The sequence below is a fragment of the Bubalus bubalis genome, chromosome 1 (assembly GCF_019923935.1).
Source record: "Bubalus bubalis isolate 160015118507 breed Murrah chromosome 1, NDDB_SH_1, whole genome shotgun sequence".
Classification (NCBI taxonomy): Eukaryota; Metazoa; Chordata; class Mammalia; order Artiodactyla; family Bovidae; genus Bubalus; species Bubalus bubalis.
In genome coordinates, this window is record NC_059157.1 from 125,879,139 (window position 1) to 125,951,227 (window position 72,089).

At 41.6% G+C, this 72,089-nt stretch overlaps 2 protein-coding genes across 4 annotated transcripts; both read right to left on the reverse strand.

Annotated features, from left to right (window-relative positions):
• Positions 1–10,470: 10,470 nt before the first annotated feature.
• Positions 10,471–43,225, reverse strand: KNG1 (kininogen 1). Of its 3 annotated transcripts, XM_006058615.3 has the most exons (11): positions 42,884–43,223; positions 40,655–40,765; positions 39,572–39,656; positions 26,955–27,127; positions 25,683–25,790; positions 22,444–22,528; positions 20,201–20,367; positions 14,262–14,369; positions 14,059–14,145; positions 12,607–12,684; positions 10,471–10,717 (listed from the first exon to the last, which is right to left on the reverse strand). In XM_006058615.3, the coding sequence occupies exons 1-11, from the start codon at positions 43,073–43,075 to the stop codon at positions 10,607–10,609; spliced, it is 1,305 nt and encodes a 434-aa protein (XP_006058677.1). In that variant the 5' UTR covers positions 43,076–43,223; the 3' UTR covers positions 10,471–10,606. The 3 variants fall into 3 exon arrangements, with proteins under 3 accessions (XP_006058677.1, XP_006058678.1, XP_006058676.1); XM_006058616.3 differs by lacking the exon at positions 12,607–12,684 and having other exon boundaries at positions 42,884–43,224; XM_006058614.4 differs by lacking the exon at positions 10,471–10,717 and having other exon boundaries at positions 10,801–12,684; positions 42,884–43,225.
• A 6,127-nt stretch (positions 43,226–49,352) lies between these two features.
• Positions 49,353–57,906, reverse strand: HRG (histidine rich glycoprotein). Its single transcript, XM_006058618.4, has 7 exons — positions 57,631–57,906; positions 55,803–55,919; positions 54,935–55,025; positions 53,345–53,511; positions 52,304–52,384; positions 51,494–51,595; positions 49,353–50,274 (listed from the first exon to the last, which is right to left on the reverse strand). Exons 1-7 carry the CDS (start codon positions 57,862–57,864, stop codon positions 49,429–49,431), a joined length of 1,638 nt encoding a protein of 545 aa, XP_006058680.1. The 5' UTR covers positions 57,865–57,906; the 3' UTR covers positions 49,353–49,428.
• Between the last annotated feature and the right edge of the window lie 14,183 nt (positions 57,907–72,089).

Below are 72,089 nucleotides of genomic sequence, written 5' to 3' on the forward strand. Positions count from 1 at the left end.
ATGAAATAAAATGCTATGTTTGCATTTTTATTTCTCACATAGCAAAACCAGGAGAAATACAGCTATCTTCCACATTCAGAATATATGAAATAAATTATTAAAGTATTTGAATAGTATTATATAAATCTGGCTTATAGTTTACTGTTTATTTAATTTTATTCATGTATTTTAAAAGTAACATGAAAACCGTGAATCTTGGTTAAAAGGATTTTTCAAAGTCTTTTCAATTGGAAGCTGTATCTTTATAATTCATCATCTTACAAATGAAAGGGGTCTCCTGTATTTGTTTAATCTTTTCCTTCCCTTTTTATAACTACTCACTGTTGGCCTGTGGTCAGTCTGCCATGTTTTACATTATAAATTCTATCTCTATTTTTTACAATATAAATAAGAGAGACAACAGGTCATTCAATGAAGTTAAATTTTCCTTTTCCTCATCTAAAAATGTTTTGAGAGTATTTATAGTAGAAAATGGTAATGTTTAAATTTGTATTATTAATAAATTATATTAAATTATTATTCAAAATATATAAATTATTAAATTTGTATAATATAGTTAATTTTATACATTTATATATTTTAAATTTTATTTTGGTTAGAGTTTTAACTCTCATCTAAATTTAAAATTTTCCACTTAGAAGTTACCTTTTCCTAGAAAAAAGACCTTTTAAGTTTCAATTTTCTGAAGACTGATATTAACCTACTTGATTCCTTTCTATAAACTCTAGAGTGTAATTTTATTTGCAGACAGAGTGACAACCCAGCATTTATCTTTCTTCACAGCTTAGAGAATTTCCCATCAGGCTTAATGTTTCACTTTTTTTGGAGAATCTTTATGATCCTTTCCCTTAGACTCATAAGTCTTAGTGGTCTTTTGTCACCAATTATAGGAGGCCCACTGAATTTGAGAAATTTAACTCGACTTCCTTTTCTAATTTCTTCCATGCTTGAGTCATCCTATATAATGCAAAGACTTCTACCGAGGGAGGCTCTTGCCCTCTGTCTTTTGTGGCATATCTACACCGGTCCTCCAGGACAGAAATCTTTTGCTGCTTCAGAAAGGCTACCTTGCCCTTCAGAATCCTACATCTTCCTGGGTACATAAGAACTTTCATATAGGAAAAAAATCCACAGCATATAACAAAAGGAATTGGTGAACTCTTAGGCAAACTGAAATGATGCAGCAGCCCTCTAAGAACAATGAAAAGAAAGGATGGCAATACATTCTTTAAAAAGAAAAAGCACTTTCTTCAAGTGGCCTTGAGTAGCCCGTGAGGCTCCTCTGTCCGTAGGATTTTCCCTGACAAGAATACTGGAGTGAGTTACTATTCCTCCAGGGGATCTTCCCCATCCAGGATCGAACCTGCATTGCAGGCAGATTCTTTACCGGTGAGCCACTACGAACTTCCCACAAAGACCGTCACTTCTGCATTTATCCTCTGGGGGGCAGCAGTTCCCCGTATAGGAGGAAAGAAACCGGGGGAAGGTGAGGGCCACTTGTGCTCTTCAATTTGTTTCTCATTTTTCCTGGCCACGAGGGAAAACTTGCTTCTTGCTGGGGCTAAACTTTCACAAAGAATCCTCACTCACTTGAATAAGATTTAAGCTGAATCACCTTTCAAATTTAGAACACTTATTCAGAAAGTAAAGACTACTGTGAGTCAGCTACTCAGATGAGTCTCCGCCTATTTTATGGATCTACCTTTTCTAGTATCCCCAGAGTAACAGCAACAACAAATACCATACTTACTGAATTTTCTTACCCGCTACAGTTTCTCAGCAGTGTATCATTGTTAAAAAGTTGTTCATATGTTTATCACAGTTGGGAATGAATTTATGAAAATCAAATCTATGGGCATAAAAAGTGGTCACGATATATTCTGAGTAAAAATTAGAGATTATATGTTATATTTACAAGATAATTTCCTTTTTGGAATACCCATACCTTCAGGTAGTTGGAGAAAATATTTCTGAAAAGTCATAACCAAAATTTCAACAGTAGTTTCCTTTGGCTGATGAGATTGAAAGCAGTCAAAATGTTAGTCACTTAGTCGTGTCTGACTCTTTGGCACCCCATGAACTGTAGCCTGCCAGGCTCCCCTGTCCATGGAATTCTCAAGGCAAGAATACTGGAGTGGGTTGCCATTGCCTTCTCCAGAGAATCTCCCCGACCCAGGGATGAAAACCGGGTCTCCTGCATTGCAGGCAGATTCTTTATCATCGGGGCCACTAGAGCAAGTCTGATGAGATGACAGGAGTTTTTATTTCTTGCTTTACCTTATTCTGTATTTTCTACATTTCCCACACTAAACATTAAAGTATGTACTATAAAATAGTATATAAAAAGAAAGAATACAGATGTCAGGAACCTTAGAGAAAAATTAATAGTGAATTTCAACATTTAAATGAATATTTGCATGTGAATAGCCTCCATCTTAGTCCTACATTTTCCTGTCTTATGTTCTGGTTTATATTGATTAATATTTACCTAGAACTAGCACATAGAACTAGCGTAAAGTTGTTTAGGGCTTTCCTGAGGACTCAACCGGTAGAAAATCTGCCTACAATTCAGGAGACACAGGAGACAATCCCTGGGTCAGGAAGATTCCCTGGAGAAGAAAATGGCAACTCACTCCAGTATTGTTGCCTGAAAAATCCCATGAACAGAGGAGCCTGGTGGGCTATAGTTTATGGGGTTTCAAAGAATCGATACGACACAGCACACAACAAAAGTTGTTTTGAGGTGATTAAGATTTTGGAATGAGGGTAGTAGATGTTCAAAACAGAAATGAAATGCGGGAGAGAGGTTTCTGCTCATTATTAGTCTTTCAGGGCAACTGAGCAAACGTCACTGCCTATCTCTTTCTCCTCTTGGTCCATAGGTTTAGATTGCCTCATTATAGAATTCTAGGATCTTGGAGGACAATAGCCATCTATGTCATTCTGTCCTGCCCGCCTACCCAGCTCAGAGACCCTCCCCAGAATACCTCTAACTTCTGACCTCTTCAGCACCTCTGGAAATGTGGAGCTCAGTTCTTTACCCTGAAATACTCTTTCCCTTGGCCTGCCTGGGACACTTCTATGCATCATTCAATATTCAAATCAGGCGCGCAGTTTCTGTGAGGCCCAGTCATTGGTCTTCTAAGTGTGGATTTTGAGGTCAGAAAGACGATTCAATCCTGCCTCTCCTCCCAACACTTGCTGTGTGATTTTAGCCAGCTTATCTCACCTCTATGAGGTTTTCTTACTTGTAAAATGGGGTTCACAGAGTGATAATGCGTATGCACTCCTCAGATGTGTCCAGAACATAGCAAGCAAGTAATAAATGGTAACTGCTACCATTAACATCAGTGGTTTCAACCCTGACCTGCAGATTAAAATCACCTGCAAAGCCTTTAAAACATGATTTAATAGGTCTGGGACGATGCTCTAACAGAGTTTGTATTTTCCAAAAGTTGCCAGGTGGGGAACTGTTACACCAGCAGTTCTGAAAGTCTGTTACCTGAATCGGAAGCACTAGCATCTCCTGGGAACCTGTTAGACACTCAAATTCCAGGGCTCCACCACACACCCACCTTGTAAGAAACTCTGGAAATGGGCCTCAGCAATTCAGGTTTTAACAAGCCTTCCAGGAGATTCTGATACATGCTAACATTTATGAACCACTACACTAGTTGGAAGCAGAACCACTGTGAGAACCACACTATGAGGAATTTATCTTAGAAATTAGACTTTGTAACAAGTGGTGCTGGGAAATCTGGTCAACCACTTGTAAAAGAATGAAACTAGAACACTTTCTAACACCATACACAAAAATAAACTCAAAATGGATTAAAGATCTAAACGTAAGACCAGAAACTATAAAACTCCTAGAGGAGAACATAGGCAAAACACTCTCCGACATACATCACAGCAGGATCCTCTATGACCCACCTCCCAGAATATTGGAAATAAAAGCAAAAATAAACAAATGGGACCTAATTAACCTTAAAAGCTTCTGCACATCAAAGGAAACTATTAGCAAGGTGAAAAGACAGCCTTCAGAATGGGAGAAGATAATAGCAAATGAAGCAACTGACAAACAACTAATCTCGAGAATATACAAGCAACTCCTACAGCTCAACTCCAGAAAAATAAATGACCCAATCAAAAAATGGGCCAAAGAACTAAATAGACATTTCTCCAAAGAAGACATACAGATGGCTCACAAACACATGAAAAGATGTTCAACATCACTCATTATCAGAGAAATGCAAATCAAAACCACTATGAGGTACCATTTCACACCAGTCAGAATGGCTGCGATCCAAAAGTCTACAAGTAAAAAATGCTGGAGAGGGTGTGGAGAAAAGGGAACCCTCTTACACTGTTGGTGGGAATGCAAACTAGTACAGCCACTATGGAGAACAGTGTGGAGATTCCTTCAAAAACTGGAAATAGAACTGCCTTATGATCCAGCAATCCCACTGCTGGGCATACACACTGAGGAAACCAGAAGGGAAAGAGACACGTGTACCCCAATGTTCATCGCAGCACTGTTTATAATAGCCAGGACATGGAAGCAACCTAGATGTCCATCAGCAGATGAATGGATAAGAAAGCAGTGGTACATATACACAATGGAGTATTATTCAGCCATTAAAAAGAATACATTTGAATCAGTTCTAATGAGGTGGATGAAACTGGAGCCTATTATAGAGAGTGAAGTAAGCCGGAAAGAAAAACACCAATACAGTATACTAAAGCATATATATGGAATTTAGAAAGATGGTAACAATAACCCTGTGTACGAGACAGCAAAAGAGACACTGATGTATAGAACAGTCTTATGGACTCTGTGGGAGAGGGAGAGGGTGGGAAGATTTGGGAGAATGGCATTGAAACATGTAAAATATCATGTATGAAACGAGTTGCCAGTCCAGGTTCGATGCACGATACTGGATGCTTGGGGCTGGTGCACTGGGTCGACCCGGAGGGATGGAATGGGGAGGGAGGAGGGAGGAGGGTTCAGGATGGGGAACACATGTATACCTGTGGCGGATTCATTTTGATATTTGGCAAAACTAATACAATTATGTTAAGTTTAAAAATAAAATTAAATTAAAAAAAAAAAAAGAAATTAGACTTTACACCATTGTGGGAGGGGCTAGGGAAGTAAGATCCAGGGAAAAGGCAAGAACTGTTTGTCTTGTTCAATGTGTATGTATTTTTAGGGCTTAATGCTGTGCCATACACAAGTTCCGTTTACTTCAATTCAGGAAATGTTGACTGAACATTAAATTTCTTTACGGCAGTGTGCCTGGGCCCTGGCAATACAATGCTGTATGAGGCATCTCAGGTTGCTTACAGCCTCTCAGATTCAACTTTTCCTTCCTGCTCTCATTGCCCCTTAAGCACACCTCTACCTACTGCTGTAATCTTTATGCTGATCTATATACACTTTTTTAAAGTTATAATTTACATTTATTTGATAATTATGGGTGTGATAAAAATTGTATACTTTTCAAACGTTTATTGGCCTTTAAAATTTTTATTTATTTTAATTGGAGGCTAATTACAATATTGTGGTGGTTTTTTTCCCTACATCGACATGAATCACCCACGCATGTACATGTGTCCCCCCATCCTGAATCTGCCTCCCACCTCCCTCTCCATCCCATCCCTCTGGGTTGTCCCAGAGAACTGGCTTTGAGTGCCCTGCTTCATGCATCGAACTTACACTGGTCATGTATTTTACATATGGTAACTATATATACACTTTTATATGTCTATGTCCACCACTAAACTGATCTTCTTAGGGCAGGAACAAACTTTACTTATTTCCTAGGAGATGCTTAAAGGCAGTTGTATTCTTGGGCCTGGCTCTGTGTTCCAAAGCGATGGGTTGTGTTCCCCTAGTGAAAAAAGATAGGAGGGAAAAGCCTGGTGTATGAGTCAAGGTTTGATCAGGAAAGCAGAACCACTGTGAAGATTACAGTACAAAGAATTTACCTTAGAAATCAGACTTTACACCATAGTGGGAGGGGCTAGGGAAGTAAGATCCAGGAAAAGGAGTTGAAAGGTTACAAATCAGCCCTCCTCAGGCACTGGTACTTTAAAAAATTATATTGGAGCATAGTTGATTAACAACGTTGTGTTAATTTCAGGTGTATAGCAAAGTGATTCAGTTATACATATATATGTATCTATTCTTTTAAAAGCAGAGACATTACTTTACCAACAAAGGTCCGTCTAGTCAAGGCTATGGTTTTCCCTGTGGTCATGTATGGATGTGAGAGTTAGTCTGTGAAGAAGGCTGAGTGCCGAAGAATTGATGCTTTTGAACTGTGGTGTTGGAGAAGACTTGAGAGTCCCTTGGACTGCAAGGAGATCCAACCAGTCCATTCTGAAGGAGATCAGCCCTGGGATTTCTTTGGAGGGAATGATGCTAAAGCTGAAACTCCAGTACTTTAGCCACCTCATGCGAAGAGTTGACTCATTGGAAAAGACTCTGATGCTGGGAGGGATTGGGGGCAGGAGGAGAAGGGGACAACAGAGGATGAGATGGCTGGATGGCATCACTGACTCGATGGACATGAGTCTGAGTGAACTCTGGGAGTTGGTGATGGACAGGGAGGACTGGCGTGCTGCGATTCATGGGGTCGCAGAGAGTCGGACACGACTGAGCGACTGAACTGAACTGATTCTTTTAAAAATTCTTTTCCCACTTTGATTATTACAGAATATTGAGCAGAGTTCCTTGTTCTATACAGAGGCATTGGTGCTTTTAGAAACCAGAAATTTTAGGGAAATCTGGACAAACACATCCGGCTGCCAGAGGGACAGTGAAGGAGAGTTGGTGAAGACATCTGTGGAAGGTTGTGGTCCTGGTGGGACTCGTGTGGCTGGAGGTCCACGTGGCTGGTATTGGGGTGGCGGGGGGTTGTCACATTCAGAGCAGGGAGGATGAAACCAGCAGGAGTGAGCAGCATCTCTGCGTCTTACCCCACGACTTTCGGGAGTAGCAGCACTGCTCCATTTCATTTTCTCAATCACAAATAAATTTCTCCTCTGAACAACTCTAGCCTACAGTCACATAGCAAAGCAGTTTTTTTTTTTTTTAATAATTCCTATTTAGCCCAGTTGACACAGTACTAAGTCACTCAGCTGGTAAATATTACTCACCTAAAAAGCTTGTATTTATATTCTCTCCAGGAGCTACTGTTTCATCCATTTTTAAATTGCCGTGATAGACTAGTGTTATTTCCAGACGCAATAGAGTACCATCTCCAAACGTCATGTAGAGAAGATAAAAGGCAGGAGAGCTGTTATAACAAAAGTCTGCTGCTAGTTTTGGGTTTCTAGCTCAGTAGTAGAAATGAAGGTTATTTTCAGGGAACCATCTCTTCATGTTCTTTTTGATATAAGGAGTCATGTTATTGCAGGTTCTCACATGTTTTCTACAGGCTTAGTCCATAAAACTAAGCTATCTAATGCTACTTCCCCATTTATATGACAGGTCCCACACTGATTATTTCAATCTGTTAGGTAGGTAGAATAGGAAACAGAAGTCCAAAATGGCGGTGGCTAAAAGACAAGGAAGGGAAAAGCCCGTGAAAATAGAACAAAGGAAGGTCAAAGAAAGGTCCGAGGACCTGAGTGAGGACCTCAGGTAGAACAAACAGCACTCCTGGCTAGCCCAATTTACATAGGGCAGGCCCAGGGGGAGGGAAAAAAACATAAAAAGAGAAGCCAAAGCACACACTGTCTTTCTCTCTCTCTCTTCCCACCGCACGCTGGCACGCTCCCCCACTCTCTTCTTATCGCATCCTTGAGTTGGCATGCCCTCAGCCTCGAGGATGGATTCTCTTGCTATTTTCTAAATAAAATAGAGCTGTAACACTGATTTGTCTAAGAGCTATAACAGAGTCTGTCCAAGACCCGAGAGCTGTGACACGCCGAGGGCTTTAATGTCCATCGCTCCAAATCTTTGTTGTGATGAGACAGAAGCGAGACAAATCTAAACTGACAAATCTAAACTCCCACTTGGTAGCACAGGGAACTATACTCAATATCTCTTAATAACCTATAATGGAAAAGAACCTTAAAAAGAATATATCTACCTATCTATCTATATATATACACATAGGTATACACACATATGGGCTTCCCAGCTGGTGCTAGTGGTGAAGAACCTGCCTGCCAATGCAGATGTAAGAAATGCAGGTTCAATCCCTAGGTCGGAAAGATCCCCTGGAGGAGGGCATGGTAATCCACTCCAGTATTCTTGCCTAGAGAATTCCATGGACAGAGGAGACTGGCAGGCTACAATCCTAGGGTCGCAAAGAGTCAGACATGACTGAAGTGACTTGGGAGAAGGCAATGGCACACCACTCCAGTACTCTTGCCTGGAAAATCCCATGGACGGAGGAGCCTGGTAGGCTGCAGTCCATGGGGTCGCTAAGAGTCGGACACGACTGAGCGACTTCACTTTCACTTTTCACTTTCATGCATTGGAGAAGGAAATGGCAACCCACTCCAGTGTTCTTGCCTGGAGAATCCCAGGGACGGCGGGGCCTGGTGGGCTGCCGTCTATGGGGTCGCACAGAGTCAGACACGACTGAAGTGACTTAGCAGTAGCAGCAGCATGCATATACACATATGTCAATCATTTGCTGTACAGTTGAAAGTAATGCAACATGTTAGGTCAACTATATTTTGATAAAACTTTTTTTTAAGAACCATCTCACTTGGGCTTTACTTTCTCTCTCCACTTTGGTCCTTCCACCTATTCAACATCTTCCCATCACATTAGTCAAGTTCACTGCTCCACAAAGATGCTGTTCGGATTAAATATCTGTTCCCTATGCTTTGTCTTGGTTTCCCAAAGGGATTGTAAGCTCTTCAAGGTAAAGCATTCATGTCTTTTGAAATTTATTTCTCTTCTTTTTGCTTTGAGGCTCCCATAGGCTGAACGTGAAGTGAAGTGAAGTGAAGTGAAATGAAAGTCACTCAGTTGCGTCCAACTCTTTGCGACCCCATGGACTTCTCCATGGAATTTTCCAGGCCAGAATACTAGAATGGGTAGCCTTTCCCTACTCCAGGGGATCTTCCCAACTCAGGGATTGAACCCAGGTCTCCCACATTGCAGAGGGATGCTTTACTGGCTGAGCCACAAGGGAAGCCAAAGAATATTGGAGTGGGTAGCCTATCCCTTCTCCAGCAGCTCTTCCTGACCCAGGAATCAAACTGGGGTCTCCTGCATTACAGGCGGATTCTTTACCAACTGAGCTATCAGAGAAGCATATAGGCTGAATATGTGAACCCAATTCGACTAAAAATGACTAGAAGCACCAATCACCACACACATGCTCTGAGCACTCAGGATGCCTCAAACGTGTGATAAGCTGCCAAGTATTTAAACTAAGACTGACAAAAAAGAAGACACATCCACTTCTGTCATCTTGTTGATGGCATCTTCATCTTAGTCTGTAATTCTTTAAAATGATTGCACAAGTTTCTTTTTGTTGACTGCCTCTTCAGTCTGGACAGTACAATGGAGGGGAATGTTTTAAATAAAAACTCAACATTTAAAATGTAATAAAAATATTTCTTTTTCTCAGTTGACTATGGTAAATAGCTAATGCCTGTGCTTGACTCTGTTCTAGTTTACCATGAGCAGGACTCAGAATAGCACCAGATACTATGAAATATTTCATAAGGGCTTTGGAGTGAAATCATAATCATCCCAGAGTCAGAAATTATCTTGATGTGTTTTTCGTAATGACAGTATTGATAATACTGTAAAGCCCTGTGATAACACAGTGTGCTAAAGTTCAAAGGTCTGAGTTTGAATACCAGCTCTGTCGCATATTAACTTTGTGACTCTGGGCAGGGCTCTGTGAGCTACAGCTTCCTCGTAAAGGAAAGGTGATCACAGAGACCTCAGAGTGGTGGTGAGGATTAAGTTATGCCACAAAAGGAGGCTTCAATAAGTGTTTGTTACAGAAAATCCTAAATCTCTTATCTTGTATTCTAATGGTTTTCTATTTCTTTTCTTTTACCCAGATCAGAAAGATAATTTTATATTTTCTTTCAACTTTTTTGAGACTCAGTATTTTCTGATAATGAGAAGTTGGTAGATATATTAACAAAAGATTTTTTTTCTTTTTTGGTAATAATTTAGATCATAAAAAAATAATATAATAAGACAAATTCTCTCAGCATTGGGTTGGCAATCAGGAGGAGGAGGAAGAAGGAAAGGGAGAGAGTCCTTAGATCCTTGGTGGAAACATGACCCACTACCCCTTGACTGAGCACCCATGACAAGGTCTCTGTGATAGGGAAGCCCCAGCTACGGGATCCTGCCTCAGTGAACAAGAATGCTCCAGGGCTGCACTGCGAGCCCCTAGGGCAGAGCCCTAATGCTGGCTCTCTGATCATCTCAACTTGGCTGCAGGTTGGTCGTGACTGAAAGGAGACCAGCGTGAATTAACCAGGAGGGGAACATAAAGACAGAACTTTATTTCAGTCAGTCACAGAGGGATAAAACAGCATTCTTCTCTATTTAAATTCTACCCCACCTTCTCGTCCTTCCACGCAGGGCTGCTGACAGAGGTTGTCGGGTCTATTGTGCCAACTGTGGAGATTCTGCCGGTAAATTGAGCTCACCCTGAGGTGCTGGCTCTGCCCCTGCCTCTTGAGGTCGGCCCTCGTACTCACAGGACCTTACGTGCGTCTGTAAGTATAGTAAAACTCTGTTAATCTGAGGTTATCGTTCAAAGAGAGGAAGGTGAAGCCACTAATTGACAAGATGAGACCTTTTCCTGAGATCATTGGTTCTTTATTTGCAAGTACAGATAATATTTTGAATGAAATAAAAACTCAGTGGCTCAAATGCATCCAATAAGTTGAAGAAACAGTGATGGGCATCCACAGGTGAGTGTGGGTGTATAAAGCCCTATTTCCCTAGGCAAAAGCACAGCAGGGGCTGTGAAAGACATGCCTCCATCACATTACCAGTAAATTAAAGATAATCATATTATTCTTTCCTGCAAAAGTCCATATACTTCAATGTTATAGAAAAAGAAAATGCAACTATAAAGGCTAGAAAGAATTTCTCATAAAATTTCTGAACAAAATTTGCATCACATATCATGATATTCCCTTATCAATTATTAAAAAAAAGATTTCCTCAAGCAGGCCAGCCTTTGTATTACTTCTGCTTTCCATCCTTATCATTAAACTCAGAGCTGTAAGGATTGAACTGTAAGGATTACTCAGTCTAATGCTGGCAACATACAAACAAACAGAAAACTCCTATTTGAAAGCCCTATTGCAAAGCGTAGTTAATGAGTAAACAGAAGTTACTGACTTACAAGAAACACTCTCACCCAGAAAGAGAATTATCAGAATAGCTTTGTCACATGGGAGTAACTGTTTGAGATTACTAACCCATTTTGGAAACAGGAAGTCAATTAATTTATTTTCTCTGTCCTCCCTTTGGCCAATCTGTCTTTCTCTCTTGTTCCTCTTTGACCTCTGGAGGTTTTTATTATTTTTTTCCTCCATTAAGAAGTTCGGCATTCAGTCTCTAACTTCCCTTATTGCCACATATGGACCAGATGTTACAGTTTATTCAAAATGTCAGGAATCTTTGTATGAAAATTGATGATGTACATTTGAAGGTACACATTCATTATCAGAAAAGCAACTGCAGTAGGCCACAAGTATATTAGTTTGTCCATTTTCTGTACTAGTTAAGAAAACTTGGGAGGAAACCTCAGAAAGGAGTTAGAATTCTGCACACAGTTTATGTCATCCATAGAGATTGATGGGGAGTCTCACCATTTATTTCTCTCTAGGCTGTTCTGAATGTTCATGGTTTTTGTTGTATTATATGAGGATCTTTGGACAATGGGGACAGGGGTTGATGAGATGTTAAAGAAATACCCCTGGCTGCCTAAATTAAGGAATAGCATCAAAGAGATCAAAATCATGAGACTCTTTCATTTCCACAGTTGGATTCTCTCCATTAACTGGCTTCCAGGGGCGACCAGGACATTTGGGGGAGGTTGTTTCTGGAAAATCTGAAATCAATTTAAATGCAAGGCTATTTGGCTGTATCTGGATGTCAGGGATCCAGTTATCATCTCTCTCTGTGGGAGGTGGTAGTGTATTAGGCATCACAGTTGCAATGAGATCTGAGTCCTGAAAGTCAGGAAAGGTAATGGCTACACCTGGCTGGGCTAGGGAAGAGAGTGTTGTCTCTTCTGTCTTCTCTTGCATCTGTGCAGAGGATGTAGTGCTGTCTTCATAAGAACTTGCCAAATAGTGTGTCCTCCAATCATAATGCTTTCCATTGTTTTTTCTTTTGTTTTTATATTTTCCGTGGCCATGACCATGCTTATGTCCATGGCCAAGACCATGTTGCTTTTGATGTCCATGGCCAAGACCATGACTCCTATGGTGCCCATGACCTTGGTCATGCTCATGTTTATGGCCAAGGCCATGTAATTTTATTTGATTTCCATGGTCCCAGCCATGCCCATGAGTGGGTCCTTGTTCTTTTCCTGAATCCCGCTCTTCATCTTGTACAGGTGACATGGCAGAGTGGGGTAGACTTACAGCTGTGTTTCCTTCAGTTTTCATCACTTGAACTGATCGGAAAGGTGAAAAACCTGGAGGCCTTTTCATGAGTGAGGTCTAAACAGGAAATATTAAGATGAATGCATTACTGTGAAAACCACACTATCAAAAAAGAAAGAAGGGATGGGGGCCTGACAATGCTATCTTAGTTTACGATAGGGAACGTCTTTGCCAGATTTTAAGTGCTATATACATTAATATTCCATAAAGGATGAAAATGAAAAATTTTTCCTCTTTTGATTGATTTAATAACTTAGAGATATTGATTCTTGTTCCTAATAATACTCTAAAATAGAGAGTTTTTAATCAGGAAAAACTGGATGGTTAACTACATGATCTCTAGGGTACTCTCTAAGCCTATGATTCCATAAGCCATGGCACATTATTTATTAATTGATACTATTTCTATTAGCATATTACTGCTTTTTATCCAAAAACACCTTAACTGGTTTTAAGAATGGAATATATAAGCAGCATATATCTACAATCACTCTGCTGAATTGAAACACAGGATATATATGTTCACAAGCTTGAAACACAGCCTTTGTATAATGTTTGTATTAGACTATATACATACCTACATATGGCAAAAACCTAAATGCAGAACAAAGGGAGCAGAGGCAACTTGCATTGAAGCTATGGATTTGTGGGTTATTTCTACCTATACACTTACTACCTGTGAGAATGTGGTGGTTGGAGGCAGTGTTTGGTGATTTAAAGAGTGTGGTCTTTGAGGTCAAACAAGCCAGAGCCTACTAGCTATCAGTATGATGATGAACAGAGTAGGCTCTGATTTGACCTAGATTTGTATCTGAGCACCCCTAGCTTCACTTCCCTTGTGTGTAAAATAGGAATAATAAAATCACCTGCCTCGTAGAGTTGTCAGGAGAAAAATATGTGTCAATGTCAAGTCCTCAGTACAGTGTCTAAGATGGAGGAAGCACTTGATAAAGTTATTATCCACTTTAGGACTTTAGCATCTTTGTAATTTTTAGTGTCTCAATCTTGAAAGTAGGGAAAGTACTACTTACCTCCCAGGGTTCTTTTAAGAAGTAAAAAAATGATGCAACCTAATGCTTCTCAAACTTGCATATGGGTATGACTTTCCTGGGGACTGTGTTAAAATACAGCTTTTGATTCAGGAAATGTAGAGTGGGGTGTGCGACCTGCATTTTTCCTAAGCTCCTTGGATGTGCTTCCCTAAGAGAACCTGTGAACTCACGGGACACTGGCCGTGTCAGAGGAGTGATTAAGAGGACAGCTGCTCTCCCTTTCTAGCCATAAGAAGAGAGATCAGCATAGAAATGTGAGTGTTCTCCCCATTTAAAAAAGATAGTCCTCCAATTCATGTAAATAGTGGTTCATTTTCAACCTCCAAATATTTTCAGAATGAGCATAGTTAACCCAAAGCAACTGCGATTAGAATCATACCTGTCCAAGTGATTGACAGTTGACAGTAGGGTAAACTTTTCCCTCCCAAGGCACCATATAGACATCAGCATCACAGTGTAGAATTTGCTATCCATGAAAATCGAAGCCAAAGAGAAAACAGTGTTATTCATGGGATACATAAATAAGCATAAAACATCATACAGATTTCCAGAGAATCAGTAAGACAGCTGCATTATACTCACACCATGTATATTGATCTCACAACTCTTGATCAGCTCTTCATTACTTCCCTTAGGACATGTGGTTTCCCTTGCTATGAACACAACAGAATACTTTAGTCCAGCTACCACCTGGAAAATGAATTAGCACAAAATAGGAGCTTAATTAATGTTGTGTAATAAATCATACATTTTTATCATAAGGGCTTTTAGGGGAGAATCTTGACATTTTAATTATGTACTGAACAAATAAGAGTTACCCTCAAAAAGTATAAATATTTGACAACAAAACTTTGTATGTACATTAAAATATTTGGCAATCGGGCTTATTTCCTTTTTTAAATGGGAAAAGAAAACCATGCTATCATTTTTGTTTTTCTATTTTCCTGAGTTTTATTTTTCAGCAACTGCAAGATTCACCAGCAATTCAAAGGCTCAAGTCATAATATGTAGAATCTAGGACAAGTAGGAAGAAAACTTAAATATTTCCTTTAAACACACCTTTTTGTTCTACCAAAGCTTGAATCAGAGAAAAGCCTCTTGATGAAAGTGAAAGAGGAGAGTGAAAAAGTTGCCTTAAAGCTCAACATTCAGAAAACGAAGATCATGGCATCCAGTCCCATCACTTCATGGAAAATAGATGGGGAAACAGTGGAAACAGTGACAGACTTTATTTTTGGGGGCTCCAAAATCACTGCAGATGGTGACTGCAGCCATGATATTAAAAGACGCTTAATCCTTGGAAGGAAAGTTATGACCAACCTAGATAGCATATTCAAAAGCAGAGACATTACTTTGCCAACAAAGGTCCATCTACTCAAGGCTATAGTTTTTCCTGTGGTCATGTATGGATGTGAGAGTTGGACTGTGAAGAAGGCTGAGAACCGAAGAATTGATGCTTTTGAACTGTGGTGTTGGAGAAGACTCTTGAGAGTCCCTTGGACTGCAAGGAGATCCAACCAGTTCATTCTAAAGGAGATCAGCCCTGGGTGTTCTTTGGAAGGAATGATGCTAAAGCTGAAACTCCAGTACATTGGCCACCTCATGCACAGAGTTGACTCATTGGAAAAGACTCTGATGCTGGGAGGGATTGGGGGCAGGAGGAGAAGGGGACGACAGAGGATGAGATGGCTGGATGGCATCACCGACTTGATGGATGTGAGTCTGAGTGAACTCCGGGAGTTGGTGATGGACAGGGAGGCCTGGCGTGCTGCAGTTCATGGGGTCGCAGAGAGTCGGACATGACTGAGTGACTGAACTGAACTGAACTGAACTGCTATAGAAATTATGTAGATTAAATTATGTGATTAGGAAAGTTCTTTGGATTTCTAGCTTGCTTCTCTGAGGGATTTTTTTTTTAATATTAAGAAACTATTTTAAGCTCTAGCAAGTTTTAATCATTATATAATACTGTCTTCTGTTAATATTTGTGGCCCAATTTTTTTTCTTTTTGGTCTAGAATACATGTACTTTATTTACTTAAAAATTAAAGGTCATTGTGTGGTTTTTTCCCAATATACTGACTTCAACAGAATCACAAGCACAGTTTTTTTTAAAAAAGCTTACAGCCTTTACAGACTTGAAAAATATACTTTTTAAAATGTTTTAAAATTATACATATAAATTTAAAAGGTAGTTAACGTGGCTCAATTTTCAGGCTAAGTTATTCAGCATTTCATTCTAGGATTTAAATGTGTGTGTGTATAATATTATATAGTTATCAAAAAGAATATATTATACATACCTGTTTCCTGGAAAGCTGACCATTACTGAAAAAATAAAGTTATGGAATGATAGTATAATTCCATAATATAAGTCTTCCGTTTTTCTTTGTGTTTTTTGAAAAGCATGGAGGAATTGAAATGGGAGGAGGATGAGAAGAGCAGAGAACAGGAAGAGCTAAACTACTCCTCTACCTTTTCTGGCAACATTTTCTAGGTAAGCAAAGTAAAATTTATAAGACAAATTTGATAACTTGTAAAACTCCAGACCTATATAAGCTGGGCAGGGAAGTCCAAAAAGTGTTTTCGAGTGTATACATTGGTGATCATGAATTTTGTTGCTTAATTTGAGAGTATACTTTAATCCAGTTTTCTGACATTGTTGTTGTTATTTAGTCACTCAGTTGTGTCCAGTTCTATTGAAACCCCATGGACTGTAGCCCACCAGGCTCCTCTGTCCATGGGATTTCCCAGGCAAGAATATTAGGGTGGGTTACCATTTCCTTCTCCAGAGGATCTTCCTGACCCAGGGATTGAACCCCAGTCTCCTGCACTGCAGGTGGACTCTTTACCTCTGAGCCACAGTTGATTAATATGATGTTGCCTAGGAAAGTTGACAATATATGACAAAAATCACAGCTGTTGGCTTAATTCTATTCAGGGTCCAGAGGGGAGGAATAAAGTAGCCCTAGTCATGGCAACCCACTCCAGTATTCTTGCCTAGAGGATCCCAGGGATGGAGCAGCCTGGTGGGCTGCTGTCTATGGGGTCGCACAGAGTCGGACGTGACTGAAGCGACTTAGCAGCAGCAGTAATATCTTGTATTCAAGAACCTCAAAATCGCATCTATATTGCTGTTCTTATCAGAAGTCTTCCCTGCTTAAATCTATCTTGTCCAAGTTTTGTTTTTAAAGTATAGAATACTACTTAGTAACATAAGTTCCAAATGCCTAAGACATTTAAACTAAATAAGCTAGAAAGGTATAAAAAACATTAATCAGTTCTTAGGGTGATGAGGCTTTTCATAGGTGAAAAGCAGAGGAAAGAACCTAAAGGAAGGGGGAAAATGTCAAAATTTGACTAGACAAAAATGAAAACTGATTCTCAAATGTCACAGTGAATAAGGTAAAAAGGTAAACTGGGAAAAATATGATGTAGGGTCAGTATGCTTATACACAGAAAGCCCAACACTAAAGAAATGAACCAAGGACATAACCAGCTCTTTTGGAGAAGTTAAAAAGATCATTACTCCTGAACAAGCTGGGCTTCATTAATAACCAAGGATATGCACATTTAAAAAACTATACAACATCATGTTTAACCTTGCATCTTGTCAAGGATAAAAAACAGAGCTGACACCTGGTGAGGTGTGGGAAACACGGAATCTCAGTCACTGCTGGTAGTATTCGAATAGGTCAAGTCAAGACCATCAGCCAGTGTCTTACATCCACATGGTGTGAATGTAAATTGACATAATTGCAAATCATTTGATGATCTGTCAATTTGCATCATAAATCTTAGACATCTACATATTCCTTGACCTTTCTAGGACTTTTTGTCAAAGGAAAATTCCTGAATGTGCACCCATAGATCCTTGAAGTGTTTTTATCTGAGCAGAGGCAGGGAAGAACATTGACAGCAGCCATGGGGATAGGGCAAAATGAACGGTATATGACAGAAATCACAACCATTCACATGAGAAAACAAAGGATTTAAGAAATGTTTGTTATCTGAAATATGAAACCAACCTGGAATGGACATGTACCCAAATAGGACTAAACATGCAAAGCCAAGGCAAGACTAAAATTGTAAAACAAATTAGCTATTTGGCAAATGGGTCACTAAGAGACTAGCTATTGCAAATTCATTATGGTAAGCTGATTTCCAATAAATCAGCTGCTTCCACTAGGGCTGCCTTGAGTGACCAAATTGCTCTCTTTAAATGCAAAAATAAGTAAAAAGTCACCTCTTAAAAGTAAATTTGAAATTCTCACAATATTCCAGATTAATTTAGCAAGTAAAGGGATGTAGCTTATTCTATTGTGGTTTTCCTTGTACCCTTAGCATAAACACATCCATTCTAGAATGTTGACTAATTTACAGAAAGAACTGGGACTACCAAGAGGACTAGATACACACACTTGAGAATGAGTGGTTCTTTCCTGACAGCAACTCTTTGACGTGGATTATGTGGTGGAGTACTGGACTGTTCCTGCATCAGTAAGAATAAGGGAATTTTACAGAAAAACAGCGAGAAGAAAAGTTGACAAAGACAAGAGCAGCATGAATTGGTACTCCTTTCAAGTAAGCCTAACATGGGTTATGTGCTAGTGAAATCAGGGAGAGGATATGACATCCAGAAATAAGTGTCTGAGTAGGACAGAAATCATAGTGCCAGTTTTGATTTATTTTAATATGGTTTGTTCAGGTCTTCCTCCCCCCCAGCATATAAAACTAATACAGGAAATAAGGAAGATTACAATAAGCAGCCCACTGTGACGCCACCTAAAAGCTATGAATAACCTGAGACATTTCTTTTCAGTACTTTTCCCTGTACTTTTTAATAACATGATCAAGAACAGAATGTTTATTCAATTTTATGGCCTCTTTTTGCATAGTATAACACAAGCATTTTCTACATCAAGAACTCCTCACAAAGATGGTTTAAAATTGCTGCTTAATACTCCATTGTAAGGATATGCTAGACACAATTTGATCATTTCTATATTATTGATCATTTTGAGAGTTTACTATTTTATTTTTTGCTTTTATAGTTAAAGCTGCAATGAATATTATTGTATTTAAAGACTTTTCTATTTTATAGTTCTAGAAATTCAATTACTGAGCCAGAATGAACTTTTAAAGTGAGATTTTCTTTGTAGACTATAAAGATCATGTTTTTTGTGTGTTAATCACTTAGTCCTGTCTGACTTTTTGCCACCCCGTGGACTGTAGCCCGCCAGGCTCCTTTGTCCATGGAATTCTCCAGGCAAGAATACTAGAGTGGGTTGCCATTCCCTTCTCAAGGGGATTTTTCCAACCCAGGGATTGAACCTAGGTCTCCAGCATTGAAGGCCGATTCTTTATCATCTCAGCCATCAGGGAAGCCTATAAAAATCATGTTTGTTTGCAATAATAGTTTTTTCCCTTTGGTCATGTTGCATGGCTTCTGGGATCTTAGTTCCCTGACCAGGGTTTGAACCATGCCCTCAGTAGTGACAGTGTGAAGTCCTAACCACTAGACTGCCAGGAAATTCCCAGTTTGGCTCCTTTTTGATGACTTTTCTTTAGCTTGTATTTAGGTAAGCCAGTTTTGAGGTTCCATAATAGGAATCTGTCCATAAATACATCGGTCATATGCTGTTGGAGTTTGAAGGGATTTGGGCTTTTCTGATCCAGCCACAAAGGTTTCATGAGCCTGAATAACTGCCCAGGGTCACCCAGGATGTGAGTGGCAGATGCTGTTGCAGAGCTAGGCCCTGTGACCTCCAAACAAGGATACTCCTTCATCTCTACTGACAGGCATGGAAGGAGAGATGAATTCCTAGAAGGGACACTTGTAGAGGGGAAGGCACCCCAGGCAGGGAAAAAATGAGATGGAGATGAGCATGCAAAGAAAGTCTGAGCAATGGCTGGCTGATGTGGCTGAGCCCAAGGCACTGAATGATGTTATAATGACAGATGGATCTAGAAAGGCAGAGGATAAGTCTTGTTTTTCCTAGCTCTCAATTTTCTTAATTATACAAGTTGCTAGTACTTATATGGCACTTTAGATTTTGAGAAGTGATTGACATATGTTATTTTTTTGACCCTTCCTATAGTCCTTTATGGGCTTCCCTTGTAGCTCAGTCAGTAAAGAATCTGCCTGCAGTGCAGGAGACCCGGGTTCAATCCCTGGGTTGGGAAGATCCCCTGGAGAAGGAAATGGCAACCCACTCCAATATCCTTGCCTGGAAAATCTCATGGACAGAGGAGCCTGGAGGGCTGCAGTCCATGGGGTCGCAAAGAGTCAGGCATGACTGAGCAACTAACACTTACTATAGTCCTTTATGGCTAGAAAACGGAGACAGTGCTTTAAATGACTTGTCCAAGATCACACATCAAGCATGCTGTGAGGTTGGGACTTGAAATTCAAGTCTACCAAATCCCATTTGTGAGGTATACTGTTTCCCAATCCAGAGCCAAGATCAGTGGCAAAATTAGTAAACAATTTGCAATAGACTATCACTATAATTTACAGACCTGTACTGTTGCTTTTTTCACAGTGTCAATCTTGAAATAGAAGGTTCCATTATGCTCTTCATTAAGCTTTTCGATGGAATGCTTCAGAGCTTCCTCCAGGTCTGGGCTGTCAACAGGTATAGGTTTGGGGCAGCCGACACAAATCATGGTGGGTACAAAACCCTTCCCTGAAAGATGCAGATTTCACATCAGTGTGTGCCCTGAAGTAGCAATCTAGCCTAGTACCTTTTCCATATGTGATCCAGCATCCACCAACAGAGGGCCACGTGGCAGCCCAAGACCCAGCGGTGGAGGTTGTCTGTCAGACCTCTAACTGACTATCTCTCCTCTTTTCCTCTTCTAAAAGCCAAGTGTGTTTAGGGAAACTTTCAATCAGAAGGTGACTCAATCAATATGCTGCTCTTTTCTGGAGTTTTTGCATTTTTAATGGAAACTGTAAAAAGCAATGCTTAACGTAAAGGAATGATTTTCTTGCGGGAAAAATTTAAATCCTATGATTCTGGTGAGCAGGAAACTTCAGTAATGCTTCATATTGTGCAATGTACACAACTATTTTTGAAGTATGAGAAAAGCCAACCCTTGGTATAAGAATATTCAAGATGAGTCCAGATGTTCAAGCTGGATTTATTTAGAAAAGACAGAGGAACCAGAGATCAAATTGCCAACATCCGTTGGATCATCAAAAAAGCAAGAGAGTTCCAGAAAAACATCCATTTCTGCTTTATTGACTATGCCAAAGCCTTTGACTGTGGATCACAACCAACTGTGGAAGATTCCTCAAGAGGTGGGAATACCAGACCACTTGACCTGCCTCCTGAGAAATCTTTGTGCTGGTCAAGCCGCGAACAGTTAGAAATTGACATGGAACAACAGACTGGTTCTAAATCAGGAAAGGAGGACGTCAAAGCTGTGTTGTCACCCTGCTTATTTAACTTCTATGCAGAGTACATCATAGAAACACTGGGCTGGATGAAGCACAAGCTGGAATCAAGATTGCCGAGAAAAATATCAATAACCTCAGATATGCAGATAACACCACCCTTATGGCAGAAAGCAAAGGAGAACTAAAGAACCTCTTGATGAAAGTGAAAGAGGAGAGTGAAAAAGTTGGCTTAAAACTCAACATTCAGAAAACTAAGATCATGGCATCCAGTCCCATCATTTCATAGCAAATAGATGGGGAAAAAGTGCAAACAGTGGCAGACTTTATTTTGGGGGGCTCCAAAATCACTGCAGATGGTGACAGCAGCCATGAAATTAAAAGACACTTGCTCCTTGGAAGAAAAGTTACGGCCAACCTAGACAACATATTAAAAAGCAGAGACATTACTTTGCCAACAAAGGTTCATCTAGTCAATGCTATGGTTTTTCCAGTGGTCATGTATGGATGTGAGAGTTGGACTATAAAGAAAGCTGAGCACCAAAGAATTGATGCTGTTGAACTGTGGTGTTGGAGAAGACTCTTGAGAGTCTCTTGGACTGCATGGAGATCCAACCAGTCCATCCTAAAGGAAATCAGTCCTGAATATTCATTAGAAGAATTGATGCTGAAGCTGAAACTCCAATACTTTGGCCACCGGATGCGAAGAACTGACTCATTTGAAAAGACCCTGATGCTGGGAAAGATTGAGGGCAGGAGAAGGGGATGACGGAGGAGGAGATGGTTGGATGGCATCACTGACATTATGGACATGAATAAGTCCATAAGCTTACTCTTGAGTAAGCTGTGGGAGTTGGTGATGGACAGGGAAGCCTGGCATGCTGCAGTCCATGGGGTCGCAGAGCATCCGACACGACTGAGCTGACTGGTATAAGAAATACTAACTTGACCTTAAATATGCACTATCACCCTTTCCCCATATTATAACATGCAAAGGAAAAAAAAAACTATAATTGAAAGGATCTTATTCTGAGTAGTTAAAAATGAGATACAGCTCCCCTAGTTCACAATATCTAATGCAGAGACAGCTGGTATACAAGAAAGACCAGCTGACGTAATCAAAGGGTAGCTTTGCCCAAAAAACATAAGTTTTTCCTTCTGTCACTGTATTCTCTTTGGCCACTTGCTGAGCAGTCTCAGGTGTACTTGCTGTAGCACAGCAGGGCAGGTATGGGACCCAGTGTTCCTAGTAAGGTCTGTGGGTCATGTACACTTTATCATGGGAACCAAAGCACAATAGGTATGGAAAGACCTAGCCAGTTGTCTGGGACCAGCATGAACACCAACACGTATTATCCCTTACCTGGATAAAGGTCACATTTCTGCGAGAAGGAAGAAATTCTTAGCTGGACATCTACATGTGCTTTATCTGTACATTCACCAATATCCTGTTTTTTAAAAAGCATATAAGACCATAAATTAAAAATGTTTTTAAGAATCTTTAAATGACTAGTAAAATTAAAATTAGGATGTTGACTCTGCAAATTATTGTATAGAGAAAAACAAAGCAAAACATAGTCTATATGCAAAACACAAAAAAAAAGAAACAATGAAAAAGTAGCACCACCACCAACAAATACACACACAAACACACAGAGACATGAAATAAGATGACAAGAATACCTAATGTAGAAATAGTAGCTATACAAGTGAGTGGGTAACATTTTCTTTTAGCAAGACAGAGGCTTTCAGATTAAGTTAAAACCAAAGTCAAGGTACTTCATCTTTAAGAATAATAGCATATAATAAAAAACATAATGAAAGATTAAACATAATGGCAAGGGACTTTCTGTGGTGGTCTAGTCATTAAGTCCCCATGCTTCCACTCCAGGAGGCATGGGTTTGATTCCTGGTTGGGGAACTAAGATCCTACAGGCTGGGTAGCACAACCAAAAAATTCAAAAAATTTTAATAGAGTAAGATAAACATCAAGGATAAGCAAAGCCATATGAAGCAAGGGTTAAGTCACTCAGTCATGTCTGACTCTTTGTGATCCCATGGACAGTAGCCTGTCAGACTCCTCTGTCCATGGGATTCTCCAGGCAAGAATACTGGAGTGGGTTCCCATTTCCTACTCCAGGGGATATTCCTGACCCAGGGATGGAATCTGTGTCTCTTGTGTCTCCTGCATTGGTAGGCAGATTCTTTACCAACTGCATCACCACCCAAAACACAGAAATAGCTTTATTCTAAAAGATATTTGGTGAGGTATTAATTATAATAAAAACAGAAACAACATATTTTGTTGCTTTTGAACATAGGACCAAAAATAGGAAGGTAATTTAAAAAGCAATCTATGGTATCTTCACTAGGATATTAAAAGTTATTTAAAAAGAAGTTTATCAAGAGTTTTAAAGACATAGAAAAAAATGTAGCATATAAAGTAGTTATAACTAATAAAACACACACATAAAACCAGTCAAAATTGGCCATATTCCCCACCAAAAAAGATAAGAAGGAAATACACTCAGATAACTTTGAGTGTTTGGATATATGATGTAACATTATTTTTTTCCTTTGTTTTCTTATTGTGTTGAAGATGCCTATAAATGTATATTTCCAACAAAAGAACACACATGAATATAACAAATGTCATGTTTTTTAAAGATATAGGAAATACCACATTTACAATACCTTAATTCTGGATGGGGACAAGTATACTGGAGGTAACTCAAAAGTTCTCAGTATCACCAGCACCTTTGGTCTACCTGAGAAACTTTTGATCATCTGACCCCAGACCAATGAAATCAGAAGGTCTGGGGGAATGGTTTGGGAATAGGTGTTTTTAAAGCTAGGCTAGTGATTCTAAGGTGTAACATGACTGAGAACTACTTAGGAAACTCCTTAAATCTTTGCTTTTCAAATTTTAATGTGCAGATGAATTGCCTGAGAATCTTGTTACTGATAATATGGAGATTCTCATTCAGTAGATGTAGGTGGACTTGAGATTCTACTTTTCCAAGAAGCTCCTTGGTGTTGCTGATGCTGCTGGTCTGTGGACCACACTTTGAATAGCAAGGCCTTAAATCTTACCAATTGTGGGCAAAATAATTCATTTGCATTTTATGTTCTTTAATTAGTGTAATAACTCTGTGAGATAGATACTATTATTCTTCACGATTTTACAGATGAAGAAGTGAAGGCTTAGGAAAATTGTACCAAAATCTGACTGGCTTTGTTACCTCAACCAGCCTTTGCATTTCTGTGTTGCAAAGCGAAAACTTAACTGGGGCTTTTATAAACAGATGCAGCAAGATTAAACCTAGATAACATTTAGGCCTATATAACCTCAATTTGAAGCTAAGCATAAAAAACAGAAGATGTTATAGATGCTTAAAAGGCCAGATTCAATTCAAACTGACAAAGTTACACAGTGACTAGAACCTATGATTTTAGAGGGTTTCTCTCTTCTCTCTCTTTTTTTTTTTAACTATTTTTAAAAATTCTGGTAAAATATATATACAATTTGCCATCTTGACCATTTTAAAAATTATTTATTTACTTGTGGCTGTACTTGGGCCTGTGCTGCTGTACGGGCTCTTCTCTAGTTGCAGCTACTCTCTGGCTGCCGTCCAGGCTTCTCACTGCAGTGGCTTCTCTCGTTGTAGAGTACAGGCTTTAGGGTGCTTGGGCTTCAGTAGTTGCAACTCCCGGGCTCTAGAGCACAGGCTCAGTATTTGGGGTGCACCAGCCTAGCTGCTCTGCAGCATGTGGGGTATTCCCTGGTCAGGGATTGAACCCATGTCTCCTGCATTAGCAGGCAGATGGCTTTACCACTGAGCCACCAGGGAAGCTCCTTAACCTTTTTTTTTTTTTTCCTTAACCATTTTTAAGTGTATAATTCAGGGACATTTTACAGAGTTGTGAAACCATCCCTATTATCTATTTCTAATAGTTCTCATCACCTAGAATGACTAGGCGAACAGACTTGCAGCCACTCCTTGCTTAAAGCACAGCCTTCTGCTAAAGTGCATATACCCCTGGAAAGGACCTTATGCCTGATCATCTTAACATGCATTAACTCCTGCCACCTTTAGATGCTCTCTTTTAACATAATTTTGGTTCAGTAATAAGATATCATCCTACAAAGGATCACTAAAGGAGAGAGACTCAGGATGTATTTATTAAAGAGAAAAGTAGGGGAGGGAGGGTAAGAAAACAAGCAGAGACAGTTGGAAGTATTGTCCTGGGAAGAGTTCAGAAGCCTTGTAAGGCTGTTGAGCACACAGAAGGAAATAGAGATAGGAAAGCATGAAGACATGAAAAGACAAGCTTAACTGTGGCATCGTTTTGTCTCAGGCTATTGCTAGTCCCTGGATATATCTGTAGATGCTTATTGCCAGGTGTGTAGACTCTGACCCCTGGGTAAGCAGCTTGACAGGTGACGTGAGTTTCAGATTCTCAATGGGACAGTAAACAGAACTGTTGAATGTCATCTAAAATTTTAGTGACCAAGTCTTCCTGTACAGCTGAGTTTCCACACCTGTAAATACTGGACACAAAAGGCTAAGAACTTTATAATTAGATTTTTTGCCTACTTACACCACTTGAAAGGGACTTGCAGTCTGCAGTTAAGAATGAAAATTCCTCCTTGGAACAATTAGTTTGTGCAATTGAGTAATTAATTTCATAGTTCCATCCAGCCACCACCTGAAACAATTTTGGATTAAATATTTAAAGGTCAGTTTAAACATTATTCACAGTGTTAGAAGGAGCTTAGAATAATATCTGGCATTTAGTAAGTGCTCAAAAAATACAAACTATTGTTATTACTAGGCAAAAATCATTACCAAATTAATATTGAGCACTTTATGATGCTCACACCCTTCAACACAACACACACATACAGCTACACATCTGAAAATGAAAAGCAATTTATAGATAGAGTTACTGTATTTTCTTAAGTAAGACCTAGCAATATTTCCTCTGTGGGCAGCACGAAAAAAAATAATCTGTTAAATTTTATAAAATATTAATAATGCTTTTCTAGATGGATAAAGAAAACTTGGGAGCTGGAGTGGCTTTAACCAGTAGGTCCTTAGGCTCCCAGATGGCCAGGCAGTAAGATTTCTCCTGCTTTATCTGAGGTGGGTCCCACCCTGATAGCTGGATATGAACAGAACGAGTAGAGCTTGCATCTTGCATGAAGGCAAGCTCCAGAAGGTCAGCTAAAGGTCAATTTAAAAGCAAGGAATGCTACTGACCAAAGTGAGTCCTCCATAATTAGAGGCTGAAATTCAAGGGGCCCAGTCAACTGTCAGTAAAGGCTTCAATGGAAAAACCAGATTTTTCCATTGAAATTAATATTAATACAAGTAGATATTAATACAAGTATTTGCTCTTTTCTCTGATGAAACCGAGACTATAATTTAGAGGGTACCCAGCAACTGTGCCAACCTTTTTAGGTATATTTTAATATTGGGGGTCATGTTTGCCTCATGATAGCTAGGTGATGATAGAGTCTTCTTAAAATCCTAAGGCCAGAATGACTTTTTTTTTCACCAACGACTTTTCCGTTTCATAGCACAAGCAGAGCTGACCACCCATTCATTAAAAACAAATCTCCCAGGAAGAAAGTCTGATTAGCCTCCTTTCCCCTCTTTACACATTGCAGCATCCAAATCACTGTGCCTATGGAGAAAGCCTTTGTTCCCCCAAGCTGGTCATATGAGAACATGGAAGAGTTCCTCACCACCACCTGTGGAATCATATTGTCCTCTGGCCAAAGATTTATTTTAGGTAAAGAAATTCTAAACCTTAAAGGTCTAACACATTTTAGCAATACTATGGCAAAAGAAAACTTAAAGAACAGACCTGTTTTTGGGCTCTTTTTACTTCTTTCAGATCAAAGAGGTGAGAATGATTGGTGTTGTTGTTAAAATATTGGATAGCATATCTCAGAACAGGCTCCAAGTCGGGGCTGTTAGTAGATATGGGATGCACACAGCCAAGGCACTCATACTGGGCTGTCACCACGGGGCCCTCGGCTTGACAAAGAGTAGGCAAAACGGCAGCGTTAAGGAACGAAATCTACATTCACATACATTGCCCTGAATAAGTCAGATAATTCATCAATAAAAAGCCTTGATAACAAACTTTCCAGTAAATCCTAGTAAGCACTAGAAAAAGAAAACACAAGACTGCTTTTGAGTCAGAAGGAAGGCCTACCATTCGCTTAGGAACATCTTGTATGCATTCTGTTGTGCATGGTTATTTAAAATTTATTTTAAAGTCACTTAAAATTACAGGAGTGATACACGAATCTATCCTCATAAAAATCAAAACATTACAGATGTATTTTAATTTACTTTGCAGTGTTAATGAAAGCCCCTTGAAGCTGGACTCAGGGTGTAATACATTCTATATCCTTTCTACTGAACAAACATGTATTTCACACCTGCTGTAACATGTCCTGTGCTGAGCCTGGCTGTGTGGATACATAAATTCATTAGTAATGTTCACTGCCATGAAGGAGTTGGACAAAGTCAAGGGGGAGAGACAGAACTGGAGATGGATGATTTCAATATAATTCAGCAAGAACCTGGAAAGGCAGGAGCCCAGAGTAAGCACAGGAAAGGCTTTTCGGAGGAAAAGACGCTGAGCTAACAAGGGTGAAGAGCAGTCAAGGTAAACCTCACAACCCGAGGTGTGAGGCCTGAGGAGAAGGGACAAATGGGTCTGGATGAAGCAGGATGAGGCAGGGACAGAGGTGTGGGACAAGGTGTACACACAGCTTATCAGTTTATAGCAGGAGACAGGGAAGGGTGATTTGAGGTTTGAGCAGTCGGTAGGGAAGCAGGGAAGCAGGCTTCCCTGCTAGCTCAGTTGGTAAAGAATCCTCCAGCAGTGCAGGAGACCTCGCTTCAATTCCTGGGTCAGGAAGATTCCCCAGGAGATGGGATAGGCTTTCCACTTCAGTGTTCTTGGGCTTCCCTAGTGGCTCGTGGCTCAGACGGTAAAGAATCTGCCTGCAATGCTGGAGACCTGGGTTCCACAAAGAGTTGGACACGATTGAGCACAGAACTCAGCATTCAGAAGAGAGACCTCTGTTGTGCAGCCTGAGCTGTGCTCTGTAGGCCTGGATTCCTATCTTCCTGGGTCACCCTCTCCTTTGACGACCCTGGTGTAAGCTATGGCGCCCTCTCCTGGAAGATGCACATACTCACAACTTTCTCCACTCAGCTGGGGGCCTTTCCTAGACCTTCTGAAGTGAATTAAGAATGGAATGCAAGCCCTTGCTGCTGCTGCTGCTGCTGCTGCTAAGTCACTTCAGTCGTGTCCGACTCTGTGCGACCCCACAGACGGCAGCCCACCAGGCTCCCCCGTCCCTGGGATTCTCCAGGCAAGAATACTGGAGTGGGTTGCCATTTCCTTCTCTAGTGCATGGAAGTGAAAAGTGAAAGGAAGTCGCTCAGTCATGTCCAACTCTTCACGACCCCATGGACTGCAGCCTACCAGGCTCCTCCGCCCATGGGATTTTCCAGGCAAGAGTACTGGAGTGGGTTGCCATTGCCTTCTCCGATGCAAGCCCTTAGGGAGAAGGAAATGGCAACCCACTCCAGTGTTCTTGCCTGGAGAATCTCAGGGACGGGGGAGCCTGGCGGGCTACAGTACAAGGGGCCGCAAAGAACTGGACACAACTGAGCGACTTAGGACACTTTTCCTGTAAGAACGGGAAGCCACTGAACGAGTTTTAATAAAACAATGTAAAATGTTTAAAAGGAGAGAGTTTGTATTAGATTACCAGTGTTCATAACAGATAGCCTTCACCCCCTGATCAGTGACAGCACATGTGGCCAAAAGGGGAAGTAATGAAGGAGTCCTGGGTCCCTTGACCCTGGGGCTCTCACTATCCAAGGGTGTAAGATCCCTCAGTCAGCAGCTCAACACAACCCCCTTTGCAACTGTGGGTCAGCTTTCTTTCCATAAACGTGTCAGGAAAAATACTTACTGGGAAATATTCATAGCTTTACCCCCTCCTTTCCTTGTAGAAGTTAGATTGAATCAGGATAATGGGCAAAGTTAAAAAACCAGAGGGGATTACATGGGAAAGATGAGAGAAATTACTGATGTGAAAACAAAAAAAGATGAACACAGGAGGTGAAAGGGGGAGATGGAGAAAGCCCAGAGGCTGGTTTGCTTGACCTCAAGGGCAGCTCCCAACTAGGGTAGGAGAAGAGATGGAGCAACCTTCTGAGGGTGAGAAGAGCAGAGAAAGATGCAAACTCAGTTTTTTCGGGTAACCGAATGATTTTTCCACCCCGTCCCAATTTCTAGAGAGACTTTTAAATTAAAATAAAGATTTAAAATTTTGAAATTCCAAAACATATCTGGCCAAAAAGGTTTCAGATAAAGGATTGTGGACCTAGCAATAATTTCTGAAGGTGTAGCTGAGTATTTTTTCTCATGGTACATATGTGCTGTGCTCTGGATAATGTTAAAATCTGCTTACAATATAGAGTTCTTAAGCTGAATAATAAAAAGCTATTCTCATCAGAAAATTTTAATGACTTGTGATTTCTGTTTTGGACTCTCTTTCTTTGAATGCAACTTCTTGCAAGAATGGGAACTCAAGGGATGTAGTTTTTGTGGGTATGCTATGGATGATTAAGGCTGAAATAGAAGAGTCACCACGACAGTGAGGTTCACCAGGGTGGCTGAAGATGCTGTTCTGGAGCTCGCTTGTAAGCAAAGGCCAGTTCCAGAATGGCTTTTGTGACTAACATCACCTAAATGTGTCCATCCTTCTGTACCTGGCACATCTGCCACAAGAGGAAAGGAGCTAACAGTGGTTATCTGTTGATAAGCTGCTCCATACTTAGAATCTAAAGGACTTTCATTTATGAAGGGTCTATTCCAACCACTCTGCTAATTACTAGCTGTGGGATCTTGGGCAAGATACTTGCCTGCTGTGGGCCTTAGTTTCTTCATTTGTGAACTGGGATATTACTATTTGACTCATAGAGTTGTGAGGATTAAATATGTTACTGCATATGAAGTGATTAGAACTGTGGCTGGTAATAAGCGCTCAATAAATGTTAATTGTTACTACTTTTATCTTGACTTCATTCATACATTGCCGGGAGCTGGCATATTGCATATTGAGTGAGGATCTGGAATAGCTCAACTAGAATTCTATCACTGCCGGGGGCCAGCGTGAGGCACTCCGCCCATGGCAAAGGTCATGAGGAAGGAGGCTCGGCATACGCAAAGGCTGGATCGAGCCTCAGGAGTCCCCCTGGAAATTCTCGAGCATCTACCCCCAAAACCAGAGTCTGCCTACTTTCTGCTTTGTGCTTTCACCTACACCTCTGACTTTACGGGGGGCTGTCCCCCACTACCTCTCTCTGAAAAAAGAGTTAGCTTACAGCTCCAGTTAATAATTCCTGGGTGTGACAGTGTTTAACCTACAAACTCCTTTGGAAATCCTCTAGCCTGCCTGAATAGGTTTTTCCGGCCACATGTGATTGTTCAGAGCCTCCCACCTGTGAGAGGCAGGAGATGTTCTAACTGTCTAAACACAGATTCCTTTGAGTAGTTAAAAGATTGATTAGAAATTGTATTGGTGAAGGGTTTTTCACTTATTGGGCCAATGTTTGCTGCTAAGTCTCCATACTCCTTACCTACTGTGTCCTTGGCAGTGTATTGATTGATATGATGGGTGTATAGAAACGTAAAATGCAGCTTTGTCCAATGCTTTTTTGGAGGCTGGTGCCTGACTTTGGAATAATCACCTTTAGAGAAAAATAAGTTTCTTAAAACGTTAACAGGCCTCCGGGCCAGAAGATGATGTCAATCACCTGAACTTTTGCATATGATAAGTTTGAAAGCCTGGCTTCGATTAGGACCAGGAACTGCTGTCCTTGCATGACTCCACCCCTTCCCCCATTATCCTCTATGCACAACTTAAGGTATAAAAACTACTCTGGAAAATAAAGTGCGGGCCTTGTTCACTGAAACTTGGTCTCCCCATGTCACTCTCTCTCTCAAATTCTGGCTGAGTCTCCATCTGGAGCGCGGAACCCGCCACGCTTGCTAATTATGCCTGGGCTTCTAAGATCCGACCGGGGAGGCCTCAGTGTCTCCTCTCCTTCGGGAGAATGGAAGGACGCCTGCGGCCTACGTAAGTGGTGCAAACTTCTTGTCTTGAAGTTTTATTGGTCTCCCGCGTAAACCAAGCTACTCAGCCTCTTTTCTCCACTGAATTTTCCTACTGAGCTATCCTCATTCTATTACTCTTTATATCCTTAATTAACGTTTAATTAAGCAGTTGTTTCCTGACCCTCGCCTATGCCGTCTCTCCTTCGAATACCCTGGATCAGCCGGGGCTGGACCCCGGCAGGTGGCGCCCAAGACAGGCTATTCGAAGGTAAGCTCCCAGCAATTAGGGTCATCAGCCCTATTGTCCCCCCTTCTTGGAACAACTGGGTCATCGGCCCTCTTGTTCCCCCACAGAGCAGTTTGGGTCATCAGCCCTACTGCTCCTCCCTCGGAACAGTTTGGGTCATCAGCCTACTGTTCCTCCCCCGGAACAATCTGGGTCATCAGCCCTATTGTTCTTCCAGTGTTCGGGACGGCTAGGACCCCACTCAAGGGTGCCGCGGATCCCCCTGTAGGATAGACAGGGCGAGAGGAGTGGGAAGTGTTGAAAGTGTTAACGAGTTACACTTAGAGAGAGAAAATGGTTTCTGAAGTTAAAAGGCCAAAGAAAAGCCTGATCTTTTAAAAGCTAAAAGCTTTATCTTCTATTATACTTAATTTTCTGACATGGGTAACACTGAAACTAAGAATGGCAACTCTTTATACAAGTAATCTTGAAACTGTTAAAAAGGCTACTGTTAATTTAGATACTTGGGTGAAGGTAAAAAACAACTAAAAACTTATCCTATAAATATGATTAAAAATGTTCTGGACCCTTGTCATGAGGCTGTGGGATAGCCTATGGGAGAGGCTATAGCGGTGGATGGTAGTGGGTCTCCACCTTCTGCGCAGATCATATTTTCTGCCATTGACAAAGGAAAGGAGGGAGACTGTGCTCTACCTCCCGAGGAAGGAGAGGGCTTTCAGGACGCTGCGGCCGGGCGCCCTGGCGAGCCCCCTCCCCCTCTACACAAACCTTTAAAAATTTATCCAACAATTTCTGATTTAAGGCGACTACCCCACCTCCGCTTGCACCTCCCAGGGCCTAGGAATTCCCCAGTTTACATCCAAAGTCTCCCAGAGCATTGCCTAAAGCTGAAAAAGATAAAAAAAGATTTTTTTTAAACAAAGGAGCTTTTAAAAAATACACAATATACAGAGCCTGCTCCTTGCACAAAATCCCCTCAGGGGGGGCCTCACCCAAGCCAAAAAAAAAAAAAAGAGAGAGAGAAAAATAAAAAGAAAAAAGAAAAGAAAATACAGAAAGATCTAAAGATAGAAAAAACTAAAGAGTGAAAAGGAGAGAGGAATGGAGAAGGAAGGAATCAGGGAACGCAGCAAGATAGAGAAAGGAAGAAAAGGAAGTTAAAAAGATACAGAGAAAAAGATAGGGAGAAAAAAAAATTAGGGAAGAGAAGAGGGTAAAGGGAAAGAAACGAAGGAAAGAGAAGGGTAGCGAAAAAGGAAGGGTGAGAGAAAAGTGAGAAAGGCAGGAAGAGAGGGAGAGAGAGAGACAGTAAGAGACGCTGTGACCTGGTGCCCTGGCGAGCTCCCTCCCCCTCTGCGCAAACCTTAAAAAAAACAAAAAAAAAAACAAAAAAAAAAACAAACTTATCCACCACTTTCTGATTTAAGGCCATCGCTGCCGCCTCCATTTGCGCCTTCAGGGCCCAAGAGTTCCCCGCTTTGCCCCCAAAGCCTCTCAAAGTGTTGCCTAAGCCTGAGGAAGATAAAGTTTTTGAACAGTGGATCTTTTAAAACAGACTGCACAATATGCGGAGCGTGCTCCTTGGAGAAAACCCCCTCAGGGGGGTCTCACCCAGGCTAAGGGGATTTAGCAACAATATTAACCCCTGACTTTCGGGCATTGTAGGACTTGTGCTAGGGTGTAGCTCGCTTTCTTTTCAAAAAATTTCGGTGGTGCATGATGTAGTAGATTCTGGTTACATTGAGAAATTAAAGTTTTTGATCTCGCCGCATACCAAAACTGTGCAAATTAATAAAGGCCTAAGAGTAACACAGCTTTTGCTTTTACCTTATCAGACAGGAAAAAACTTGACTTCTCAAGCTAAGAGCTACAGACCATTTATATCTAGTGATCTAGCCTTTTGGGTGCAGGAAATTACAGTTCCAAGGCCTTTAAAAGATCTTTTACTTCAAGAGAATAAAACGCCAGGGCTATTAGACACAGGAACAGATGTCTCTTAACATTGCTGGGAAAGACTGGCCCAGCTCCTGGCCAACACATACTACTGAAAATGAGTTGGTGGGATTAGAGAAAGTGCTTTGTGGGGTGGGAATGCTGTAAAGAAAAAGATGAGGGAGAGTTTAAAACCTTGAAGAGTAGTGAGTTCCCCGTTGCTGGAAGTATTCAAGCAAAGATTAGATGGTTATTTGTCATCTAAAAAGCTATAGACCAGATTTAGGTTACAAAATGATAACTGGAGAAGCTTATAAAGATGTGCAACACCTCTTTACTTGCTTCTCATATTTAAGTCTGCCAAAAGTTTTAAAAACTGCCCCCTTTGAAGTGCAGAGATTGTTTACTAACTTTAAATGATTTCCAAAAATTATTAGGAGACATTAATTGGATACGCCCACATTTAAAACTGACTACTGCAGATTTAAAGCCTTTGTTTGATTACTTAAAAAGTGATCCTAATTCCAGTTCTAAGAGAAAGTTGACTAAATGAGACAGAGTCAGCTCTTGTTAAAGTAGATGAGACTTTAAATGATCAGTTAATTAGGATTAATATTACCAAAAGATGAGATTAAATTATTCTTGCCACAAAACATACACCTACAAGGCGCTTGTGACAAAAAGGCCCATTGGTTCCGTCTATCAGTGACCCCAAGAAAAATAGTTTTATCTTTTCCCAGCTTGGTGGCACAATTAATTATAAAAGGAAAAAAGAAGTGTGGAACTTTTTAGAAAAGAAGTAGCAAATATAGTAATTCCATTCAATAAGGATCAACTGCAAGTCTTTTACAAAATAGTGATAATTGGCAAGTTGCCCTGATAGATTTCAGGGGTCAAATTTTGTTTCATTTGCCCTCAAGCCCCCACAGTAGTTAAAAGTTCAAAAATGTTAGATTGGAAGTTTGAGGATACCTGTGGAACTTTCCAACCCTATGTAGTTCCTACATTCCCCTTTACCCTATGGGGGAGGGCTGTCTGAAATAGGAGATACTCAGAGAAGGGTTTTCTCAATTTCTTAGTTATCAACAGGCAGTACAATTAACAATACTTTATATATTGTTATAAATACATAATATAAATATATTTGCCTAATTACAGTTTGCCTAATTAGGAATGGGTAGAAATAAAACATAATAAAGGTATACCTAATTTTATTTATAGATCTATACTTAATTAATTTGTATATAAATTAATGTGTATACTATATATGCACATTATATATATACTGTATAATTAAATATATATTGCAGTAATGTAATGTGTGTGTGGCTGATATTAATTGGTATAGATTGATGTGCTGTGATGATATATGTTCTATATACTGTATAATTATATATGTGTGACATGTACTATTGCAGTACATTGGTTTGTGTAGAGGGGGAGGGGGCTCGCCAGGGCGCCCGGCCGCAGCATCCTGTAAGCCCTCTCCTTCCTCGGGAGGTATTAGCTGTGTACGTGTTGTATTGCTGTAATATATATTAATTAACATATTAATTATACAGATTAATTCAAGTATATTGATTTATATATATTATATGTCAATAACTTTATACTTGTTGCCATATATAAATACATATATAAATGCATTTTGCATTTAGGTATATCTGTATACCTGTATACCAAAATGAGATAAGGAGGTTATACATTTATTACTTAAATTTATACAGAGACCTAAACTAAACATTAGACCTAAATTAACATATCCCTAACTTTATGTTGTTAAAATGTAAATTTTAAAAATTTTTAAAATTAAATTGACAACTGCTTGACAATTCCTTTGCCATAAAACCCTCATAGGTGTAATTGGGGAAGCCAGACAAAAAATTGATTTTATGGCAAAACGGCCCCCTAGAGTGGGTCCATCTTCCGGCTCAAACTAAAAAAGTAGCGGCTTCTTATCCAGGATTGATAGCTACTTTGATACTAAAGGAAAAAAGCGGAACATTAAATTACTTGTTAAAGAGCCATCAGAAATTGTAATTCCATATAATAAAGAACAACTTGATGCTCTTCTAATGTTTGATGAGGATTGGCAGATTGCTATAGGAAATTATTTTGGCCAAATTCTGCATCATTTACCTTCACATGTTTTGCTAAATTTTATGTCTAAACACCTGGTTATTTTCCCTGTTAGATGTAAATACTCTCCCATCTCAGATGCTCAAATGGTTTTTACTGACGGGTCTGCTAATGGCAGAGCTTCTATAGTTACAAAAGATCAGCGTAAAGTTTTACATACGCAGGAGACTTCGGCCCAGAGAGCTGAACTCACAGCTGTTATAGAGGCTTTTATTATGTTTGCAGATGAGGAATTTAACCTTTATTCTGATTCTCAGTATATTGTCAGGTTGTTTCCACACATTGAAACTGCGGTTTTGCCTGAAAATAAAACTACCATATTTCATTTGTTAACTAAATTACAGCAACAAATTTGGAAAAGAAATAAAATATTTTTCATTGGACACATTCGGGCTCATTCCGGATTGCCCGGCCCTTTTAAATGCCTTTAATGATTTGGCTGACTTGTTAACCAGAAATACAGTGGCTACTGTGATTGAGGAGGCCAGAGCCTCTTACTTACTTCATCATCAATATGCTACTGCTTTAAGATATCAATTCCAAATTCCCAGAGAGACTGCTTGAGAGATTGTGCGTTCTTGCTTATATTGCCCCACTATTTGTAGTAATCTACCTATGGGAGTTAATCCTCACGGTCTCAAACCTAACGTATTCTGGCAAATGTATGTAGCTCATGTCTCTTCATTTGGAAAACTGTCTTTTGTTCATGTAACTGTAGATATCTTTTATCACGTTATTATTGCAACTGCTCATACCAGAGAGGCAGGTAAAGATGTGATACAACATCTCTTTACTTGTTTTTCATATTTAGGCCTGCCAAAAACTCTGAAAACTGACAATGCTCCTGCTTACACTTCTAAGTCTTTTCAGAAATTTTGTATAAAGTTTCAAATTAAACATAATACAGGCATCCCTTATTACCCACAGGGACAAGCCATTGTTGAAAGAGCGCATCAAACATTAAAAATCCAAATTCAAAAACTAAAAAGAAGGGGAGTTTAAGTATAGCTCTCCCCATCAAATCTTGAAACATGCTCTTTTCGTAATAAATATTCTAAATACTGATCCAGCCGGAACTACTGCAATGCATCGTCATTGGTGGCTGGAGCAATTAAATGCAAAACCATTAGTCAAATGGAAGGACCTCCTCTCAGGACAATGGAAGGGTCCTGACCCATTATTAACTAGCGGTTGAGGATGTGCTTGTATTTTTCCACAGGATGCAGATTCTCCAATTTAGACAGGCTGATTCGCCATGTTGCAGTCCCCCAGACATCCAGTTCACCCATTGCTTCGATCACAAAAGAGGAGCCCGCCAGAAGGGGAAGCAAGATAAACATCGAGATCCCGGCGGGACCGACGGGGCTGCTGCAGCGCGAACTCCAACCAGAAAATAATTCTACTTATTCTGTTTTGGCTTGTCTACCCTCTCCTTATGTTTTTCTCTTTACCAATGATTCTGGAAAACTTAATGTACATGTGACTTTTCACTGGTGGACCCAATGTAGTGACTTGTGAACAATGTATGCTCTCATCTTGTTTAAACCCTCAATATAATGTTTGCTCCTTTGTAGTGTTACAACGTCCACCTTATCTTATGATGTAACCACTTATTGATATGTTAATTATGGTCTCGCTGTGTTACAACTACAAGATTTAATGTGATCCTGACGGTTTGTGGGCCTACTTATTTTAGGAATATCAGCTTTAATAGCAGCAATTACTTCTGTTACTGCGGCAGCAATATCATTGACTCAACAAGTGCATACTGCCCAATATGTTGATACCATGTCTAAAAATATTTCTCTAACTCTAGCAACACAGGAAGCTATAGATAGAAAGTTGGAGATGAGGGTAGACACCTTAAAAGAGGCAATAATGCATACTGGGACTGAGTTACAGGCTTTAAAAGTGAAAATGGCTTTGTCTTGCCACGCTGATTACCGGTGGATATATGTGACATCTTTAAAGGTAAATGAGACAGATTATGAATGGGAGAAAATAAAAAATCATATCTCAGGTGTTTGGAACAGCTCTGACATTGGCCTGGACTTAGGGAAACTTCATAATCAAATACAGACCCTGGAACACTCTCGACTGGATTTTACCGCCGCTGGAGCAGCTAATGACTTTTTTCACACTTTCTCTAACTTCATTTCAGGAAAAAACATTCTGTCTAATATCCTTGGACACGTCGCTGCTGGTGCTTTAATTTTGCTTCTCATATTCATTCTTCCTTGTATTGTCAGGATTCTTCGGCAGAACATTCAGAAGCGACTGTTTTAAGAAATAAAAAAGGGGGAGATGCCGGGAGCTGGCATATTGCATATTGAGTGAGGATCTGGAATAGCTCAACTAGAATTCTATCACTGCCAGGGGCCAGCGTGAGGCACTCCGCCCATGGCAAAGGTCATGAGGAAGGAGGCTCGGCATACGCAAAGGCTGGATCGAGCCTCAGGAGTCCCCCTGGAAATTCTCGAGCATCTACCCCCAAAACCAGAGTCTGCCTACTTTCTGCTTTGTGCTTTCACCTACACCTCTGACTTTATGGGGAGCTGTCCCCCACTACCTCTCTCTGAAAAAAGAGTTAGCTTACAGCTCCAGTTAATAATTCCTGGGTGTGACAGTGTTTAACCTACAAACTCCTTTGGAAATCCTCTAGCCTGCCTGAATAGGTTTTTCCGGCCACATGTGATTGTTCAGAGCCTCCCAACTGTGAGAGGCAGGAGATGTTCTAACTGTCTAAACACAGATTCCTTTGAGTAGTTAAAAGATTGATTAGAAATTGTATTGGTGAAGGGTTTTTCACTTATTGGGCCAATGTTTGCTGCTAAGTCTCCATACTCCTTACCTACTGTGTCCTTGGCAGTGTACTGATTGATATGATGGGTGTATAGAAACGTAAAATGCAGCTTTGTCCAATGCTTTTTTGGAGGCTGGTGCCTGACTTTGGAATAATCACCTTCAGAGAAAAATAAGTTTCTTAAAATGTTAACAGGCCTCCGGGCCAGAAGATGATGTCAATCACCTGAACTTTTGCATATGATAAGTTTGAAAGCCTGGCTTCGATTAGGACCAGGAACTGCTGTCCTTGCATGACTCCACCCCTTCCCCCATTATCCTCTATGCACAACTTAAGGTATAAAAACTACTCTGGAAAATAAAGTGCGGGCCTTGTTCACTGAAACTTGGTCTCCCCATGTCACTCTCTCTCTCAAATTCTGGCTGAGTCTCCATCTGGAGCGCGGAACCCGCCATGCTTGCTAATTATGCCTGGGCTTCTAAGATCCGACCGGGGAGGCCTCAGTGTCTCCTCTCCTTCGGGAGAACGGAAGGACGCCTGCGGCCTACGTAAGTGGTGCAAACTTCTTGTCTTGAAGTTTATTGGTCTCCCACGTAAACCAAGCTACTCAGCCTCTTTTCTCCACTGAATTTTCCTACTGAGCTATCCTCATTCTATTACTCTTTATATCCTTAATTAACGTTTAATTAAGCAGTTGTTTCCTGACCCTCGCCTACGCTGTCTCTCCTTCGAATACCCTGGATCAGCTGGGGCTGGTCCCCGGCAATACATTATTATGATTACATCTTCAGATATATCATCTAGTTTCATCCTAAAGAATGGTACAGAGTGGGAATTATTGTTATCTCCTTTCACAGGTAAGGAAAAACGAAGAAAGTGAGAGCTTTGAAAGATTCCAGGCCGGATCTGACTGAAAACCTGTGCTTTTCTCATGCTAGGACGCTACCCACAGTTGAGGCCTGTTCTGTCTTCTCATTCTTTCGTACATACCTAATACAACGCAGCTCCTGAGGAAGAGAATCCAGATAACACCAAGGGGATGATTGGCATGAGCCTGGGCCCACCTCAGGAGTCTGACGCGCCTCCCCTCCAGCGCCCCCACAAGGCTGCAAATGGTATCGCCACTGCTGCCCTCAGGTAAAAGGTTTTTGGCACCATACGAAATGGTTCGTTTCCCCCCAGGTCAGCTCCAGCAAACACATCAGCTACCTGGAGTGATCAGGCAGGTCTGGATAGCAACGGAGAACTTCATATTCCCTCTCTTGGCCACGGTCGCTGTGCACTCTCCTGTGGCCTAGGGGGGAAAAAAGATTGAAAAAAAGATTTATCCTAATCTTTCAGATGAAATCCACTTAGTACTATTGCTAAATATGGCTTTCCTTTTTAAAATCTTGTCAAGGTTTTTTTTCCTAAGCTGAGTTTTGAGACACAAGAATAAGTATTTTTCAGCCAAATCATTATTTTTTAAAAGTCACCAATATTCATGAGATAGAGGAGAGGCACTCTAAATGATGAGGTTTTAAAGTATGAATCTTTGTTTTGAGCCCTGGAGATATTTCCTTTCCATCAAGATGCACACCATGGCTGTGAATCAGCCTGCTAAACTCTCCTCTTGATTAACCTCTCAATTTCAGTGTTCAAACTGCATCCAGGAAGCCAGGGTTTTGACATAGAAGAAATGGCTCCCTGGATTATGAGGAGATTGGCTTGGTTCCTGGCAGGCAGCTTCACAATCTCCCTCAATTATTATGGCCAAACCAGCAGCTGTGCTGTGCCAGGGCAGGGTAGGCATTAAGTTAAGACCCTTTGTTATTAAAACAAAATCATTTACATAATGTGTCTCATTTTTTTCCTTCAACAAGCTCATGGAGTCAATTTGATCTCCCCTTGCAAGGGAGCACACTGGTTCCAAGTGATCAGCTGGTTGAAGGTAGAGCAGGATTTGTACTCAGGACTGTTCAGTTGAAGCAGCCACACTCTCCACTCACCAGCCCCAGATCTCAGCCAAGTATTGATCTGTTGCCTCTCTGGGCCTGGCCCACATATCCCTGTTGGTCATTAGAGTCCCCTTCCTGTGAGAGGGCTTTCTCCATGTTTAACTGCAGGCCTCTCTACGCCCCTTCCACCTATGTGAGAATACAGACATCAAGCATTTGGCTGTTCCACACAGCTGAGGGTGTATGTGCATCCTATAAAAGCAGCCAGCAATATTAATCATCTCCAGCACCGGTGGACAAGTCTGGCACACTTGGCAGAGAAAAATGGAGCCTCAGGAACGGTCAACACACTCACAGCTTGTGCAGAGTCCTTGTAGTCACAGTCCTGCCAAGTTTTGTTACTTTGAAAAGGACAGTCGCCCTCCTTGATTTGGTACTTCAAGGAATAAAATGTGTCAGGATTATCCTGAAAAACAGCAACCATGGATAGGTAGGTCTCATCTAACTGACCCAATAACACATCATTTGAGATCTGGTACAGTTATGAATATTTGACCTCTATTTGATTCAACTAAGGCAAAAACATTAATTAAAATACTGAAAAAATATTGAAAGTTTATAAATATTTGCTTGGAAGAAATTCAAAATATACTATTTACAAATATACATATTTTTAAGTTACAACGTAGATCCATAGTATTAGCCTATTTTTGTAGAAACCAATTTATACATAAATATATGATTTTTAAAAGTCTGGAAAACTATGCAGTGAAACTATTAAAATATGTGTGTTTCAGTGGTGGGAGTTCTCTTTCGCTTTTCTCTTTAAACAAACATTCCTGAATTATCTATTTTTTAAAACAAACATCTATCATTTTTACAATTAGAAAACAAACCATACACCTTTTTAAACTTTCCCAAAAAAGTAACTGTTATCTGGATGGTGAGATTAATTATGAATAATTTTAGTATTTTTGTTTGCATCGTTTTGCTTTCTATTTAGTCTAGCATGTCATGAAATAATAAATAAACCTTTTAAAGTTTAAAGGTGCCGAGTTAGACAAGCTTCCAGATGCAAAGTCTGGGACCTCAGAGAGGATGTTGCCCAGCTTTTCAGTTGGGAGGTGAGAGTAGGGAGGCCTCAGGTGGATGGCATATGGCTTAGGCAGCCTCCCCACCTTGGAAAGGCAGAGCCAGCCCAGGATTCCAGGTCTCCTGACTTACTGGAAAGTGCTCTCTCCACATCTCTGGGAGATGATGTCATTAGACAAAATAGACTCTGAGGTTCCTTTCAGGTTTCAGATTTTAATAAAACCTAAGTGATCATGGTATAGGCAGTGTCCACATGGCAAAGTGAAGATGAACAGTGATTCTATGGACATTGTAGAATAAACTAGAATAAACCACATTTGCCATGGATGTCAACCAATAAAGACAACACCAATAACCTGTTGCTAGAGAACCCTAGGACTCACATGTATGCACAAGTTTGTGAAAGAGAAAGACTGGATTTTCAGAAAACAACAACCAAAAAAAACCTCTATCCACTGGAATTTTTCCTGTCTCCTCATCATATCAATAGCTGTTTGTTTTTTTTTTCCTCCACCAAACTAATCGATTGCTTAACTATCACAGAAACACAGTGTTTTATAGTGAAATTCATTTAAATAAACTATTGAAAGATTTGTATTTCTTAAAGTCACACACACTGTCAGGCTTTGTCTCCATCCTGTGTGTGTCAATCAGTGATTAAAAAAAAAAAAAAACTAAAACCCAGCTAGAACATGGCTGTTACCTTGATGCATTGAGCCACATTGATTTCAGGATAGATATTTTGTTCAACACAGCTGACTCCTCTTAGACAAACCTTCCTTTTCCCCAAGCATAACTGAGGTTTAGTTGACAAATAAAAGTTGTATGTACATTGTGCAATGATCACCACAAACAAGCTAATTAACACACCCATCGTTTCACATAGTTACCTTCATTTTTGTGGTGAAACACTCAATCTTTGAACAAATTTCCAGTAAAGCTTTAATAACTAATCACTGCCCTGTGCATTTGATCCTCAGTACCTCGTCATCTTATAACTGGACATTTGTGCCCTTTGACCAGTGTTTCCCCATTTCCTCCACTGCCCGGTTCTGGCAATCACCATTCTACTTTTGGTGTCGGTGAGATGGAATTTTTAGATTCCACACAAGTGAGATTGTATATTTCTTAGATGTACTCCTTTAAGAATGGGCTTTCCTGGTGGCTCAATGGTAAAGAATCCAGGAGATGTGGGTTTGACCCCTGGGTCAGGAAGATTCCCCTAGAGAAGGAAATGGCAACCTACTCCAGTATTCTTTCCTGGGAAATTTCATGGACAGAGGAGACTCGCAGGCTACAGTCCATGGGATTGCAAAAGAGTCGGACATGACTTAGCAATTAAACAACCCCAAAGCTTCCCTTTGATTGTCAGTTCTCTGGTGATTGGGGTGCATATGTGGGGGTGGGGTGGGGTGGGGGGGTGAATGGGGCCTGGGCTCCAAGTGACAGCACAAATCCCAAGTGACCCCAAGGTTAAACACAGCTCACTCACCATTCTGGCGACCTCAGTTACACGGTACAATACAAACTGGTTGCCACTTTTGTTTCCACTGTTATATTTTGTCAGAGCAGTGTCCACAGCTTTAAACACATCCTGGTCGTTGCAGTCGATTTCTTCAGAGGACTCTTGGGTTAAACTTGGTAGCAGCCTGGAACAAAGGAAAAGGATGGTGATTAATTTCATGATTTAACAGTCTCCCTTTAGGAGTTTCACCAGGAATTGGGAGCCAGTTGGGAGCCAAGACACTGATGTTAACTAGCTTCAGCCTCTGTCTCCTCTGGGCTCTGCTCTCTCTGCCCCAGTGCTTTTGGACCCTGGCTGATTCCTGATGTCATGCACTATTTGTCCTATTCCAAAAGGACAAAGGACCCTGGTGGGTCATCCAAACAGATTTCAGGCTGAAACATTACAACACTGGGGTGATTGACCTGCCTGTTTGCATTTGGGGAGCATGTAGGAGCACAGAGCTCATTTCCTGGTGATTGCACAACTTTGTTTAGCAAATCAGAGCAGACTTTCATAAAGGAGGAGGAAAAAAACCCACCAGTCACCTCTGTTATTCCCTTGTGACTTTTGCAAAGCCATTTATGAAGGCCACTGCATTTGACAACAATGCCACAGTAGGTACAATGTGCAGACACCTTTCAGTAACATTTCTCTGCAGGATAACTAGCTGCAGAGAAGCAAGCTGCCAGCAGTCATATTGCAGGCCTGGAGAACCCATGCACAGGGACATAGTGGGTGCTGGGTGGGGGGGGACCCACATCAGGATATTGGTGCAACTAAAAATAAAACATGGACATCCTTTCTGTGGTCTGTGGTCAAGCCAGGCTCTCTCTCCACTCACTTGCATTAGTTCTAGAAAGGAAAATGCTCCTCAAGGGTGGAGACAGAGGAGAACCATAAGAAGAGATTAGTTGGGTGAAGCCCTGCATCCCCAGTCCTTGCTTCTGGTTTGGTGGCTGTGGGTGTCCTTCACTGCCAAGTCTCAGCCACCTGTCTGAGGAAGATCAATTATTCGGGGAAGGGTGGTTTAAGAGTAGGCTAAAGATGAGGGCTAGTCCCTAGAAGATGTTTACCCTCAAGTCTTATCCCCCTCCCCCACAAAAAAGGTGTTTGACTTCTTTGTCGTTGATAGGGCCTCTAGCTCAGCAATTCAGTCTCCCCAAGAGTCCTTGGAAAAGAGGAGTCAGTGTGGACTGAATGGTGGCCTTGCCTCAGAGTGGCAGGAACATGAGACTTGATTGTCACCCGAACTTGAGTCCAGTCTAGCTCTGTTCCTTCATTGCTCTGTGATCCTGAGCAAGTCAGGGTCATATAACCTTTCTCAGCTTCAGTTGCCTCCTCTGTAAAATGTAGAATACTATCTTCACTTTTTTTTTTTTAAAGTGAATGTTAATATAATACATGCACTGCTGCTGCTGCTGCTAAGTCACTTCAGTCGTGTCCGACTCTGTGCGACCCCATAGACAGCAGCCCAGCAGGCTCCCTCGTCCCTGGGATTCTCCAGACAAGAACACTGGAGTGGGTTGCCATTTCCTTCTCCAATGCATGAAAGTGAAAAGTGAAAGTGAAGTCGCTCAGTCGTGTCCGACTATTAGCACCCCATGGACTGCAGCCTACCAGGCCCCTCTGTCCATGCACAACGCCTGCTAATTAGTTCTTACAAATTATAAATACATTTAGAGGAAGATGGTTAAGAATCCATGACTTATGGAAGTGGTTTCAGGTGTGTGGTGATGGTGTGTGTGTGTGTGTGTGTGTGTTATGGTGTGTAGGGAAAAAAGCTAAGGTGAAAGAGACGGGTAAATTCCTTGGCTGAGAAGGAGTGATAAAGAAGGAGACGTGGGTTTGATCCCTGGGTTGGGGAGATCCCCTGGGGAAGGAAATGGCAACTCACTCTAGTATTCTCACCTGGGAAATCTCATGAACAGAAGAACCTGGTGGGCTACAATCCGTGGGGTTACAAATGGTCAGATATGACTCAGCAACTAAAATCAAAAACACATTAGATGAGGGATGTTAACTAAACCTATTGTGATGATTATTTCACAGTTATGTAAATCAAATCATCATGCTATACAGCTAAAATTTATACAGTGATGTGTGTCAATTCGGAGAAGGTGATGGCACCCCACTCCAGTACTCTTGCCTGGAAAATCGCATGGACGGAGGAGCCTGGTAGGCTGCAGTCGTCCATGGGGTCGCTGAGGGTCGGACACGACTGAGCAACTTCACTTTCACTTTTCACTTTCATGCATTGGAGAAGGAAATGGCAACCCACTCCAGTGTTCTTGCCTGGAGAATCCCAGGGACGGGGGAGCCTGGTGGGCTGCTGTCTAGGGGGTCGCACAGAGTCGGACACAACTGAAGTGACTTAGCAGCAGTGTGTCAATTATTTCTTAATAAAACTGACAAAAAAAACCACAGGACTTGGCAGTGTATGTGCATATTTGTGTGTTCAGTCACACAGTTGTGTCCACTCTTGTGACACCATGGACTGTAACCTGACAGGATCCTCTGTCCATGAGATTCCCCAGGCAAGAATACTGGAGTGGGTTGCCATTTCCTCCTCAGGTGATTTTCCCCACCCATGGACTGAACCCATGTCTCCTGCATCTCGTCTCCTGCATTACAGGCAGATTCTTTACCACAGTGCCACCTACAGGAAATAAACAGCAAAGGATGTGACTTTGGAGGAGGTTGATCTGGATTGTAATCCCAGCCCCACAATTTACTTACTGTAAGATCCTAAAAAAGTAATTAAACTTCTTTGGGCCTCATCTTTCTTCTCTAAAAAATAGTAATCATGGACACCCATTTTCCTTTTCTCCTTGAAATACAGCTAGGCTTCATTTTCTGAAGCCACAGTGATGATACCAGTAATCAGTACTAGTGTTTAATAACGAGTATCATGCAAACACTGACCAAGCAGACCAGATACAACTCATCAGAAGAGTCACCAGTGATAGACAATTAGTGGGACACCCCACTGAATGCAAGCCCTGCAGAATCATATTTCTCCATAAAGGCATGGACACAGTGCTGGCAGCTTGATTAGAGAGTGGAGAAAGGTGAAATCCAGGAAGACCCCCCCCCCAAAAAAAAACATAGCTTAATAACTCTCAGAAGCATTTGAGCAGGATTTTATAATTTATTAAGTCCTTTCACAAACATTGCTTGAATTATTAAAACAGTTTCCTGGAAAACACAGTATTGAATCCTCTCAATTCATTTCAATTAAATGCATTCATAATATGCAAACAGTTGATACAGGTGAAAAAGGGGGTAAGAAAGGATTCCTACTTTAGGGATTTTACATTGTGCTAGAGGTTTGGACAATATACCATTGATTGCTTCTTTTCTAGATGCTTTTTGTTACATGATAGCTAAAAAGTATGTGAATGTTTAACTTTTGCTATAAGTAGTAAATTGTGGGGCTGGGATTAGAACCAGATCAACCACCTTCAAAGTCACACTCTTTCTTATTGGTTATGTATGTGACTATATGGGCTTCCCAGGTGGCTCAGTGGGTAAAGAATCCACCTGCAATGCAGGAGATATAGGAGACATAGGTTCAATCCCTGGGTTGGGAAGATTTCCCTGGAGGAGGGCATGGCAACCCAATCCAGTATTCTTGCCTGGAGAATCCTACGGACAGAGGAGCCTGGCAGGCTACAGTCCATGGGGTTACAAAGAGTCGGACACGACTGAAGCGACTGAGTGTGCATGCACGCACACACCTGTATATACAGGCAAGTCCTGCTGAAACTGGACCCTTTGGGGCCTTCCTGGAACAGAACCCCACCCTGTGCCCTCTGCCTGCCTCTTGTTTGTAAAAAGTCTCCTAAACCTTCGCTGAGTTCCAAAGAGCAGATTCATACAATTACTAAGTAGGGAAGTGAGGGAGTACAAAAACAAAGGAAAAGCAAGCCCAATATAGTCTTAAACCATGACTTTTATTTTAAACTGATACCTTGCTTTATGACCCAAATTGCCCTGTGGCTTTAACCAACTGGCTCCAAGAGGGCTTAAAATATATGACACTGGCGGGGTGGAGTGGGGTGGTGGGGGGAGTCAATTAAGAACTGAAACTCCTGACCCATCACAAAGACCCTGAGAAATAATAAAATGCCTCAACCATTGCTATTACTTTGTCCTAGAGAGAAGTTGAGGGATCACAAGACACTGATTAACTGATTTGCTTTGCAGGAAGCCATAGATTGATCACAATCACCGAGAACACATCTAGTCACAGGACAGTGCCAGGGAATCTGCAACTGAGACATCCTGAAATCACAAAGACCCCTCTCCTTTACCTTTTGTGCCTTTCAGAACCTTGTTCCCCACTCAGTCAGCAAGATAAATTGAATTTGACCCAAGTCTAGCTCTCCCATCATCCATGTTGGTGCCTCTTCAGCTAATACACCTTTCTTTGATCCAAACTCTTTTTTTTTGCCTTACAGTATGTCAGGCACACAAAGTTAGGTTCAAACACACTCTAGGCGGGGGGTGGTGGGGGTGGGGGGAGGTGCGGGGAGACAGTTTCTTTTGCTCTTTAACATTTATTTTTATTTATTTGTTTGACTCATGGGGTCTTAGAAGTGGCATGCAGGACCTTCTGTCTTCTTTGCCGTATGTAGGATCTGTAGCTGCAGCATGCAAACTCTTAGTTGTGGCACGTGATCTGTATGTGACCTCTAGTTCCCTGACCAGGGATTGAACACGGATATCCTGCATTAGGAACGTGGAGTCTCAGCCACTGCACCACCAGGGAAGTCACTCGACAACACTGCATTTGAGTCTTCACTTGAAATACCACCATAATCAGCCTGTATTCCATTCCAGCTCTTGGACTGTGCATCTTCAGTGACCTCCTTACCCTTCCAGTTTTATCTTCTCTATCTTTGTGCATTTCTCTTTCTTCCCAGCTTAAGAACTTGGTCTCTTTCACCCTTAGCTTTTTTCCCTGCCCCTGACCACCACCCCCCACCCCTGACCCCGCTCCATCCCCCAGCCTCACCATTAGAATCTACCTCCTTCTGCCAAACCCACACACCTGAAACTGTTCATTAAGTCAGGTGGAGAGAATCTGAAATCTTGTTGTCGTTCAGTCTCTAAGTCATGTCCCACTCTTTGCAACCCCAAGCAGCACGTCAGGCTTCTCTGTCCTTCACTATCTCCTTCTGATTTTAGCCTGTGTCTGAACACTTGATATTTTCCCTGGTGGTTCAGCAGTAAAGAATCCACCTTCAGTGTTGGAGAGGTGGGTTCAATCCCTGGGTGGGGAAGATTCCCTGGAAAAGGAAACGGAAACCCACTCCAGTATTCTCACCCAGAGAATTCCATGGACAGAGGAACCTGGAGGATTATAGTCCATGGGGTTGCAAAGAGTCAGGCACGACTTAGTGGCTAAACAACAAAAACAAAATACTTGAGACTTGATGTGGGAAGAAGGGAAAAGAAAGATTTGAGTGTGAAAAAGGAGTCTTATGGCAGTGAAAATAAAGTGAAAAGAGGCTCTTATCTGAGACTACTCTGGGGAGAAGATAGGAAAAGGACGGCAGTGGGCAGCTCGGTCCTGCTTTCTAGAAACGTAGCCTGGAGGCAGCAGGATCTCAGGGAGAGACTATATGACCATATGGAATGACCTCTTGGCAGTCATTCCATTAACTGTCTTACAGAGACTCCTGTAATGCCAGTTTGATATTAAAAAAATCAGGTAAACGAGACCTAAAGAATCATGTGAACAGAGTAGTAAGCATTCCTCAGCAGGGGGACCTGGTGGGCCAGTGGTGAAGAATCAGACCTCCTTCTCATGCCTACCACACAAACACCTTGGCACTATGAGAGTAAAACCCTAGAACTGCTTTGTGTGGGGAGTAGCAGAAAGTCCAAGAAGGCCTGAGGTTAAATTTCCCATTAGCTCAGTAAGGATGGCAACTTAAAATAGAAATTAATTTGTTCCAGAAATAAAGTGGTATTTTTTGTGCACTTGAATTTATGGTTATGATTCATGCTTGCAGCCTTTTTTTTTTTTTTTTAACAATTTATAGCATGAGCTTTGTTTCCTTAATAATTGAATTGAGAATTTGTTTTCCCAAAAGGAAATTTAGGGGACTGGATAACAAGTGGAAGAGAATTTGGGTCACTTTTATAAGAGTAATCCTTTTAGTGATAGTAAATTCCTTCTAGGTAGGTCCAACCTCAGCATAAGTACCAGCAAAGGAAAGGTGCCAGAATTAAAGGAGTTTAATCCAAGAAAGAAAGAAATTTTGAGGATCAGAGATTTGCTTCAAGTGATATAGTAACCAATGATGACTTAACTTCCAGTCTGTAGCACTGATATCTTTCCTCTCCTTTCCTTTTGTCTGTCTATTCTTATGTCATTTCCTCTCCTACCCACATTTTGCCCTATGCTGAGTATGAAAGTAAGGTTATAATAACTTGCAATTTTGCATATATTACTGGTCACATTTTATTTATGGTTCTCATTCATAACATGACTCATTTTTCCCCATCAAGGAAATCAGACTTTATTTTGGCAATGTATATGCAAAAAACTTTGATATATGTAGAAACTTAATGTTGAATGTCCCAGGACATGATTCAGAGGCTGACTGGGGGAAGGCCTGAATCTCTGGCTGTAGGGGATTATTGTGGTTTGGCAATGAGAAGCTGGGAAAATTGGCTTCTGGAAGAGGGAGAACTTCACCTTTCTTTAGTGAAGGAAGTCGGTGAATATATCCAGTTGGTCTCCAGTGGAAGCGAAAGTGTCCTTTACCTGGACCTCTTTCTTTGGAATGCCTAGGTGGTGGGCCACGGCCTTGGCGATGGTGGTCTTGGGGATCTTGCCTATGTGGTGGTGGGTCACAGGGTCCATGGTCATAGAAATCATGGTCATGGGGATGATGTCCATGAGGATGATGTCCATAAGGGTGATGTCCATGGGGGTGGTGTCCATGGGGATGATGTCCATGGGGGTGGTGTCCATGAGGATGATGTCCATGGGGGTGGTGTCCATGAGGATGATGTCCATGGGGATGATGCTCATGAGGATGATGTCCATGGGGGTGGTGCTCATCAGAACTATGGTCATGAGGGGGCCTATGGTTCCCCTTGGTGCCAAAGGGAGGGTGAGGACATCTTAACCCTGGAGGGGGAAATGGTAGAGGAGCCCTTGCTTGAAATGGTGGACTGTCTGAGTGATTTTTGTGTTCTAGAGGAGGTGGGCATCTAAAGTTATATGACTCATGGGGATGACCATGATCTTTAGATCCACTGGGCTTAAATGGAGGCCTTCCAGCAGGAGAATGCTCATGCTCGCCAGAGTGGAAGGGACGGCCTAAATGATGTTGCACACCACTGAAGTTTCTATGTTCCTGATGGTGGAAACAGAAGAGTGGATATCATCATGTAACACAAAAAGAAGCTAGATGTTTAATTTAATTTATGTCAATGGCATCTAGATTTTAGATTCCACAGCTTTTTTAAAAGTAGGATATCAAAAAAGGATTTCTCAAATTCTTATCTAGCCAACTCACATTCAAAATACAAACAAAATCAAAATACAAACAAAACTATCATTTATTACCATCATTATTTCACAATAGAAATATTTTATTTTAATAATCAAACAACATTTGATTATTTTAATATTTTTGTTATTTTCTGACTCTTGTCAGAGTCAGAAACTTAATCTCAGAGTAAAGGGTAGTCCTTTAGATGAAATAAACATTATATTGTGAAAACACTCATTATTATTCTTCCCATCTCAATATAAACTGATGAAATTATACTATAAAATGATCCTTATCTATAGATCAACCTTTGGAAAATTAGTGCCTTATAATTTATATTCTCAATGAGAGTCGAGGTTTTTGGTACAAACATCTCCTACTCCTAAAGAATGATCACTTATCTCTGTGTACTTCTCCTTGTTCAGGTTTTAATTTTTAAGAAATCTGTGGAGCCATGTTCATGGTGATAAGCCTGCCCCCTCCACTTGGGGTGGTGCTGGTGCATGGGCACTGGATTATGCTCAGGTTTTTTTTTTTTTCTGATACAAAAAACACTGTGAAGAATATCTTGGTATCAAATAAGAATTTTCTGGGACATATGTAAAATACTGTTTTGAGTCTTATTTCATACACCTTTATATAGTAGATTTTAGCATTTTTTTAGGTTCTATGCCTAATATTGAAATTAAGTGTCAACACTGGAGTCCTGACTACAAGAGCCACTTTCAATTCATTAGAGGTTGGTTGAATTAATCATGATTTTACTTTTCCAGCAAATCTTACCCTTCTCAATTCTTGGAGGGAAAAAAATTCATATTTTTTGTGTCATATCAGCAATTTGTACTGTCCCAATTGTACTTCCCTGTTCTCTCTGTATTTCTCCTCTTTGTCATCCCTACTCCCTCATCCACCATCTCTCTTTCTCCCTCTCTGTCTCTCTCTGTCTGTCCCTCTTACACACACACACACACACACACACACACAATACACACCAACAACCATAAGAACAATATATGCTGTGTGTGTGAAAATATCACCTATTTTGGCACTGATCATGACAAAGGCTACTTAAGCAACCCACCTTAAGGTTGAAGACTTCACAGTTTGTGACAATGTCTTTTGGGGTTTCCAAGTCAGAGGCTTCTGCATCATAGAACAAATCTGCTCTGCAGAATCCAAAGATCTGTAAAGAAGCGATAAACCTGTTAGGGTGTGTGTTTTTGAATGTGTCTGTGCAGGTGGTAGGAAGGTATCCAGCTTTGTTGTGAACTCCCAGACATGTGGGAAAGGAAAAGAGGCTTTAGAAAAATCAGGGTTGTTGTTTAGTCATTAAGTTGTGTCCTAAGGAGGGTAAGATACACCAGAAAATAAGGAGATCTTCATGCAGATACCTGAGTATCAAAGGATAAGTGACTAGGGGAACAAGCCCTTTGCTTGAGCATCAGGAAAACTGGATTCTAACCTCAGCTGGGTTGTGAACATCAGGCAGGACCCTTTGCTGAGCCTCAGTTACCTCTTTGTCAAATGGAGTCACTGTGAGGTGTAAATGAGGTGACATGAGTGACAGCACCCTTGGGTGTCAGTTCTTAACACAACCTAGTTATTTGTTTTAGTTTAATCCTAATGGGTAAAAAAAATAAATAAATCCAGTGCTAAGTGTAGGTAAGTAACATGTATAACTTTATAATATATATGATACTCTCATGATTCACTTAACTGCTCTGTGCCTTAGTTTCCCCATCTGTAAATCATGAATAAAAATAGTATCTACTTCATAGGGCAGCAGTGAATTAATAAGGTAACATATGTAAAGCAGTTAGAAGGATGCCTGGCACATAATAAGTGGTTTCTGAATGTTACCTAGCACTTCGCAGACACTGATTATACTCACATGAGAGTGTCTGGGAAAGTGGTGACTGGAACAGTTCCTCACAGAGAAGTCCAGGAAGTAACTGGTACCTTCCCCTCCTCTCTAGAACAAATTGGATCCAAGCAGTTTTAAGAATATAAAAAGTTAAAAAAAAAAAAAAAAGCAGTAGATGCTTACTTTCCAACATACTATAAAGTACTATGAGGATTCAAAATCTCCAATGTGCACTATTTTTCTTATGGTCTCTGCCTTTAAAAAATTTATCACATGAGTGATAAGGTGATTATTATTTCATTGAAAGTTTCAACTAATACAGACATAATTAAGGGTAGTGTGAAAAATCAACCTTTGTGCCTCCCATTCTCAGAGGTACCACTATCATCCACTTGATGGATTTTTCCTTCAAGCCTTTTCCTAAATATGTTGCACATATACACATATATCTAATTATTTAACATAAATGGGATCATAGTCTTAAATATTGTTCTGTAACCTACTTTTTCCATTAGCAATATATCTTGAAACTCTTTCCAGTGCATAAACATTGAAAATGTTGTTTTTAGTAATTGTGGCATATTCATTCCATTGTTTGCAGGCACCATAATCTATTTAACTGCATTAACAAAATGCATGACCAACATCAACTAGCTGCTGCGCAAGGCTAGCTTGGGTGGGAAGCACTGAGGTCCTTGGAATGGGAGGCAGAACTGTCTCACTCCAGCCACACCACTAGGAGTGGTGAGGTGGGTGCTCTGACTCTCTGTTTTCCATCATAATACAGGAGATTAGGACCAGATGATTTTAATGACTCACATAAGTTTTATTATTCTCTTCTGTCTTTCCCTCTTCCTTGTTTGGGTTTTTCCTTTTCTCTGTTCAATATTCACACACATATACCCACAACTCGAAAAGCCAAAGAACTGAAGAAGGGAGTCTCAATTTAAAAGGCCTCAAATTAAAAGGTCGAGTGAGAGCAGCAAAGAGGCCCAGGGCTGCCAAGCTCACACCGGCTGCGCTGGACTCTGGGCCCTTGGTGCTAGCTAAACACTAGAGGAGACTCACCGCTCTCATAGCCCTCTTCACTTTGTCCACTCTGAAAGGAGCAAAGTCAGTGTTCTCCCTTTGGTACTTCTCCAGGGCTTTTTCAGCTTGTTTTCTGTACAGTTCAGTATCCTCAAAGAAATCGAAGAGCACTGGGCTGTCTATAGTATTGGCCAGTGCCGAAGAGACTGGAGAAAGAAATTGGCAGTTTTGTGGTTACTGAGTTGGAAGCAGTAATGTCAATGTTGGGATTTGATACATGTAAGCGTAATGGCAAGAATAACAATAGCTTCCATTTTACAGATGGAAATTGAGGGCTGGAGAGGTAACTTGTCCAAGATCAAGTCAGTCAATCAGTGGCAGAGCTAAACTTAAACCCAGATCCTTCTAACGCTCAAGTCTCTGTTGTGACCCCTATTCTTGACAACCCATCACTCATAAAGTGCTAATGTTGTAATGAACTCTTCCCTGTCTCTGCCAAGGAGAGAGGCATCGTTAACACAAAATTTTGCCCAGAGAAGAGAAGATGCAGCTCAATCTTTCTTTATGGCAACCTTGTGTGGGAGTTGCTTGACTGTAGAATTTTTATATATTGAGCCATGTTAAGATTAATTATTTTAAAAGAAATTCTGTGATAATTCTTTCTGAAAAGGTGAATTTAAAAGGTGTGTAATTTAGAGTCGGTGCCACTGGAATAGGGTCATGTCTTTGCCACACTTTGGCTCTGTTCCCCAGGCTGGGTCATTGAATCTCCTTGAGGTTTATTTTATATCTAAAATTGAAAGTATTGTAATCTTTACTTCATAGTCTTGTGAGATTAAACAAGTTAATATACGTATAACTGCTTTGTGAGCATATGTAACTTTCAGTCGTTGAAGTCAATACTTGAACGCTAAGTACTTTGCAAAGTGTACTACACAGGCTATCCATTTAATTCTGGGAGGAACCTGAAGGGATAATATTATTGTTATCCTCATTTTGCAAAGGAGGAAAGCTTGAAGAAGTAACTTGCCCTTAAAACCATACAACTAGTAAGTGTTGAGGTTGGGGTTCAAACTCAAATTGGACCCCAGAGCCTATGTTCTCTACAATGATGTCATATTGCTGCTGCTACTAAGTCGCTTCAGTCGTGTCCGACTCTGTGCAACCCCATAGACGGCAGCCCACCAGGCTCCCCCGTCCGTGGGATTCTCCAGGCAAGAACACTGGAGTGGGTTGCCATTTCCTTCTCCAATGCATGAAAGTGAAAAGTGAAAGTGAAGTCGCTCAGCCGTGTCTGACTCTTAGAGACCCCATGGACTGCAGCCTACCAGCTCCTCCACCCATGGGATTTTCCAGGCAGGAGTCCTGGAGTGGGGTGCCATCGCCTTCTCCATGATGTCATACAGCCCCTTGTGAATTTCTGTTTTTAGATGTTGAATTTCTATAAAAGAAGATGTGCCAGTAATAGGGAAAAATCTCTCTTCTCTTCTCAAGAGAGCAAGTAATAATTGTATCCACAAGGGCAGGAACCATTTCTGATACATACTTCATAGACTTCTATGATGAATACCATTTGATTGAATTTTGTATGAACCTAGAATTAATTAGCATTTTAACAGGCAATCATACCAGAACTTGTGGTGCAGTTAAAGTCATTCACTCTAAGATCCTCAGGCCCAGCCAAAAATGTTATAGCGATTACCTTACATTGTCCAATCACCTGTAAGAAAGAGAGGTTTATGTTATTGCCTACTTCTTTCCTTAGGTTGACCCAAGGGAAAAAAAACGTAAGGCAGCATGCTCCTACTATCCATCTGAAATTATTGTGCTTCCTCTCACCAAACCCTCTCTCAAAAACATGTATTTTCTTAGCATAGTTCTGTGAGCTGGATATGCTACAAGCATCCGAAACCCTCGTGAGAACCACAGAGAAAGTGTTGAGAGAGATCATGGCCATATCCCAAACATTTTCAAGGAAAAAAAAAGCTAAAACTGCTGGATATGTAGTCATCTTATTTTCTGGAACTGAAATCTTATATCTTTGCTCATTTATCTTTGCACCTTCCTCTGTGGCAGAGAACCTGGGCTCTGAGAACCCATGTGCAATGTGCAGAACAAGACTCAATTCCTTATGGTGACTGCAACTAATCCCTTTGGCCATTTCTGTTAGGGAAACCAGTATTCACAGTTACAGGTTCAGAGGTTCTTAGACATTAGGTGATTTGCCCAAGGTCTCACAGCTGGTCATGCTCTGACATGGGACCATAAGCCCCACTGACTTTTCTTGAACTGGTTTCCCAGTATGGCTCTCAAGAAAATATTACTTGAAGTCAACATAGTCCTTATAAGCCAAGAGGCAGAAGTTTTGCTCTTATTGTTTTACTGTGTAAGCTCAGGTGTGCAACCACCCTGGGCAAGAAGATATTTCTTCTTCTTTCTATCTATTGATAGAAGTCAGGAATGCTAAGAGGAGAGGAATAGTACCTGGTTTACTTACTGTTTCAGATGGACGACGAGAAACATCCAGCTCACAGTCATCCGGGTGCTTCCTGGATAGGACTGGACAGTCAGATTCTTTCACATCCAAGACTAAATAGTAGACAGCTATGGATTCCTGGGGAATTCCAAGAAAGCAATGGCTGGGTAGTATGTGGAAATCCAGAGTTTTCCAATAAAAATAAGCTCTTTATTTCTTAAAGGGAATTCCTGTCATTCTACTCCTCTCCAAGTCATTGCAGGTGCCCTACCTTTATATCATTTGATCTGTTTATTTGATAAAAAGCATCAGCAAGTTTTCAACTGGTCATAATATTGCTTCTGCCCATGAATTTTAAAGAACAATCACAAAAAGGCAGTGTTGGTTTGGGTGGAAGTATTGAAGGTACAAGACTAGAATATAAGCGATGACAGCCATATTATGGCCTCCATTCTATATGTACATTTGTGTCCTCTCACCCAGTTCTATTCCTGAACTTGGGCTTCTTGTCTTTTTTTTAATAGATTGACTCTTTTTTTTTTTTTTCCTTTGGCAGCATGTGGGATCCTCGTTCCCTGACCAGGGATCAAACCTGTTTCCCTTACAGTGGAAACTCCGAGTCCTAACCATTGGACCATCAGGGAGATCCCAGATTTCTTGTCCTGATTTCACTTGCCCAAAGCTCAATTCACTCTCTTTGCTTACAAACTAGCTCTGTCCCTCTACCTCCTTTGTCTAATCAGAGATGCCATTATTTATTGCCTTAGTCCTTGGCTTAAGGAATGTCTCTCTTCCAAGATGATGGCTGTTCCAAAACCCACAGAGAACCTCTGGAACCCCTCTGCCTTTGCTCTGTTTCTGCATACCTTCCTTCCAGATTCCCTACACACAGAGAGGGGGTACACCAGGAATTCTCCTAGAAAGCCATCATCCAAGCCATTATGCTATTCAAATCCTGCTCATTCTTCAGGATGCAAATGAACCCTTCTCCCATCCATCATAATTGATCTTCTATTTGACCCCTCCAGCATTTATTCCACTCAGTCACCTGAGTATATCCCATCTTACCCAGTTCACCTATGTGTGTGAGCTGGTGATTATTTCCTTGAGAGCAAAGCCCATAGTTTATTATAATCTTTCTCTTATAGCACTTAGCCATTGATTGGGCTCTGCATAAGTACTTATAAGTATTTAGAGGCTGATCAAGGACATAATGACTGTGCTTAGTAGCTTCAGTCATGTCCAACTCTTTGCGACCACATGGACTGTAGCCCAACAGGTTCCTCTATCCATGGGATCTTCCAGGCAAGAACACTGGAGTGGGTTGACATGCCCTCCTCCAGGGGATCTTCCCAACCCAGAGATGGAACCCACGCCTCCTATGTCTCCTGCATTGGCAGGAGGGTTCTTTACCATCAGTGCCACCTGGGAAGCCCAGGACATACTAGTAACAAATATTAATTCAAAGGATAAGAGAACAATTAGAGCAGCCCTGAGGGCTTCCCAGGTAGCACAGTGGTAAAGAATCTGCCTGCCAATACAGGAGACACAAGAGACACGGGTTTGATCCCTGGGTGGTGAAGATCCCCTTGAGGAGGAAATGGCAACCCACTCCAGTATTCTTGCTTGGGAAGTCCATGGACAGAGGGGCCTGGCAAGCTACAGTCCATGGGGTCGCAAAGAGTCAGACATGACTGAACACAATACAGCACAGAGCAGCCCAGAAATGAAACCAACAACCCTGACCAAAGCCAATCCACGGTGCAAAGTGGCAGGCTTAGGAGCTAGCATCTCCTTTGGCCCTGGTCCATCACCTCCCCACTCAGCTCTACCGTGGGAGGCTCCTCACCACTTTGTCCAAGTGGGCATCAGCGACCCGCAGCAACTGGAAAAGGTAGCCATCCCACCGTCCTTTATTGATCAGGTCCAGAGCTTTCACAGCCACAGGCTCAACGGCATCGCAGCCTGTGGGATTCACAGCACAAGAACACTGCTGTGTGATCAGAAGGATGGACAGCAGTGCTGCAGTGAGTACCTTCATTTGGTTAAAATGTGAAAAGCATCCCTTGCTCTGGGATACCATGGCAGAGAAGTTTATTCAAATTTTCTAAAACGCACACACAACTGATTAAGCAAGATTTTATACATTTTTGTTATGTAACCGGGGATGTTCACCTTGACCCCTGGTTCAAATATCTGTCAACATTCTGTAAATGATTAGTGGGCTCTGGGGACAGAAAGTTGACACATGCCATGTTTATAAACATTCCTTGTTTTGAGGCTAATGCCCTCAAAACCACGTGTCCCAAAGTGGGGAAGACAGTGAGATGTTTTATAGTAATTGTTCAGAGACGGTGTGATCAGCTTGTGGTCATTCTTCTAATGGGTTTGAGGTGTGGTAAGTACGAGTCAGCATTATCAACCTTCAGGCCTGACAGGTCTGGGGTCTGTGTGTTTGGAGGCAGCATACCATCATTAATTGTTAACTTCTCCCACCTGGAGGGGGTTTCAGTATCTGCAAAACAGCTTAAAGATATTGTTGTGTGTAATGGTTGAAGAGGAAACGGAACCTAGGTCCAAGGCTACTCTTGACTGTTTCTCCTGGTCTTGAACCCCTGTGCATGCTAAGTCACTTCAGTCATGTTGGACTCTTTGTGATCCCACGGACTATAGCCTGCCAGGCTCCCCTGTCCATGGGATTCTCTAGGCAAGAATACTGGAGTGGGTTCCCATTTCCTTCTCCAGGGGATCTTCCCCACCCAGTGATCAAATCCGCATCTCTCTCTTACATCTCCTGCATTGGCAAGCAGATTCTTTACCACTAACACCACCTGGGAATCCCCTCTCTTTTCAGATTAACAACTGCTTGAATTGAAAGTCAGGGAAGGTCATGGAGGCTTCATGAAGAACATGAAGGTTGTTCCCTGTAATCAAAGAAATGGGGGACACAGAAAAACCGTGTGTCCAGGAGCCCCACAGGGTCCTGCTCAGTATTACTTGGGAAAAAGTTGGGAGCACACTCATGTAATTCCATGACCCTTGAAGTATACTAAAGAGAATTAGTTCATGTGGAAGAGGAAGGTGCTGAAGGTAGCAGTCAAGTCATTCGATGCCCTTCCCAGAGATAGGGTTAGAGGGCATATACCATTGGATGAGGGGCCCAGCACTGGGGGATAGGGCTGAGATTAAGCTAATCCCCCATCTGCACCCCTCCTGAAAAAACAGTATAAGTGCACAGATCCCTCATACCAGTAGAGCCCAGCAGCATCAGAAAGGATGAGAAGTCAGCCCAGGTTGCTTCCCCACTACCAGTGACTTACAGCACCTGCCTTCCTCCCCAGTCTCCTTGCAGTGTCAGAGTCTATGGCCATGGTTCTCAGCCTTGAATTCATATTGGAATCACCTGAGGAGCTTTTCAAAATCCTTATGTCCAGGCCTCCCCGAGAGCAATTAAACCAGGGGCTTTCAGAGTGGACCCAGGTGTTGGTAGTTTTCCCAATGTGCAGTCAAGGCAGAGAACCGGTTGAGCTTTGGACACAACCCCAGGGAATGGAAAGAATTTGAAGAGAGAAGCCATGGGGAAGGTGTATGGAATGAGACCTCACTTCCCAGAGTCATAGTCTGATATAGTGAGTTTTAAAAGGGGAAGAAATCTGTTATGAATTATATTTGAGATTGTACCTTTAATAATAGTAACACTAGCTTTTAAATATCCAAACCAGACGGCTTCAGTGTAATTTAGAATGACAGGAATAGTATGGAATCTGGCCAAGGTGTTACTCAGCGGCTCCAACACAGGGACGAAGGGGAAGGTCATTGATTAGAACACAGCCGTATTATGTTTCAATGGAGAACAGGTTGAGCTCATTAATTAGGCTTTTCTAGTATTGCTACACTGGCCACACCCAATATTGAGTGCCCTGGGTGAGTCAAATGCTGGTGGAGGGAAAGAGATTGGAACACTGAGGGGATGGAAGACGGCGCTGACAGTGAGAATCAGCTTTTCCTGAACACTGTTGTAGAAGGACTGATGCTGAAGCTGAAACTCCAATACTTTGGCCACCTGATGAGAAGAACTGACTCATTTGAAGAGACCCTGATGCTGGGAAAGATTTGTCACGCAAGTGTATGTTCCTAGGTTCTTTGTCTCGTCACAACAAAGATTTGGAGCGACGGACATTAAAGCCCTCAGCGCGTCACAGCTCTTGGGTCTTGGACAAACCATGTTATAGCTCTTAGGCAAATCAGTGTTACAGCTCTGTTTTATTTAGAAGATAGCAGGAGAATCTATCCTCGAAGCGTGAGGGCATGCCAACCCAAAGGCTAGAAGAGAAGAGAGTGGAGGAGTGCACGGGGGAGGGGAAGGGAGGGAGAGAGGGAGAGAGGGAGAAAGAGCACACGCACACGAGAGAGGGAGAGAGGGAGAAAGAGCACACGCACACGAGAGAGAAAGAGAGGGAGAAGGTGCTTTGGCTTCTCCTTTTATGTTTTTTCCTCCACCTGGGCCTGCCCTACGCAAATTGGGCTTAGCCAGGAGTGCTGTTTGTTCTACCTGAAGTCTTCACTCTGGTCCTCGGACCTTCCTTTGACCTTCCTTTGTTCTATTTTCACCGGCTTTTCCCTTCCTTGTCTTTTAGCCACCGCCATTTTGGACTCCTTTTCCCCATTCTACCTACCTAACAGATTGAAGGCAGGAGGAGAAGGGGATGACAGAGGATAAGATGGTCGGATGGCATCATCGACTCAATGGGCATGAGTTTGAGTAAACTCCAGGAGTTGGTGATGGACAGGGAGGCCTGGTGTGCTGCAGTCCATGGGGTCGCAAAGAGTCGGACATGACTGAGTGACTGAACTGAACTACACTGTTGTGTTAAGACCTAGGGGTAGTCATGAGAGCCATGCATTCTCTTCTTGCTTTATTTTTTGGCTGTGCATGTGGTGTATGGGCTGTTAGTTCCCTGACCAGAGATTGAAATCGTGCTCCCTGCATTTGAAGCACAGAGTCCCAACCACCAGACCACCAGGGAAGTCCCTTCCCCTTGCTTTATCGAATTTTAAAGACAAATAGTGTACTAGCGATGTGTTACGTTTCTTGCTAGACACTGACTGAAATAGGGTCAAAGACACCAACTGATACCCCGACTGAGTCATTTTTCCATCTTAAAGGAGGCGGATAAGGGTAATAGTGTGTGAATGTTGTCTATTGCTCTTAAGCAAATTATACCAAGGCATATGAACCTCTTCTGGGAAACAGCTTCCAGGACGGAGGAGAATAGTCATATCTGTGAATTCCCTGTTGTATGAGTTTGCTAGGGCTTCCAGAACAAAGTACCACAGACTGGGTGGCTGAAATAATAGAAGTAATTCTTTCATAATTCTAGAGACTAAGAAGTCCAAGATCAAGGTGTCAGAGGACTGGTTTCTTCTGAGGCCTCTCTCCTTGGCTTGTATGGCCATCTTCTCTCTGTCCCCACGTGTTCTTCCCTCTGTACGTGTCTGTATGCTAAATCTCCTCTTCTTATAAGGACACATACTGAATTAGGACCCACCCTAATGACTTCATTTTTAACCTAATTACCTCTTTAAAGACCTTACTTCCAAATACAGTCACGTTCTGAGAAACTGGGGATTAGGACTTCAGTATATGAATTTTATGGGGACACAATGCAGCCCATAGCACCTGTCCAATTTAAAAAGGTGTGTGTGTGTGTGTATACGTGTGTATATGTGCAACCACATATATTTGTGTGTGTATATGTGTATAATATATATGTATAAACACATTCATTGTTATACAGTTTTTTAAATTAAAAAATTGGGAGTAAATGTTATCTAGTTCCTTAATTTCTGCTCTGGGAAAAAATTTTTAAAGGAGTCAGAAAGTTCCCCAACTTGAAACAACGTTTTGTTCTCCCCAGGCTTAACCAGAGGCTACAGGCAAATGTCATTTCCATCTACCCCATCACTACATTTACCAGGTTCTACTGGTTCCAAGCAGGAAAAGGAGTTCGTCAAGGCTGTATATTGTCACCCTGTTTATTTAACTTATATGCAGAGTACATCATGAGAAACGCTGGACTGGAAGAAACACAAACTGGAATCAAGATTGCCAGGAGAAATCTCAGTAACCTCAGATATGCAGATGACACCACCCTTATGGCAGAAAGCGAAGAGGAACTAAAAAGCCTCTTGATGAAGGTGAAAGTGGAGAGTGAAAAAGTTGGCTTAAAGCTCAACATTCAGAAAATGAAGATCATGGCACCCAGTCCCACCACTTCATGGGAAATAGATGGGGAAACAGTGGAAACAGTGTCAGACTTTATTTTTCTGGGCTCCCAAATCACTACAGATGGTGACTGCAGCCATGAAATTAAAAGACACTTACTCCTTGGAAGGAAAGTTATGACCAACCTAGATAGCATATTCAAAAGCAGAGACACTACTTTGCCAACAAAGGTTCATCTAGTCAAGGCTATGGTTTTTCCTGTGGTCATGTATGGATGTGAGAGTTGGACTGTGAAGAAGGCTGAGTGCCGAAGAATTGATGTTTTGAACTGCAGTGTTGGAGAAGACTCTTGAGAGTCCCTTGGACTGCAAGGAGATCCAACCAGTCCATTCTGAAGGAGATCAGCCCTGGGATTTCTTTGGAAGGAATGATGCTGAAGCTGAACTCCAGTACTTTGGCCACCTCATGCGAAGAGTTGACTCATTGGAAAAGACTCTGATGCTGGGAGGGATTGGGGGCAGGAGGAGAAGGGGACGACAGAGGATGAGATGGCTGGATGGCATCACTGACTCAATGGACATGAGTCTGAGTGAACTCCGGGAGTTGGTGATGGACAGGGAGGCCTGGCTTGCTGCGATTCATGGGGTCGCAAAGAGTTGGACACAACTGAGCGACTGATTTGATCTGATCTGATCTGAGGTCTTGAATACTATTCAGACATGTGAGAAAAAAAAATCCACCTTCAAGTGGAAGGTTTTGCAGACAATATCTGACCAATACTTGGTGTTGAAATGATTGTGGAATAAAGGAAGAGTGAAGTTCTGATGAATCCCAGTCTCTTGATATCCTTTAATTTTCATATTATTTAATCAAAAGAATCACACTATGCTTTTGTAAAAAATTAACAGAAATCTCAATTACATAGAGTTGGGAAACCAGAAGGGGGAGCACTCATGCCCTGTGATGGGGCAGAGCCTAACAAACAAGAAGAGAGACTTCTGTCCTGGCAACAGCTCAGCCAATGGAAAGCCACGGACTCTGTTTACTATAGCTCTCTCAACTTTCTTTTCCTCTTTATAAAAGTTTTCCTTCCCTTGCTGTCTGGGGAATTCTCTGCAGCTCTCTGAGTTTACAAACCCTAAATTGCAATTTTCTGCTGATCCCAAATAAATCCATCTTCGCTGGAGAGATAGCTGGCAGTGTATTTCTTTCAGGCCAACAGTTTGGTGGCCTGTACAAGGCCCATAGAAGATGCCCAGCAGCTCCAGGGTTGGTGAGCAAACAGGTGTGGTATCCACAGTTGAACCAATTGTTGCTCATGGCTTTTCCTGCCCAGGAGTTTGAAGATATAGCTTTCTGCCCAGGAGTTTGAAGGTATAGCTTTCTCCCAGATTTGAGCTTATACCTTCTTTGCTTTGTTCAGTTCAGTCGCTCAGTTGTGTCTGACTCTCTGCAACCCCATGGACTGCAGCATGCCAGGTCTCCCTGTCCATCACCAGCTCCCAGAGTTTACCCAAACTCATGTCCATTGAGTCAGTGATGCCATCCAACCATCTTATCTTCTGTCGTCCCTTTCTCCTCCTGCCTTCAATCTTTTCCAGCATCAGGGTGTTTTCCAATGAGTCAGTTCTTCGCATCAGGTGGCCAAAGTACTGGAGTTTCAGCTTCAACATCAGTCCTTCCAATGAACACTCAGGACTGATCTCCTTTAGGATGGACTGGTTGGATCTCCTTGCAGTCCAAAGCTCCAGGCTTTATTCGGCATCTGTTTAAAGGTTTCCCCTTTCTGGTTAAGGCCTTGTTCTGCATGTGAAGTTGGCACTTCTGCCTAATTTGAGGTCAGGCTGTTTCACTGAACCTGGCTAGGCTTCACCTATTCCCTTTGGAACAAAGGCTGCTTAAACAAAGGATACCTGAAGCTGGATATCCTTTGACTCATTCCTCAGGGAACAGGGGATTTTTTTCTGAATCAGTGCGGAGTTTTTCAGCCTTTGGCATACTCCTTTGGAAGCACTGTCTTCTGGATACTGGGTTTGTAAAGCTTTCGGTCTGGATCCTTCAGACTTTCAAGGTGTCTCAGTGGTAAAGAATCTGCTTGCCAATGGAAAAAGATGCAGGAGATGCAGTTTGATTCCTGCACGGGGAAGACCCCCTGCAGGAAGAAATGGCAACCCACTCCAATATTCTTGCCTGGAAAATTCCATGGCCAGAGGAGCCTGGCAGACTACCGTCCATAGGGTCACAAAGAGTCAAACACGACCAAGCATACACACACACACACACACACACACACACAGATACACATACTGGATCCTTTAGGACCAAGCTATCTCCTTAAGACTGGCTGGGATCGGCCTGCTAGCTGCTTGAGCTATAAGATATTTGAGTTGTTTGAAATTGTTCTTTACTGTAGAGGAAAAACTCTAAGAAATGTGATCCCAGTTATATAAGTATTTTTCAAGGTGCCCCCCATTACAGAGACTCCTGATGATTTTATGTCTAAACATCTTCCTCATATTCATTTCTAGCTAAGTAAGTGGACTTGACCAAGGCAATTTAGAATACCAGTGGTAATTGTGGGGGACTTTTGAAAGTCACAAATTTAATTTCCTTAAAATCGAACTGGACTACAAGAGGTCGAAAATTTCCAGAACTAAGTGGCATGCTAATTTCACTCATTTTGAGACTTCTCAGCTGTTATCAGGAGTCTGAAATTGTCTCTATAAAAGATTAACTGACGCAAACAAGTGATGGAAGAAAGATAAACAGGCTCCCAAAGCCTGAAGCTCTTTTTCCTTGGTTTCTTTGTCCCAGGCTTTGCCTCTGGCATCATATTCTTCTTTCTTTTCTATAATTCCTGTGCCTCCAATATATCTTCCAATCCTTCAGACAAATTCTCCCATCAAACTTTCCTTTTTCTCGGAAACTCCCCCCACTCCCTTACCAGCGTGGTTTCTCTGACTTTTATCAGCTAGTTCATATGCTCATTGGTGAAGACCAGGTCCAGTATTGAATGAAAACCAGTAACTGGGGAAGTCCTGAAAAGTCTCTAGAATTACAACTGGGAGTCCAGTCCACTAACTTACTATTTTCAGGCTCAGGCAATCCCTAGCAACCTCATTAAAAAATTCCTAGGGCTTTTCCAAAGTCTGTTGATGGGAACAAAATCCAGGCTTGCAAATAAAACGCTGATGAACCAGTTCATGAATATCACAGTAGACTTCAGATTCTGGTCTTCCACATGATGTTGATTCCACCTGGGTAGCTTTTAACTCTATGTTTATTAATGGGCTGAACCAGGATCTTTCCCTTCTAAAAGAAGGATCAGGATAGAATGCAACTATGTCTGCTCAGATTTAGTGAATTTGCCAAACCAGCTCTCTCATTCTCTAGATGAGTCACCTCCAAGGAAGACAGCCAAAATCCTAATATTCAACTCCAACAAATGAAGGCACCTAAACGAAATGAAAACCTTCCTGGCTTCCTCTACTATTGCAAAGGACCAGGACTTTGGAAAAGAGATTGTTACAAATTTAACTGGTTTAGGTACCCTTAGCCCTCCAACCAGCCTTTCCAGCATCCTCCTGATTGTCGATGATGAAGCTTCAAGGAACTATAGGAGCTCTTCCTAATAATCCCTCTTAAATGCCTTAGAGAAACATTTTTCTGTATTGGGGGGTGAATCTTTTCTAGTCCTAAATGACACTAGAGCCATACTATTTTTGTTCTTAATATATATGTTTTATTGAAGTATATAGTTGACTTCGGAGAAGGCAATGGCACCCCACTCCAGTACTCTCGCCTGGAAAATCCCATGGACAGAGGAGCCTGCTGGGCTGCCGTCTCTGGGGTCACACAGGGTCAGACACGACTGAAGCGACAGCAGCAGCAGCAGCAGCAGCAGCAGCATAGTTGACTTACACTAGAGCCATACTCTTTGTTGTTGTTACTCAGTCGATAATTCATGTCCGACTCTTTGCAACCCCATGGACTGTAACATGCCAGACTCTCCTGTCCTTCACTACCTCCTGGAGTTTGCTCAGACTCATGTCCATTGATTCGGTGATGCTATCTAATCATCTTATCCTCTGTCACCCACTTCTCCTGTCCTGAATCTTTTCCAGCATCAGAGTCTTTTATAATGAATTGGCTCTTTTCATCAGGTGACCAAAGTACTGGAGCTTCAGCATCAGTCCTTCCAATGAGTTTCTGGGGTTGATTTCCTTTAGAATACACTCTTTGTACTCAATCCAAAGCTATAGACAGACCTTTCCTTGAAGCACTAAAACAGTTCTAACAGTGGGGCACTCCAGTGAGCCTCAAGAGGTTCCTGTGTCTGAACTCATTCCCTTTTGTTTAGGCCTTTTGAGAGATATCCACTTTCCCCTTAGCTCCTTTCAGTCATTTCAGTCGCTCAGTCGTGTCTGACTCTTTGCGACCCCATGGACTGCAGCACGCCAGGCTTCCCTGTCCTCTGCCTTCATTAATTTATTAGAGACTTCTTGGAGAAATATACTGGAACATCTTTCTCCAAAAAGGGGGGCATAATTCTAGAAAACTGACAGTCATCATCAAAGTGACCCATGAGGTGAATTAAATGATCTTTTGATCTTTTATTTGTTCCATCTCTGTCAGTAGTAGAGTAGATTCTGGAAATCTGATCATTTGTCTCTATTGAATCAGCTACCACTTTCCTTATGGGCACGATCCACAGTATACTTCCCATCAAGATTCGAGTAGATCCCTCAAAACTTCTTCCCAGAATTAATCAATACCCTGTTTGTAAAGAAAACCTTCAAGGCATAAAGCCCATAATAGAAGGTTACAAGGCTCAAGGCCTCATTTTCCCTTGTACATTAATAGCTCCTGCATACTTCCCATATTACCAGTGAGAAAATCTAAGGACCAAGTGTTGAGATTTGTCCAGGACCTCTGAGGCCAGGGGCGGCGGCCGGGAGGAGCAACCCCACATCCAAGGAGCCGTGGCTGCTCAGGCGCAGGAGGGCCTAGAGGAGCTATCCCACGTTGAAGGTCAGGAAGGGTGGTGGTGAGGAGATATCCCTCGTCCAAGGTAAGGAGCAATGGCTGCGCTTTGCTGGAGCAGCCGTGAAGAGATACCCCACGCCCAAGGTAAGAGAAACCCAAGTAAGACAGTAGGTGTTGCAAGAGGGCATCAGAGGGCAAACACACTGAAACCATACTCACAGAAAACTATTCAATCTAATCACACTAGGACCACAGCCTTGTCTAACTCAATGAAACTAAGCCATACCCGTGGGGCAACCCAAGATGGGTGGGTCAAGGTGGAGAGATCTGACAGAATGTGGTCCACTGGAGAAGGGAATGGCAAGCCACTTCAGTATTCTTGCCTTGAGAACCCCATGAACAGTATGAAAAGGCAAAATGATAGGATACTGAAAGAGAAACTCCCCAGGTCAGTAGGTGCCCAATATGCTACTGGAGATCACTGGAGAAATAACTCCAGAAAGAATGAAGGGATGGAGCCAAAGCAAAAAAGAATACCCAGATGTGGATGTGACTGGTGATAGAAGCAAGGTCTGATGCTGTAAAGAACAATATTGTATAGGAACCTGGAATGTCAGGTCCATGAATCAAGGCAAATTGGAAGTGGTCAAACAAGAGATGGCAAGAGTGAATGTCGACATTCTAGGAATCAGCGAACTGAAATGGACTGGAATGGGTGAATTTAACTCAGATGACCATTATATCTACTACTGCGGGCAGGAATCCCTCAGAAGAAATGGAGTGGCCATCATGGTCAACAAAAGAGTCTGAAATGCAGTACTTGGATACAATCTCAAAAACGACAGAATGATCTCTGTTCATTTCCAAGGCAAACCATTCAATATCACAGTAATCCAAGCCTATGCCCCAACCAGTAATGCTGAAGAAGCTGAAATTGAACGGTTCTATGAAGACCTACAAGACCTTTTAGAACTAACACCCAAAAAAGATGTCCTTTTCATTATAGGGGACTGGAATGCAAAAGTAGGAAGTCAAGAAACACCTGGAGTAACAGGCAAATTTGGCCTTGGAATACAGAATGAAGCAGGGCAAAGACTAATAGTTTTGCCAAGAAAATGCACTGGTCATAACAAACACCCTCTTCCAACAACACAAGAGAAGACTCTATACATGGACATCACCAGATGGTCAACACCGATTTCAGACTGATTATATTCTTTGCAGCCAAAGATGGAGAAGTTCTATACAGTCAGCAAAAACAAGACCAGGAGCTGACTGTGGCTCAGACCATGAACTCCTTATTGCCAAATTCAGACTTAAATTGAAGAAAGTAGGGAAAACCACTAGACCATTCAGGTATGACCTAAATCTACTCCCTTATGATTATACAGTGGAACTGAGAAATAGATTTAAGGACCTAGATCTCATAGATAGAGTGCCTGATGGACTATGGAATGAGGTTCGTGACATTGTACAGGAGACAGGGATCAAGACCATCCCCATGGAAAAGAAATGCAAAAAAGCAAGATGGCTGTTTGGGGAGGCCTTACAAATAGCTGTGAAAAGAAGAGAAGCCAAAAGCAAAGGAGAAAAGGAAAGATATAAACATCTGAATGCAGAGTTCCAAAGAATAGCAAGAAGAGATAAGAAAGCCTTCCTCAGCGATCAATGCAAAGAAATAGAGGAAAACAACAGAATGGGAAAGACTAGGGATGTCTTCAAGAAAATCAGAGATACCAAAGGAACATTTCATGCAAATATGGGCTCGATAAAGGACAGAAATGGTATGGACCTCACAGAAGCAGAAGATATTAAGAAGAGATGGCAAGAATACACAGAAGAACTGTACAAAAAAGATCTTCACGACCCAGATAATCACGATGGTGTGATCACTGACCTAGAGCCAGACATCCTGGAATGTGAAGTCAAGTGGGAATTAGAGAGCATCACTATGAACAAAGCTAGTGGAGATGACGGAATTCCAGTTGAGCTATTCCAAATCCTGAAAGATGATGCTGTGAAAGTGCTGCACTCAATGTGCCAGCAAATTGGGAAAACTCAGCAGTGGCCACAGGACTGGAAAAGGTCAGTTTTCATTCCAATCCCAAAGAAAGGCAACGCCAAAGAATGCTCAAACTACCGCACAACTGCACTCACCTCACACGCTAGTAAAGTAATGCTCAAAATTCTCCAAGCCAGGCTTCAGCAATATGTGAACCATGAACTTCCTGATGTTCAAGCTGGTTTTAGAAAAGGCAGAGGAACCAGAGATCAAATTACCATCTGCTGGATCATCGAAAAAGCAAGAGAGTTCCAGAAAAACATCTATTTCTGCTTTATTGACTATGCCAAAGCCTTTGACTGTGTGGATCACAATAAACTGTGGAAAATTCTGAAAAAGATGGGAATACCAGACCACCTGATCTGCCTCTTGAGAAATTTGTATGCAGGTCAGGAAGCAACAGTTAGAACTGGACATGGAACAACAGACTGGTTCCAAATAGGAAAAGGAGTTCATCAAGGCTGTATATTGTCACCCTGTTTATTTAACTTATATGCAGAGTACATCATGAGAAACGCTGGGCTGGAAGAAACGCAAGCTGGAATCAAGATTGCCAGGAGAAATCTCAATAACCTCAGATATGCAGATGACACCACCCTTACGGCAGAAAGCGAAGAGGAACTAAAAAACCTCTTGATGAAAGTGAAAGTGGAGAGTGAAAAAGTTGGCTTAAAGTTCAACATTCAGAAAACGAAGATCATGGCATCTGGTCCCATCACTTCATGGCAAATAGATGGAGAAACAGTGGAAACAGTGTCAGACTTTATTTTTCTGGGCTCCAAAATCACTACAGATGGTGACCGCAACCATGAAATTAAAAGACGCTTATTCCTTGGAAGGAAAGTTATGACCAACCTAGATAGCATATTCAAAAGCAGAGACACTACTTTGCCAACAAAGGTTTGTCTAGTCAAGGCTATGGTTTTTCCAGTGGTCATGTATGGATGTGAGAGTTGGACTGTGAAGAAGGCTGAGCACCGAAGAATTGATGTTTTTGAACTGTGGTGTTGGAGAAGACTCTTGAGAGTCCCTTGGACTGCAAGGAAATCCAACCAGTCCATTCTGAAGGAGATCATTCCTGGGATTTCTTTGGAAGGAATGATGCTGAAGCTGAACTCCAGTACTTTGGCCATCTCATGCGAAGAGTTGACTCATTGGAAAAGACTCTGATGCTGGGAGGGATTGGGGGCAAGAGGAGAAGGGAACGACAGAGGATGAGATGGCTGGATGGCATCACTGACTCGATGGACGTGAGTCTGAGTGGACTCCGGGAGTTGGTGATGGACAGGGAGGCCTGGCGTGCTGCGATTCATGGGTTGGCAACGAGTCGGACACGACTGAGCGACTGATCTGATCTGATCTAAGCATAAGCAACATTGTTATCCCTCATACCTTACTAACATCCATTCTCACTGGAAGTAAATTTTTTTTTAACTGTAATTGATTTACGCAGTGCATTCTTCAGTATTCTATTTAATGAAGCTAGCTAGTACCTTTTTGTCTTTACTTGGGAAGAAAAAAATTCACCTGGAAAGCAATGCCTCAGGGTTATACTGACAGTCCTTCTGAGGGCTGATCTGAGATATTATTTCTCTCTTTTGTGTTTTGGCCACATCATGGGGCTTGTGGGATCTCAAATCCCTGACTAGGGATTGAATCCTTGCCTTTGGCAGTGAAAGCGCAGAGTCCTAACCAGCAACTCCAGGGAATTCCCTGGGCTGAAGGTTGATTGGGATGATATAAAGTTCCTTAGGGGTTTTACTTTGTTGCAACAAAGTAAAAGGTGGATCCTTTGCTTCTTCACTGTCTTTTTCAAGCCTTCTCACATTAAGACAACATCCATTTGCTAAATCTTTTAGCCTTAAAGGGACTTAAGGTTGTCAAAGAAAAATTGTAGCTTGTCCAAACCCAGGTTTGATATTTAGAGCATCTGATAACAGAACAAGGTCTGAACTGTAATCCAGATAAAACCTCACAGTGTCCTAAGTCCCATCAGACCTAAAACTAAGCAGAGCTGTGAGGTTTTCTCAGGCTAGTTGGTTATTAATGAATTTAGATTCCAAATTTCTTTCTTATGGCCGAACCTCTGTGTTTTACTCAGCAATAAAGGCTGCAGTTTTGTGGGAAGAACTGGCAACACAGTCTTCGAGGCGTTAAAGGAGAGTCTGATGAGCTCTCACCTGACTTCAGGCATCCCAATGATCAGATTCCCCTTTTCCTTTTTGTATATGAAGAGGAAGGGAATGCCTTAGGGTACTCACCAAAAACACAGGGACCACCGTCAACTCACAGGGTATTATGGCCAGCAACTGGATCCTGTGGCAGAGGGACACCTCCCTTGCCTTAGAGCTATTACAGCCACTGCCCTTTTGGTTAAGAGCACTGAGAAAATTGTCGTGGGATCCTTGTTAACTATTTTTGTACTTCATACAGTTAGAAGCCTCCTGAACTCTTATCATGCTCAACATTTCTCAGCCAGTTGCCTCACCTCTTTCTTATGAAGTCCTTTTGTTGACTGTTGCTCACATAACTCTTTTATGTTGTAACAGCCTTAACCTGGCTACGGTTCTGCCCTTCGTCACTGACGAGAGCTTCGAGACTGCTTAACGCTGATAAACCTGATCCCTGTACTGATCTGTAGGAAATTCCATTGGTAACACTAGTTTCTCATGGTTCGCTGATGGCTTTTATTTAAAGGTGACAATGGCAAATATCGCGCTGGGAATACCTTTTGGTCTCCTTTTGATGGGGTTGAGGCAGCATCTTTACCTAAGGCTACTTTGGCATAACAGGCTGAATTATATGCTCTTACACAGGCTTGTTCTTAAGCCAAGGACAAAACTGCCATTATTTATACTGATAGTAGCTATGCTTTCAGAGTAGCTCATGATTTTAGAATGTCATGGGGGAAAATGTGGCTTCCTTACTTCTCCGGAAATAAAATTTTTAAATGGTTCCTATGTTTAGCAATTATTAAAAGAACTGCTTTAACATATTGCTTTAGCTATTATTAAGATCCCTGGGGCATTCTAAA

What these genes read in the sequence shown, in the direction of transcription:
- HRG (XM_006058618.4), bottom strand. Translation starts at nt 57,864, where the DNA reads ATGGTATCCCAGAGCAAGGGATGCTTTTCACATTTTAACCAAATGAAG. An exon ending in ATGCCCACTTGGACAAAGTG is followed by an intron (nt 55,920 to 57,630) that starts GTGAGGAGCCTC and finishes GGAATTCCCCAG; the next exon opens with GAATCCATAGCTGTCTACTA. An exon ending in ACTTTCCCAGACACTCTCAT is followed by an intron (nt 51,596 to 52,303) that starts GTGAGTATAATC and finishes GCTTCTTTACAG; the next exon opens with ATCTTTGGATTCTGCAGAGC.
- KNG1 (XM_006058614.4), bottom strand. Translation starts at nt 43,075, where the DNA reads ATGAAATTAATCACCATCCTTTTCCTTTGTTCCAGGCTGCTACCAAGT. An exon ending in GCAAGTCCCTTTCAAGTGGT is followed by an intron (nt 22,529 to 25,682) that starts GTAAGTAGGCAA and finishes TTTAAAAAACAG; the next exon opens with GATATTGGTGAATGTACAGA. An exon ending in ACTGTCAATCACTTGGACAG is followed by an intron (nt 12,685 to 14,058) that starts GTATGATTCTAA and finishes TTTCCTGTTTAG; the next exon opens with ACCTCACTCATGAAAAGGCC.